The sequence below is a fragment of the Oncorhynchus clarkii genome, chromosome 25 (genome assembly GCF_045791955.1).
Source record: "Oncorhynchus clarkii lewisi isolate Uvic-CL-2024 chromosome 25, UVic_Ocla_1.0, whole genome shotgun sequence".
Taxonomy (NCBI): Eukaryota; Metazoa; Chordata; class Actinopteri; order Salmoniformes; family Salmonidae; genus Oncorhynchus; species Oncorhynchus clarkii.
The window spans coordinates 19,868,546-19,940,395 of record NC_092171.1 but is presented as its reverse complement, the minus strand read 5'-3'; the positions used below and the strand labels follow the sequence as shown (position 1 = coordinate 19,940,395).

Below are 71,850 nucleotides of genomic sequence, written 5' to 3'. Positions count from 1 at the left end.
CTGCAGTGCTAGCTAGCTGTATCTTATGCTTTCAGTACTAGATTAGTTATCTGATCCTTTGATTGGGTGGACAACATGTGAGTTCATGCTGCAAGAGCTCTGATAGGTTGGAGGATGTCCTCTGGAAGTTGTCATAATTACTGTTTAAATCTATGGAAGGGGGTGAGAACGAAGAGCCTCCTAGGTTTTGTATTTGAAGTCAATATAACAAGAGGAGGAGGGAAGCTAGTTGTCCTCCGGCTACACCATGGAGTGCTGTTGAGGCTACTGTAGACCTTCATTGCAAAACAGTGTGTTTTAATAAATTATTTGGTGAAATGTGAATCTATTTAGTATAGTTTTGTCTAAATGTTTTACATTTATTTTTATGAAGGATGGTCCTCCCCTTCCTCCTCTGAGGAGCCTCCGCTGACATGCATGCATACAGTACCAGTAAAATGTTTGGACACACCTACTCATTCCAGGGTTTTTCTTTATTTTTATGATTTTCTACGTTGTAGAATAATAGTGAAGACATCAAAACTATGAAATTACACACATGGAATCATGTAGTAACCAAAAAAGTTTTCAACAAATCAAAATAGATTTGAGATTCTTCAATGTAGCCACCCTTTGCCTTGATGACAGCTTTGCACACTCTTGGCATTCCCTCAACCAGATTCATGAGGTAGTCACTTGGAATACATTTCAAATTCAAGTGAATTTGTGGAATATCTTACCTTAATGCGTTTCAGCCAATCAGTTGCGTTGTGACAAGGTAGGGGTGTAGCCCTATTTGGTAAAATACCAAGTCCATATTATGGCAAGAACAGCTCAAATAAGTAAAGAAAAAATGACAGTCCATCATTACTTTAAGACATGAAGGTCAGTCAATCCGTAAAATTTCAAAAACGTTAAAAATTTATTCTAGTGCAGTCGCAAAAACCATCAAGCGCTGTCATGAAACTGGCTCTCATGAGGACCACCATGAAAGGAAGATCCAGAGTTACCTCTGCTGCAGAGGATGAGTTCATTGGTTACCAGACTCAGAAATCGGCAGTTAACTGCACCTCAGATTACAGCTCAAATAAATGCTTCAGAGTTCAAGTAACACACTTCTCAACATTAACTGTTCAGAGGAGACTGCGAATCAGACGTTCATGCTCGAATTGCAGCAAAGAAACCACTAAAGGACACCAATAATAAGAGGCTTGCTTGGGCCAAGAAACAGGAGCAATGGACATTAGACCGGTGGAAATCGGACCTTTTGGCCTGATCAGTCCAAATTTGAGATTTTTGGTTACATCTGCCGTGTCTTTGTGAGACTCGGAGTATGTGTGGTTTCCACCGTGAAGCGTGGAGGAGGTGTGGGGGTGCTTTGTTGGTGACGCTATCAGTGATGTATTTAGAGTTCAAGGCACACTTAACCAGCATGGCTACCACAGCATTCAGCAGCGATACACCAGTCCATCTGGTTTGCACTTAGTCCCACTATCATTTGTTTTTCAACAGCTGTGTAAGGGCTATTTGACCAAGAAGGAGAGTGATAAAGTGCTGCATCAGATGACCTGGCCTTCACAATCACCTGACCTCAACCCAATTGAGATGGTTTGGGGTGAGTTGGACTGCAGAGTGAAGGAAAAGTAGACACAACAAGTGCTCCGCATATGTGGGAACTCCTTCAAGACGGTTGGAAAAGCATTCCTCATGAAGCTGGTTGAGAGAATGCTAAGGTTGTCCAAAGCTGTTGTCAAGGCAAAGGGTGGCTACTTTGAAGAATCTAAAATATATTTTAAAACTGGTTTGGTTACTACATGATTCCATATGTGTTATTTCATAGTTTTGATGTATTTACTATTATTCAACAATGTTTTGGTGTGTGTCACAGAATATCGTGTTTTTGATTGCACTGGGCCTTTAATGTTGACCAATAGCATCACCTATTGGACAGAATTATCATTAAAACAAGTAACCCACTTTTAGATTGTTCCCTGCAGTTGAAATATAATTGCGTGGTCCATTTTTCCACCTTGTTCGGTTTTAAAATATGTTTGCACTTTCCTTTAATGTAGAGAGATGAGGAAGAAGACAGGAGGAAACGAAGGAGAGAGAAAAACAAAGTAGCAGCAGCACGCTGTAGAAACAAAAAGAAGGAGAGGACAGACTATCTACAAAGGGTGAGAGGTTTTTCTTTAATGAAATGTGAAATAATTCTCCAGTTTTCTAGGAATAAGTCATTATCTTCCTGCCCCCACTGTCTCAGGAATCGGAGAGACTAGAGGTGATGAACTCTGAACTCAAAGCTCAGATTGAGGAGCTGAAGCATGAGCGGCAGCAGCTGATCATCATGTTGAATCACCACCGCCCAACGTGCATAGTCAGGACGGACAGCGTCAAGACCCCTGAGAGTGAAGCCAACCCCCTGCTGGAGCAACTGGAGGGCTAGTGATGTCTCAGGACTCTGAGCTGAAGAGCAGGGTGTTGTTACAGTTTACAGTGAAGCCCCACTCCGGCCAACTAGCAGCACTTCGGTATCTCTGGGTTCCTGGCTTAGAGGCAAACCAGCTAAGCACACCTGCCTGGAGCCAGAGAGCCTTTAAACACAAATGTGACCCAATGTGATTGGACTTTGTGCTGGCAGTTAAACACATTTATTTTGATGTGTTGTTATTGTTTCCATTCAGGTCCCCATAGCCTCAGCCACTATCACTGTAAATAAATAAATACATACATGGCTAAATGCAGCTTGGTGAGAAATACTCTCACTCCTGGGCAACGTGACAGATCTCTCAGGCCCCATAGGCACAGTCAGAACTTGTCCTATGTTTGTTTTTACTTGTGTACTGGTTATGAACTAGTAGGGTTTTTGAATATATTTTTTTCCCTGTATTACAGTATGTGCTGATGGCAGACCGGTTGAGACTTTTTATTTTTGTTGGCGCAGGCGTCATATATGCACATAGCCTATGTATGGACTGTTTACATTGTAGTTGGTCTGCTATTACTTCCAAATATGGTTCTTATTTTTAAACTTACTGTATATTATATCATATAGATACATATAAGCTATCACAAAAGGTGATACATTTTGTATTTCTGTTAAATAAATAGTTCCTTTCTCCTTTTCTCCTTTTGTTATGGTTTAGAACAGTGAACGTCTATTCAAATGGTCATTTATTCCGTGATATGAATAATGGCATTACACAAATCCTAATTGTAAACGATATCATACCCTGGCACCACTACAAAATTACATACAAGTCCATGTAAATACAGCTGATGATTTGTCTATAGGGTTATTTAAATCATCTGCCTGATTTGATCACTCTTCTCATTCATTTGTTTACAGGGTAAATGTAGTTTAACACTGCCATCTGATGGCAGATATTCATATAGGTCTTGGCTTGGGAGGCTATATGGACCGTAGAGTAGATGTTAAAACCAGATATGGACACGCCTGGTGCCCAACTTGATGACCTATTATTTAAATAAATCACTTTTTTTCTTTTTTTTTACAAGATAGGCTAATTGATAACAACTTCTCATTTACAACTGTGACCTGGCCAAGATAAAGCAAAGCAGTGCGACAACAACAACACAGAGTTACACATGGAATAAACAAAACATACAGTCAATAACACAATAGAAAAAAAGTCTATATACTGTGTGTGCAAATGAGGTAAGATAAGGGAGGTAAGGCAATAAATAGGCCATAGTGGCAAAATAATTACAATTTAGCAATTAAACATTGGTGTCATAGAGACTGGAGTGACAAATGTGCAGAAGAGGAATGTGCAAGTAGAGATACTGGGCTGCAAAGGAGAGGAAAAAAAAACAGTATGGGGATGAGGTAGTTGGATGGGCTATGTACAGGTGCAGTGATCTGTGAGCTGCTCTGACAGCTGGTGCTTAAAGTTAGTGAGGGAGATTCAGTGATTTTTGCAATTCGTTCCAGTCATTGGCAGCAGAGAACTGGAAGGAAAGGCGGCCAAAGGAGGAATAGGCCTTGGGGTGACCAGTGAAATATACCTGCTGGAGTGTGCTACGGGTGGGTGTTGCTGTGGTGACCAGTGAGCTGAGATAAGGCAGGGCTTTACCTAGCAAAGACTAAAAGATGACTTGGAGCCAGTGGGTTTGGCGACGAATATGAAGCGAGGGCCAGCCAACGAGAGCATACAGGTCGCAGTGGTGGGTAGTATATGGGGATTTGGTGACAAAACGGATGGCACTGTGATAGACTGCATCCAATTTGCTGAGTAGAGTGTTGGAGGCTATTTTGTAAATGACATTGCCGAAGTCAAGGATCGGTAGGAGAGTCAGTTTAACAAGGGTATGTTTGGCAGCATGAGTGAAGGATGCTTTGTTGCGAAATAGGAAGCCAATTCTAGATTTAATTTAGGATTGGAGATGCTTAATGTGAGTCTGGAAGGAGAGTTTAAAGTCTAACCTGACACCTAGGTATTTGTAGTTGTCCACATATTCTAAGTCAGAACCGTCCAGAGTAGTGATGCTGGACGGGCGAGCAGGTGCGGGCAGCGATCGGTTGAAGAGAATGCATTTAGCTTTACTTGAATTTCAGAGCAATTGGAGGTCACGGAAGGAGAGTTGTATGGCATTGAAGCTCGTCTGGAGGGTTGTTAACACAGTGTCCAAAGAAGGGCCAGATGCATACAGAATTGTGTCGTTGAGTTGGTGAGCGGGTTTATTTGCAAGTGCATCGGCCATGTCGTACCCACAGCGTCTATTAAAGCATTCTCAAACCAGAAACCGTGGATTGATGGCAGCATTCACGCAAAACTGAAAGCACGAACCACTGCTTTTAATCAGGGCAAGGTGACCGGAAACATGACCGAATACACACAGTGTAGCTATTCCCTCCGCAAGGCAATCAAACAAGCTAAGCGTCAGTATAGAGACAATGGCTCAGACACGAGAGGCATGTGGCAGGCTCTACAGTCAATCATGGACTACAAAAGGAAAACCAGCCCCGTCGCGGACCAGGATGTCTTTTTCCCAGACAGACTAACCAACATCTTTAATCGCTTTGAGGACAATACTGACACGTCCCGCTACCAAAACCTGCAGGCTCTCCTTCACTGCAGCCGACGTGAGAAAAACATTTAAACCTGTCAACCCTTGCAAGGCTGCAGGCCCAGACGGCATCCCCAGCCGCGTCCTCAGAGCATGCGCAGACCAGCTGGCTGGTGTGTTTACTGACATATTCAATCAATCCTTATCCCAGTCTGCTGTGCGCACATGCTTCAAGAGGGCCACCATTGTTCCTGTTCCCAAGAAAGCTAAGGTAACTGAGCTAAATGACTATCGCCCCGTAGCACTCACTTCCGTCAACATGAAGTGCTTTGAAAGGCTAGTCAAGGACCATATCACCTCCACCCTACCTGACACCCTAGACCCACTCCAATTTGCTTACCGCCCCAATAGGTCCATAGACGACACAATCACACTGCACACTTCCCTGACTCATCTGGACAAGAGGAATACCTATGTGAGAATGCTGTTCACCGAATACAGCTCAGCATTTAACACCATAGTACCCTCCAAACTCGTCATCAAGCTCGAGACACTGGGTCTCGACCCGCCTTGTGCAACTGGGTCCTGGACTTCCTGACGGGCCACCCCCAGGTGGTGAGGGTAAGTAACAACATCTCCACCCCGCTGATCCTCAACACTGGGGCCCCACAAGGGTGCATTCTCAGCCCTCTCCTGTACTCCCTGTTCACCCACGACTGCGTGGCCATGCACGCCTCCAACTCAATCATCAAGTTTGCAGACGACACTGCAGGGGTAGACTTGATTACCAACAACGACTAGACAGCCTACAGGGAGGAGATGAGGGCCCTCGGAGTGTGGTGTCAGGAAAATAACCTCACACTCAATGTCAACAAAACAAAGGAGATGATCGTGGACTTCAGGAAACAGCAGAGGGAGCACCCCCTTTCTATCCACATCGATGGGACAGTAGTGGAGAGTGTAGTTCCTCTGTGTACACATCACAAACAAACTTAAATGGTCCAACCACACAGACAGCGTGGTGAAGAAGGCACAGCAGCGCCTCTTCAACCTTCAACCTCTTCAGGAGGTTAAAGAAATTTGGCTCGTCACCAAAAACACTCACAAACTTTACAGATGCACAATCGAGAGCATCCTGTCGGGCTGTGTCACCACCTGGAACGGCAACTGCTCCTCCCATAACTGTAAGGCTCTCCAGAGGGTAGTGAGGTCTACCTCAGGGTAGTGAAAACTACCTGCCCTCCAGAACACCTACACCACCCGATGTCACAGGAAGGCCAAAAAGATCATCAAGGACAACAACCACCAGAGCCATTGCCTGTTCACCCCTCTATCATCCAGAAGGCGAGGTCAGTACAGGTGCAGTCTCTGCGGTAGCAGAGAGAACAGTCTATGAATTGGGTGACTGGAGTATTTGACCATTTTTGGGCCTTCCTCTGACACCTAGTATATATGTCCTGGATGGCAGGACATATATTGGCCCCAGTGATGCTTGACCCTCTGCAGCGCCTTCTGGTCAGATGCAGAACAGTTGCCATACCAGGTGGAGATGGAACCGGTCAGGATGCTCTCAATGGTGTAGCTGTAGAACTTTTTGAGGATTTAGGGACCCATGCCAAATCTTTTTAGTCTCCTGAGGGGGGAAAAGTGTTGTCGTGCCCACTTCCCGACTGTCTTGGTGTGTTTGGACCATGATAGTTCTTTGGTGATGTGGACACCAAGGAACTTGAAACTCTCGACCCGCTCCACTACAGCCCCGTCAATGTTAATGGGGGCCTGTTCGGCCCTCCTTTTCCTGTAGTCCACGATCATCTCCTTTGTCTTGCTCACAGTGAGGGAGAGGTTGTTGTCCTGACACCACACCGCCAGGTCTCTGACCTCTCTATAGGCTCTCTCATCGTTGTCGTTGATCAGGCCTACCACTATTGTGTCGTCAGCAAGCTTAATGATGGTGTTGGAGTCATGTTTGGCCACGCAGTCCTTGGTGAACAGGGAGTACAGGAGGGGCGTAGCACGCATCCCTGAGTGGCCCCGCTGTTGAGGATCAGCGTGGCATATGTTTTCTTGCCTACCCTTACCACCTGTGGTGGCCCGTCAGGAAGTACAGGATCCAGTTGCAGAAGGAGGTGTTTAGTCCCAGGGTCCTTAGCTTAGTAATGAGCTTTGTGGGCACTATGGTGTTGAACGCTGAGCTGTAGTCACTGAACAGCATTCTCACAAAGGAATTCCTTTTGTCCAGGTGGGAAAGGGCAGTGCGGAGTGCGATTGAAATTGCATCATCTGTGGAGCTGTTGGGGCAGTATGCGAATTGGAGTGGGTCTAGGGTTTCCGGGATGATGGTGTTGATGTGAGCCACGACCAGCCTTTAAAAGCGCTTCATGGCTACTGACAAGAGTGCTTTGGGGCGGTAATCATTTGTGCAGGTTACCTTTCAAGCCCTGCTCCATCTGACGAGCGTCAGAGCCGGTGTAGTAGGATTCAGTCTTGCTCCTGTTTTGATGTTTTCCATGTTTGATGGTTTGTCTGAGGGCGTAGCGGGATTTCTTATAAGTGTCCGGATTAGTGTCCTGCTCCTTGAAAGTGGCATCTCTAGCCTTTAGTTCGGTGAGGATGTGGCCTGTAATCCATGGCTTCTGGTTGGGATATGTACGTACGATCACCGTGGTGACGGCTTCGTCGATGCACTTATTGATGAAGCTGGTGAGTGAGGTGGTATACTCCTCAATGGCATTGGATGAATCCCAGAACATATTCCAGTCTGTGCTTGCAAAACAGTCATGTAGCGTAGCATCTGCATCATCTGACCAATTTTTGCTTGTAAGCAAGAATCAGGAGGATAGAATTATGGTCAGATTTGCCAAATGGAGGGTGAGGGAGAGCTTTGTATTTGTCTCTGTGTGTGGAGTAAAGGTGGTCTAGAGTTTATTTTCCTCTGGTTACACGTGGCATGCTGGTAGAAATCAGGTAAAACGGATTTGCCTGTATTAAAATCCATGGCCAATAGGAGCTCTGCTTCTGGATGAGCATTTTCTTGTTTGCTAATGGCCTTATACTGCTAATTGAGTGTGGTCTTAGTGCCAGCATCTGTTTGTGGTGGTAAATAGACAGCTATGAATAATATAGATGAGAAGTCTCTTAGTAGATAGTGTGGTCTACAGCTTATCATAAGGTACTCTACCTCAGACGAGCAATACCTCAATATTTCTTTAATACTAGACATCGAGCACCAGCGATTATTGACAAATAGACCCACACTCCCGCCCCTCAGATGCTCTGTCCTGCCGATGCACGGAAAACCCAGCCAGCTCAGTATTATCCGTGTCGTCGTTCAGCCACGACTCGGTGAAACATAAGATATTACAGTTTTTAATGTCCCGATGATAGGATAGTCTTAATCGTAGATTGTCCAGTGTATTATCCAATGATTGCACATTGGCCAATAGTACAGATGGTAGTGGAGGTTTACTCACTCTTCTCTGAATTCTCACGACGCAACACAACCCGATCTCCTTCCCCTTTTTCTCCATCTTTTCTTCATGTGAATGACAATCCTGACTAGTCTCCCAGTCCCTGCGCTGAAAAACATCCCCACAGCATGATGCTGCCACCACCATGCTTCACCATAGGGATGGTGTCAGGTTTCCTCCAGACTTGACGCTGGCATTCAGGCCAAAGAGTACAATCTTGGTTTCATCAGACCAGAGAATCTTGTTTCTCATGGTCTGAGAGTCTTTAGGTGCCTTTTGGCAAACTCCTAGCGGGCTGTCATGTGCCTTTTACTAAGAGTGGCTTCCGTCTGGCCACTCTACCATAAAGGCCTGGTTGGTGGAGTGCTGCAGAGATGGTTGTCCTTCTGGAAGGTTCTCCCATCTCCACAGAGGAACTCTGGAGCTCTGTCAGAGTTAACATCGCGTTCTTGGTCACCTCCCTGACCAAGGCCCTCATCCCCCGATTTTTCAGTTTAGCCGGGCGGCCAGCCCTAGGAAGAGTCTTGGTTGTTCCAAACTTCTTCCATTTAAGAATGATGAAGGCCACTATGTTCTTGGGGACCTTCAATGCTGCAGACATTTTATTTTACCCTTCCCCAGATGTGTGCCTCGACACAATGTCTCGGAGCTCTATGGACACAATTCCTTCGACCACATGGCTTGGTTTTTTCTCTGACATGCACTGTGAACTGTGGAACCTTATATAGACAGGTGTGTGCCTTTCCAAATCATGTCCAATCAATTTAATTTACTCCAATCAAGATGTAGATACATCTCAAGGATGATCAATGGAAACAGGAGTAGAAAGGGTCTGAATACTTATTACATTTGCAAACATTTCTGAAAAACTGTTTTCGCTTTGTCATTATGGGGCATTGTGTGTAGATTGATGAGGAAAACATTTATTTAATCCATTTTAGAATAAGACTGTAAGGTAACAAAATGTGGAAAAAGGGAAGGGGTCTGAATGTTTTCTGAATGCACTGTATATGGAGTACACAATGCAATGAAATACTTACTGGCATGTACCTGTTGACAATGCAACAACAATAGAAAAAGTAAGTAGCTAAGTGAATAAAAAGAGTAACACAAATAAAAGCTCAAAAAAATGAATTCACCAACTGGTTAATGGGCAGTTTTTTTAAACCAAATAGTTGTGAGATGGCTATAAATCAGTCGTTCTGCCCCTGAACAAGGCAGTTAACCCACTGTTCCTAGGCCGTCATTGTAAATAAGAATTTGTTCTTAACTGACTTGCCTTGTTAAATAAAGGTTAAATAAAATAAAATAAAAAAGATAGCCTGTATGGAAATAACAGACATGAGCTAAGCATGTTTACCTGTCGAATGGAATAGATTATAAGACCTCTATGATTCATTTCATTTTGTCAGTTCTACCTCAACATTGCTAATTTTAAACAGGGTTAAATATAATGTTGTAGTAAAGTTCAGCTTCAGTCCACAGGTCGGCACTGTGTCACTGTCAGAAGATATGTGCTTCAAGTCAGAAAAACATTCTCTCATCTCTTCGGTCTTAACTAGCTAGCCAGCCAGTAGCTACCGATGTGGATAGCCAGCCAAACTAGCTACAGAAACTAAACCCATCAAATACACTTGCTGGAAATAAACCTATTTCCTAATATCATGACTTATATCCAGTGGCAATTTTAGCAAAATAAATAAATAAATGGAATGCATGCCAGCAAAGCCACTACACAACACAACACTAAACAATACATGAATTGCACTACAACGGTGACAAATGGTGCCCAAAAACTGTTAGGGCTTGTCCCAACAGCAGAGTCCCAACAGCAGTCCCAACATCTTACCGCTGCTACACCTGGCTATCAGTGGAGTCTTGTCTGGCAGCAAAACAGCTCATTCAGCCTCATTTACTGCCTTTAAAAAAAATATAGCTGATATAGCTGACTTGCTTAAACAAATGTGGTTTCTACTGACAATTGAGATGTACAAACTATGTCGTAAGGGGATGACAATTGGCTAAGAGGCAATCCGTAATTTTGATTAAGACAATGAGTGAGCTAGGACGGACGTAATGTTCGTCAATATAACTATTTGTTTAGCACTTTTGAAATGTACAGCAACATATTTCAGAACATGGGCCATTGTTACAGTGCTCTCCCTGTACACCAAGTTAGAACTGTAGGCTAAACAAAGTGGGCATATAAGCAGACAATGAAAGCTCTTACAATATTTGATGATTACATTTCTCTAAAACAGGTTCTCTAAAACAAGAACACTGAGCCAATCACGACGCAGCGCTTCATATTTTCTGCTGGCTTGCCCGACCACAACAGAAAGCACTGAGCTAGGCTGAAACACATGCATTACTCAATAAAAAAAAGAGACCATGTTTGTAAGTGGCTTTATTAACTCAATGATATATATTATTTTTACATTGTTTGCAAACTGGTATGTGACACGTATTAATGACAAAATAACATGCCAAACAGGCAAGCCTGTTTTTGGAAAAAATGTGGGGCTCTGCCCCACCTACCCTGAATGACAAGTCACCACTGCTTATATCAATATCCTTAGCTTGCCCATTCACTAAATATACTGTTCATTAACTCTGACTGACAGCCAATAGCTTAAGGATGCTGACTACTAACGCTAGCTTATTTTCATTAGCCAACCCTTATGCTGAGGGAGACTAGCTTGTTAGCTACCACCAACCCTGCACAAAACTGTGGCTAACTCTGCTGCCTCTGCACCTCAACCTGCTCGTCTTTTTGCTTCTCCTTTGGAATACATTTTGAATATCCATAATTGCTCTGTGCTATGCTGCAGACTGACTGAGTGACAGACATTTTGCTGAGTGATGACATTGACATCTAACCGGTGCTGTAGGGGTGGGGGAATGGTCAAGGGACATGAGCGGTCCACTGGTAAAATTAGTTGGTAAAACGTTTTATTTTATACCGCATAGGACAGGTGATGTGTGTGTGGTTTTTTTTTTTACCACCAAAAGGTTCAGGGCTTGATCAAAAACATCTGGGCTGAAGCCCTTCAAGCCCAGGCCTAATGACGCCACTGTAATTGTGTACAATGTTTGTTTATTAATTCATTGTCACATTTAGCAAGAAACATGTTTGTAAGAAGCAATATGGGTCATTAAATGCTAATTATAATTTGTTCTGTCAGTCACGTCGTGTGCGGAAGTTTTCCTTGTCATTGGTTCAACTTCCATCAGGGTGGAGATAGAGTTTGGACATCACGTGGTGTTATAATAAGCCGATTGGAATTTTTCTCGGAGCAAAAGCCCTATCACCGACCTATTCGTGACATTCTTATGTTAAGAGAAACATAGGCTGTATGTATGATTCCCCATTTCAAGTTTTGGAACTTTGTATCATTATATAATAAGAGATGATATTTAACATTAGCCTACATTATACCCTGGTTTACTATTTGGCTTGCAGTTGTCTGCTTTTTAATAGCTAGTTAGAAGATATTGCTCACCGAGCATTTTGAAGTTAGTTGCACATTTAAAAAGTTTAGATGTGTTGCGCGTTAGCCTACACTGCGTGCTCATTTTGAATAATACATAGACCTAGGTGTTTAAGTTGCAGTTTCTGTAGACTAAACTAACAGTGCGCGCAGGTACCCAAGGGTACCCAAAAACGTCATTATGGGCGACAATCCTGACTTTGATAACAAAGCAATTAAAGAGGAGAAAAATGGTCTGGATCTGAGGAAAACGAACCCTTCCAAATCCGTGGACATGGAGGAACAAATTGAATGTACGAGCATCTCGAATGAGAACCAGGACAATAGGCCTTCAACTACCACGCGTTTATACAAAAGGAGATGGGTGATGGTGTTCCTTTTCAGCTGTTACTCCCTGTGCAACGCATTTCAATGGATCCAATACGGAATAATCAACAATATTTTTATGAAATTTTACAATGTGGACTCTTTTACCATTGACTGGATGTCAATGGTCTATATGTTGACCTATATTCCTTTTATATGGCCTGTCTCCTGGCTTTTGGACAAAAAGGGACTGCGGCTCATAGCACTGATGGCCACCGCAATTAATTGCCTTGGGACATGGATCAAGGTGGCCAGCGTCAGGTCAAACTTATTTTGGGTGACGATGCTCGGACAGTTTGCCAGTTCCCTATCCCAGGTCTTCATCCTTGGGATGCCCTCCCGCCTGGCATCGGTTTGGTTTGGTTCCGAAGAGGTGTCCACCGCCTGTTCCATCGGCGTTTTTGGGAATCAGGTGAGTTTATCCCACCTCAAGCAAAGGTACCCTATTAAGTTAAAAAGAGTTGCGATTGATTTAGTTTCTAATTCGCCTAACATATTGATTGACTGATCAAAATAAAGAGTGCACATACATGTGGTGTTTTGAAAAAGGTCGGTCTTAGAGGAGAAGTAACTTATTATTTGACATCTTAGATGATGAATGAATAATGAATAAGAACATCTCAATGTCTTAAACTGGACAGTTCATTGGCTCAGACGACATATAGGCCTACAGTATGGCATGTATGACCAATGGCCATCAAGAGAGGGTCCTTACTTTTTGTGGTATTTTAGATGTAAAAGTTGTTTAGACAAATTATCATACATTGAAAGTGGTTAACATGTTATGATTTAGCCCAGAGCAATCCATATTCATTCACACATGGATCTAGGCTACTGTCATTCTGCAATGGATGCTTTGTTGAGCATTGAAAGCATCTTGAGCATGCATCCTCTTTTAATAAAGTTCTGACACTTTGAACACAATCTGGAACTGAAAGTATCTACAACCTCTCTTAGGGCGAGATTTGTCTTATTTCCTCCCTCAAAACACCCAATTAATCAAATTATAGATTGGGTAGTTGACTTCTAAATGCAATATGTAATATGTATAATTACACTACTGCAATATGCCTGTATTCAGTATCCAACTACGTTGAAGTCAAACCTTAAACTGGAGGCCATTTGGGACTTACAATGCTGAGGCAAATGATGAAAGTCAAATCAATTTATTGGGGATTATGAAAGAATGTTCATAATACCTTTTGAGCTGCATATTATTCTCCGTTAGAGGTTAATATTGCTGGTCCTGTGGACTCACTAATCCAGGCGCATAGTGAGTTACATGCATAGTGACAAGCATGTCCTAAAAACTGATCTGAGATGATTTTCATAGGCAGCTTCACATCCACTGCTCCAATAAAGTAGCTTTCCAACCAACCGCAGGCATTTTGTTCTTTGTGAGCCTCTTTGCTGGATTATCTCTTTTCAGAGCTCACTTTTGTATGGATTTAAAATATATCTGATTTAGCCTACTTGTATGACTAAAGTAGCCCTGTGGTTAAGTGTTTGAGTTGATAACAATGATATACTAAACATGCTGTTTGAGCTTAGTTACCAGTATAGCTTTGTGCTCAAATAATAATATTAAATATTTATTTTTTGAGGTGTGTGTGTGTGTGTGTGTGTGTGTGTGTGTGTGTGTGTGTGTGTGTGTGTGTGTGTGTGTGTGTGTGTGTGTGTGTGTGTGTGTATAATGTGCTGAGTAGGGTGGGGAGTTTTTCTCCTGCAAGTTCAACTCTACATCTTTCCAACCCCATATCTTCCTACCTATCCAATCATCTCCTTGGGATGTAGCCCTTTCTGTATGGATGATCTCTTTGAATATGTTTACTTTTTAAAAACAATTCAGCTCTCAGGCTTAAAATGTTTCAGACAGACACTGACATAAAAGGTTATACTCTAATGCTAACCTGAAAATTGCAACATACAAATCTTGAAACTCCATGAGAAGACATCATGTCAAACCATTTCAACATTTTTGTGTGTACCTTTTTCTAAAATTGCAGCACATTTCAATATGTCATCACCATAACTGTCAAATACACAACATTGAGCATCTCTATAGCTGAATGATGGACAAACATTTTCAGAAGTATTTCTGTTATGTTTTCTAATACAACTCAATGGATCTTCCACGATTGGCTAGGTTTCTTGAGAATTCTGTCACTACAGCAATTTATGGAATTCAAAGAAAAACTCTGAAAAATATGAAAATATAAAGGTAAGTAAGGGGAAATGACATGGTACAATTCCACCATCTTCTGCCAGTACAGTGTATGCAGCTGTACAGTAGGCTATGCAGCTGTACAGTAGGCTATGCAGCTGTACAGTAGGCTACACTTAATCACACACTTAATGCATTAATGCAGCTACTTTTCTACAGGTATGTTAAATTGTCGCTCTTTTAAAAATCCTTTATGTATTTATAAGGAAATCCGCTAAAATATTTTATGAAACTAATAGACTAGCCTATTATTGATAAAACCCAAAATTAGACACTTCATACACTCCAGTGGGTGGTGAAGACATTCCAGGACATCACTGGCACCGTGCTCCTTCCCATCTATCTATTCGAAACGGTGCCCGAGGAAGGCCAGCAGCGTGATCAAGGACCCCACTCACTCCAGCCATGAGCTGTTCTCTCCCTCACTGTCGGGCAGACGACATCGGAGCATGAGGTCTGATACCAACAGGCTCGGAGACAGTTTCTATCTACAAGCCATCAGACTGCTGAACACCTGAACTGGATTGACCACCTGCACAGCCTCTCCGCAATTTAGCACACATGCACTCACTCAAGTGCACACCCACACAGATATGCACTCATCCATACACACATGCACGCACGCACACATGCACGCACACACACACACACACACTCACACATTCATGCTAAACACACATCACAACTGCTGCTAACAGACTCTTGTTGTATCTTTGGCTATGCCGGATTAAGTGAAAAGACATTCTATTCTATAAAATACTTTCTCCGTAATTAATATTACCTGATTGAGCTAATCATGTAAATGTAATTAACTAGAAAATCGGGGCACCACAAAATAATATTTATAGAGCTGTTATCTTCCGAATAATCTCTTAAAGACCAAGTAATATTTTACATCAATAGCAGTCAATATTAATCGTAACCTTATTTCAGTCTCATCTGAAAGTTGCAAATTCTTGGTTATCTTCACGAACCCTGGCTAACAAGTTGAATCAGCAATACAAAATTGGGTTTAATTATTTATTTACTAAATACCTAACTAATCACACTGAATTACATATACACAGAATGAATCATACCTTGATTACAAATTATGTCATAAAGGAAAATGTCCCTAGCGGACGGAACAGATATGACAGCTGGATACACAAAGGAAAGTGGGTTGGGTTTGAGTGAAAGAGCGGGAATACTGAAGAACAAAGTGTGAAGCTGTGATATCGTAAATACAGTATCTTGTGCATTCTAAATTACCGCCCATTTGGAAAAGGAAAATGCAATAAATATTTACTCTGAGCTGCGCTTCAATAGGTTGGTGGTAGATGGATGGCCGTGTTGCCCAACAGAGTCCTTTGTCCTTTGAAGAGTGTCTCTGGTGGGGAACGGGAAATGTTGTAGTGTCGTCTTTGGGTGGTAGACGGGATACTCTGTCTGTCCTTTCCTAGCCCACGTTTTTAGCTGATGTTGCTAACTCAACGGCTGGGATGTCTCACTTCTTTAGTGAATAAGAGTTCAAAGTTCATACCATTCACAACCAAAGCTCACGCTGAGGTTGGCTTAGTTGTGTAGTTGACATGTTAGTCCTTTTTAACGTATGAACCGTCGTCCTCACTTCCTCGGAACAGGAGGTTATATTGACGTCAAGGCTTAATATAGGAAGGGAGAGGAGGGCGTGTTTCATTGGTTATAACCAATGTCTCTTCACGTGGGCGGGCCACTGAGTCGGTCCTAATTCACTCAATTCTCACATTTTAGAAGCTAAAACCGCATTTCATCCCATCACAAATAATTACATATTCAAACATTTAAATTGCACAACAATTCCATGTGAATCTGATAACTATAATGTGTAGACTTTCCACTGTAGTGTTTAAGTCATCCTATCATTGATGAGAATGTCTCAGATGACAACCGAACTGACATCATATTCATTATGTACCAGCGCATATGTTCAACTGGTTGGGTTACCAAAATATGGTTAATTTCCCCTCGCCTTCTGATGTTCCCAGAATCTCTATGTTAACCAAGGGATTTTCAATAGACACATCAGTAGGGTAGAGAAAGGAAAAAGGGGGGGGGGGGGGGGGGGTATTTATGACTGTCATAAACCTACCCCCAGGCCAGCGTCATGACACTCTTATTATAATTGCTAAACACTGTACAATTGTAATACGCGCCCCCAACCCCCCTTCCAAAAACATGTGTAAATATTGGACTATAAATTGTGCCTTCCTGTGTTATACTTATGCAAAAAAATATATACACTACCGTTCAAAAGTTTGGGGACACTTCGAAATGTCCTTGTTTTTGAAAGATAAGCACATTTTTTTGTCCATTAAAATAACATCAAATTGATCAGGAATACAATGTAGACATTGTTAATGTTGTAAATTACCATTTTAGCTGGAGATGGCAGATTTTTAATGGAATATCTACATAGGCGTACAGAGGCCCATTATCAGCAACCATCACTCCTGTGTTCCAATGGCACGTTGTGTTAGCTAATCCAAGTTTATAATTTTAAAAGGCTTGCTAGAAAACTCTTTTGCAATTATGTTAGCACAGCTGAAAACTGTTCTGATTAAATAAGAAATAAAACTGGCCTTCTTTAGACTAGTTGAGTATCTGGTGCATCAGCATTTGTGGGTCCGATTACAGGTTAAAAATTGCCTGAAACAAATAACTTTCTTCTGAAACTCGTCAGTCTATTCTTGTTCTGAGAAATGAAGGCTATTCCATGCGAGAAATTACCAAGAAACTGTGTACTACTCCCTTCACGGAACAGCACAAACTGGCCCTCACCAGAATAGAAAGAGGAGTGGGAGGCCCCGGTGCACAACTGAGTAAGAGGACAAGTACATTAGAGTGTCTAGTTTGAGAAACAGACACCTCGCAAGTCCTCAACTAGCAGATTGATTAAATAGTACCCGCGAAACACCAGTCTCAACGTCAACAGTGAAGAGGCAATTCTGGGATGCTGGCCTTCTAGGCAGAGTTGCAAAGAAAAAGACATATCTCAGACTGGTGAGTAAAAATGTACAGATTAAGATGGGCAAAAGAACACAGATACTGGATAGAGGAACTCTGCCTAGAAGGCCAGCATCCCGGAGTTGCCACTTCACTGTTGACTTTGAGACCGAAATCTATCCTAATATTCAGCTATATTTCAAATAGCAGAAATTAAACATTTTCTTTCCTTCCTTTATTGCCTATGTGGATAAGCTTAATAGCAGGCTTACTTTTTAACGAACAATCTTTACATGGCCTATTTGGAATGCATTTGTAGTTTTAGTCTCAGTTTACATAAAAAGGGTGGTGTTGGTCGGGCTTCAAGCTTGCTGTGAAGTTGTTCCTTCTCCTTTTCCGTTAAAAGTTTATGATCAGCAGTTGTATAGGACATAGCAGAGACTGAAGGGGCAGTATACCATTGCAATTTTCCACTGTGCTCAATCCCATGAGAGCTATAGACAGCTTTTCTTTTGACTTGAAAATAATATGGACTGGGTCTGGCCCTACAGTCCTATATACATAATCATAAGATGTGTCTTGTTTAGTTGAAAAATGTACACAAATAGACATATAACCCACAATAAGTAGAACACAACTTGTCGTTTTATGATAGGCTACATTATATAGCAGTGGTGCCTGGAAAGTGGGCATACTCTAATTTTGCCCAACATTTTTTAAACAGACCACCCGGTGAAGGAAAGGTGCCCTGTGTCAAGAATTCTATGACAAACTCTGACATACACTCTGAATGACTTAAAATGATCAATCCCATATTGGTCTTTCACAGTCAGGCCAATCCAAGCTGCACTGTGCAAGTAGGCAAATAGTAGAACTACTATTGGAATAGATAAATGAGGCTGTCAACTAAGTCTGAAATACACAGGTTTCTGATTTGTTCTTTTTTTTTCTTCGGGTTTTCACTTTCAAAGTCACACTTTTCTCATAAAAACAACAACAATTTTGGATGTTTTAAGTCCACATCAAAGCTTAAACCACATCTGGAGACCACTTTCAAAGTCTGGGGAAAAATCAACTAAATTTAGATTTTTGAGTGTAGTTACCCTGTAATTCAACTGTGCATTCACCTAGCACTGTTGTTTGGTTAGCAGGGTTTCTGTAGCGTACATGTTATGGAGTTTGCAAAATGGCCACTGGATTGATGCCAGTAGTGGAAAAAGTAACCAATTGTCATACTTACTTAAAAGTAAAAATAACTTAATAGAAAATGAGTCACCCAGTAAAATACTACTTGAGTAAAAGTCTAAAAGTATTTGGTTGTAAATATACTTCAGTATCAAAGGTAAATGTAATTGCTAAAACATACTTAAGCATCAAAAGTAAATCATTTCAAATTGCTTATATTAAGCAACCCAGATTTTCTTGGAGGCTTGAACGAGGAGAGCAACACCACACCTCATGTAGTAGTACATCCTAGCCATGTCGAGCTCTCTGTAAATAGATTTTAGACTTGTGTAACCAACACACAGGGTGCTAACTCTCCTGTGCTCCAGAAAAGCATTGGGCTGCTAAGCTGAAGCCTAGGCATTGACTCATGGAGCCAAAACAACTCTTTAGGTCTCAGGCAAGGTTAGGCCTACTCATCAATCATGTGTGGTAACTAAACCACCTCAGTTACAATTCCCTATCCTTGGACCTCCTTTTCCTCATAAAAACCCATTTGAGCCACGGAACAAATATGAATGACAGGGTTCGAACAAGTGTCACATCAGAAAAGCACATTAGTTCGCTAAACCAAAGCCTATAGCCAATGTAACTCTTCAGGTATCAGGCAAGGTTACTCAACATGTAAACAACTAACCAGGATGAAGTGGTTTGGTGAACACACACGTGATGAGTAACTTTGCCTGAGACCAGAAGAATGTAATTAGCTTCTCAAGATAGAGTGCCTATAGGCTTTGGCTTAGCAGGCTAAGATGTCTTTCTGGTGTACAGAATATCAGGTTTGAATCCCTAGGCTACCTAGCTAAAATGCTTCCTCGCTAGCCTAACTCATGGGCAACGATGCGCCAGGCAGCTAGTTAACATTAGCATACTACATCTAGCTACATGTTGAACTTCCATCCTCTCAGGCCAGGGGCACAATTTATGGATTTATGGTTGGATCAGAAACACTGTTATAATCATTGGCTAGGGTTAGGGTTCAAATCACAGTTGAGCTCATTCAGTTTAACTCAATGCTGATTGGCTATTATAAAAAAATATATCAAGGGAGGCCAAATACTCGCTGGTTTCCTTGTATTCAATGCTACGGGCAGCAATAATGTCATACTCTTTTTGACTAGACATCATCATAGATAAGCTATACATACTGAGACAGAGGGGCTCTGTTTTGTTTGCTCGAATGCTTTCCCCAGTGAGATACATTCAGCCTCTTGTGAATTGAAGGACCTTTATGAAACACAGAGAGGCGAAAGATAAAAAAACATATATATACTTTTTTACAATTATTTTTTATTGGTAAATTATTTTGGGAAGACTTGGCATCCATGCCATTTTCTGTTTACCCTTTACAATGTTCATTTTGAATGTCTGATTACAGTTTACAATTCTCAGTTAATCCTTTTTTAATTGAATTTAAATGTTTGTTGTGGTATGAATCATTTACACGGATGTTTGTCCTGTATATTGTGTTGTTGGTGCCGTATTATGTTGAGGATTGTGTTGCCACATTGCCGCACAAGGGTTGCATGGTGTCTTAGTTCAGGCATCTCTGGCAGTCTGTTTAATATCTATAAAACCCAGCAATTAAGACGTTTTTAACTGGTGCTATGATTCAGTTCAGAGGGGATCCTCATTTCTGGTCTGTGAAAGACATTAGGATCCCATCCCGTGAACAATATATTAATGACATTAACTTCTCAGAAATCGAATTGTATATGGGGGCTATTTGTTTACCTGAGGTCAAAACATTGCATTATTTTGAAACATGAAAGGAAACCTTTGTCATGATGCGTGGAGGTCTCTGGGTTTCTCTTTCTGCACTAGCAGGTGCTGTGACAGAAGTTCACAACCATTATACTCATGCTGCCAAACTGGACATATGAAAGTCTCTTCAGACCCATATCTCTGGCCATTCCTGAAAAGAAAGGACATTTAGTGACATTTTCACAAGTGACCTGACCTCATAACTTTTAGCATCTTGTTTTCACTGGATCATGAAATGACACTCACACTGCAGCATCCAATACAAAACAGGGTTTGGATCTGCTTTTGTTGTCCAGGTTTCATGGTCAACTTTATTATACATATTATTAGCCAATTTTGTCAGTACATGCTCTACCATTTGAGGTCAGGGTACCACGGAGTCATTGGCTGATAATAACAAAGATTGAAAATAAACTGGGTGAGGTTTGAGTTTATGCTCTGTTGAGGTAATGCTCAAGACAGGTGATGTAATGTGATCTGGCATTAGAAGACCCTATTTATGCCACGAACACTGAGGCTATGCCCAATAACTGAAATCAAATTTAAAAAATTGTCACATGCGCCAAATACAACAGATGTAGACTTTGAGTTTATTTTATTTTACAGGGACAGTGCACATTAATCAACTTTTCAGTAGAAGTGCTGGTTTTAGCCAGCTGGCTAACCTTCAATCGCAGTGCCTGGGCAGGTTATTAAAAACAATTACAATAACAATACAGATAAACAATGAGCAGTGAGTGCCTCCCGAGTGGCGCAGCGGTCTAAGTCACTGCATTGCAGTGCTAGAGGCATCACTACAGGTCCGGGTTTTATCCTGGGTTGTGTCGCAGCAGGCCGAGACCGGGAGACCCATGCGGCGGCGCACAATTGACCCAGCGTCGTCCGGGTTAGGGGAGGGTTAGGCCGGCCGGGATGTCCTTGTCCCATCGCGCTCTAGCGACTCCTGCGGCGGGCTGTGCACTGACACGGTCGCCAGTTGGACGGTGTTTCCTCCGGCACATTGGTGTGGCTGGCTTCCTGGTTAATCAAGCAGTGTGTCAAGAAGCAGTGCGTCTTGGCAGGGTTGTGTTTCAGAGGACGCATGGCTCTAGACCTTTGCCTTTCCTGAATCAGTACGGGAGTTGCAGCGATTAGATAAGACTGTAACTACCAACTGGATATCACGAAAATGAGGAGAAAAAGGGGTAAAAAATAAATGAATTAATAAATGTTACTATGATCAGTAAGCACATGCAGAGCAACATAGGACAAGCAACAAGTAGCACGCAGCAATCGCAACAAAATAAAATTCATAAAAGCAACAAAGTGTTTCCACACTTCAGGAGCTACTGACAACTTTAACGTGAAATGCTTACTTACAAGCCCTTTCCCAACAATGCAGAGTTAAAAAGAAACGTAAAAACAAATAGTAACACTACAAAATAACAAGGCTATATACAAGGAGTACCGGTACCGAGTCAATGTGCAGGGTACTCTGCCCTAACTGCTGGATATCACAAGAAGGTCATATGAGGAGCAGGTGCATCTTTTCTTAAGGTCTATTGTAGAATATTTGGATTGTGTATGTTCATTCAACACTGGTGAGCTGGCTGGGCAGATCATGTAGTACAGTGGTTCCCAAACTGTGAGGCACGCCCCCTAGGGGGAGCATGAGGGGTTTGCAGGGGGGGAGTGGGCCCCCCCCCCCAAAAAAATTGTATTTTTTTATTTTTTTCAAGGAACTTTAAACTTACTCTTGAAAGTTGTAATAGTATAATGCACAATGTGCAATTTCAAAATTGGGCAGTGCATCATCAGTTCCTCTTGTCATGTTAGTCATTGTATACCATAGAGAGCTATTTATAACTGGTCAGAAATATCCAGATCAACTAGCCCATGTCAGCTAATGTGTTTTTATTTAGTTTTTTTTTGCCAATGGATATTGTTGTATTTTTTCCATTCAAATATCACATGGCAAAATGTATAGAATTGCAAGAAAATGTGCTTTAAAATGGCAAAATCCTCTTTGCACCCTGTGACAAAAGGTGTAGAATTGCAGTAAATAAGCTTTAAGCCTGGAAAATTCTCTCCACCAACAAGAGCGGCGTGAACAGTTTGTGTCATGAACAGTGCTTGTGCCTCTAGAAATAGACGTGTGCATGCGGGGGGCAGTGAAAAAATTTGGCAGCGCCTGATGTAGAACAGTAAAAACATAGAAGGTCTAGTCTAAGCGTACCGTACTATGAGTCTCACATGGTCAAGAACGTAAATATAAGTTTGCATCATCTCCACTGTTGTTTAAGTCCAAGTCCCTGACATTAATGCTTGAGTGTGACTTTAGCATGTGGCAGGGGGGGTATTAGTGATTTGTATTTGACATTTGTATCTTATAGTTATTGAGAAAGAATTGATTGAAGTTGGAATATTTGTGACATTATAGCTTTACCGAAGCCTCCTTTAAGACTTCATAATGTTTCATCTGTAGGTGTTACAAAGCAAAAGTTGGAGTCATATGAAGCTTTACCGCTCGCTCTGTAATATGAGTAGTACTTTGATTTCAATAACATGCATAACAAGTTTACATACACTAAGTTGACTGTGCCTTTAAACAGCTTGGAAAATTCCAGAAAATGATGTCATGGTTTTAGAAGCTTCTGAGTCAATTGGAGGTGTACTTGTGGATGTATTTCAAGGCCTACTGTAAAGGAGTCTGTGTGTAGCTGGTGAGATGAGTCAGACGCAGGACAACAGATATGAAGTAATAAAATACTTTACTCAAAAATTCAAACATAGCACGTAATATACACGGCCACACAATATGGACCACAATACAACAAACAATCACTCACAAATACAACATGTAGAACAGGGGGTTAAATAATAAACAAGTAATTGATGAAGGTACCACGTTCATCTGTACCAACAATAGTACACAAGTATAAACACTGTGGGCCCAGGCAGCCGTCATACCGCTCAGGAAGGAGACGTGTTCTGTCTTCTAGAGATGAACGTACTTTGGTGCGAAAAGTGCAAATCAATCCCAGAACAACAGCAAAGGACATTGTGAAGATGCTGGAGGAAACAGGTACAGAAGTATCTATATCCACAGTAAAACGAGTCCTATATCGACATAACCTGAAAGGCCGCTCAGCAAGGAAGAAGCCACTGCTCCAAAACCACCATAAAAAAAGCCAGACTACGGTTTGCAACTGCACATGGGAACAAATATCATACTTTTTGGAGAAAGGTGTTTTCGTCTGATGAAACGAAAATAGAACTGTTTGGCTATAATGACCATTGTTATGTTTGGAGGAAAAAGGGGGAGGCTTGCAAGCTGAAGAACACCATCCCAACCGTGAAGCACGGGGGTGGCAGCATCATGTTGTGGGGGTGCTTTGCTGCAGGAGGGACTAGTGCATTTCACAAAATAGATGGCATCATGAGGGAGTAAAATTATATATATTGAAGCAACATCAGTCAGGAATTTAAAGCTTGGTCACAAATGGGTCTTCCAAATGGGCAATGACCCCAAGCATTTACTTATTTTACCTTTATTTAACTAGGCAAGTTAAGAACAAATTCTTATTTTCGATGACGGACATCACAGAGCCCTGACTTCAATCCTATAGAAAATTTGCGGGCAGAACTGAAAAAGTGGGTTAACTGCCTGTTCAGGGGCAGAACAACAGATTTTTTCTTTGGGGATTTGAACTTTCAACCTTACTAGTCCAGCACTCTAACCACTAGGCTACCCTGCCGCCCCAGGAATACTTCCAAAGTTGTGGCAAAATGACTTAAGGACAACAAAGTCAAGGTATTGGAGTGGCCATCACAAAGCCCTGACCTCAATCCTATAGAAAATTTGTGGGCAAAACTGAAAAAGTGTGTGCGAGCAAGGAGGCCTACAAACCTGACTCAATTACACCAGCTCTGTCAGGAGGAATAGGCCTATTTTCACCCAACTTATTGTGGGAAGCTTGTGGAAGGCTACCCAAAACATTTGACCCAAGTTAAACAATTTAAAGGCAATGCTACCAAGTACTAATTGAGTGTATGTTAACTTCTGACCCACTGGGAATATGATGAAAGAAACAAAAGATGAAATAAATCATACTATTATTGACATTTCACATTAAAATAAAAGGGGTGATCCTAACTGACCTAAAAACAGGGAATTTTTACTAGGATTAAATGTCAGGAATTGTGAAAAAGCACTGGAAGTTATTTTAAATATGTCATATGTGTTTTCTTTTATGCCTCAAATTAAACAAATTGTGCCTTGGTAATGATCCCTTTTTCCAAGCTTTGTTTCATATGTCTGTAGGTGTGAGGGGAGGAGTCATTGAATGATCATGTATTTTTGTCTCCTTCACTCACAGTTGGGCATTGCCATTGGCTTCCTGGTGCCACCCATTCTCGTGCCAAATGTTGACAATATAGACGAGCTGGCATACCACATCAGCATCATGTTCTACATCACTGCTGGAGTGGCCACCGTGATCTTCATCCTTGTGGTCTTCTGTAAGTCCCGAGGGAAAATGGCCAGTCTTATGCACAGTACATCCTGTGGCTAACACATAGAGTTGGCCAGTAGAGTCACTCCTTCCTAAACTCATCCCAATTATAACGTATAACTCTTTCAGTCATTATGAGCCTTGAGGTGTTAAATTCATTATAATGCCAATATGAGGGGCCAGATTGACCTATCCCCTAACATTGTCAATGTCACAACAACTCATAGTTAACTCTTGGTAGGGAAAAAATAGAGCCTCAGTTCATAACCTTGTGCCGAAGAAATTTGGTTTCCGACTTGCTTCATTGTAAGATTATTTAAACGGGGACACATAGCTCTGCTTTGGCAGTAGGAATACAATTACATTGCAGCATTGCATCTCTGGGGCTTACCATTGGTTCTGTAGTCTCCTGTCCTGGATATCTAATTGTCCCTGACTGTCATGTTCTCCTGGCAGGGTTGGTGGATAGGTCAGCAGTCTCAGGGATTAGTGTGTGTTGAGATGTGCTCTGAACAGACCACCTAGCGTCTCTTCACTCACTCGCTGTGGCAGGGCTGCAATCGCTGTAATTGACCGAGATCTCTTTAGTTGTGATATTAAAACGGAGTAGGGACATTGAGAGGTCTAGTATAGAGTGATTCCTTTGCCCCTCTAGACTCTGTTTAATGACTGACACTTTCTCAGAGTGATGACATGGTAGGATAGATAGAGGTATTCACATGAGTCACATGGACTTCAGTAACCTATGTTTGTCCAGTGTTCATGACTTCTGCAATTACCCTCAGTTAAAACCGCTGAACTGCCTTTTTAAGGTATTTTTTATTTCATCACACAAACCAGGTCATCCCTGGTTTGGGGCTTCCCATGTTTTGTTGAAAGAGGCACATTGGGCAAGCTTAGACATGGAACCTAGCCTTAGATGAAGAACGGGGATTCACTGCCTGACCTGCCATTATTTATCTTTTCTGGACTCTTGGGAAACGAAACTCTCCTCCGGTGTCAGCAGACAGTATTGAGTAGCGACTTAACGAATTGATCAAACTGAACACAGGATAAGACAAGGCCCTTTCTATCTCCCCAGACTGCTCTGTGAGAAAACAGAAGCATGTTTACAGCCTGTAGCCCTCTAGTTCTGGATCAGTAAACCAGATAATCTTCCAAGAAAATTCAGAGACAACCTATGCCTCTCTTGGTACGGTCCGCTGGATCCAACCCATGGCAACTTCACCCTGATCACATGATTAATCCGGCCACACCCTCTCCCCCCCCCCCCAACACGCCAACATTCAGGCTACTGACAATCCCAGTGGAGAATCTTTTGCTGCACTTTCACACTCAACCAAATGAAATGAGCCACGGGGGGAGGATGTGAGCAGATACTGTAGAGGCCTGGCCAGCAACACTGTTGGGATAAGATATCTGACGCCTATTGATGCCCTCTGTTAGCTGGGTGCTGTAAGATATCTGACGCCTATTGATGCCCTCTGTTAGCTGGGTGCTGTAAGATATCTGATACCTATTGAAGCCCTCTGTTAGCTGGGTGCTGTAAGATATCTGATACCTATTGAAGCCCTCTGTTAGCTGAGTGCTGTAAGATATCTGATACCTATTGATGCCCTCTGTTAGCTGGGTGCTGTAAGATATCTGATACCTATTGAAGCCCTCTGTTAGCTGGGTGCTGTAAGATATCTGATACCTATTGAAGCCCTCTGTTAGCTGAGTGCTGTAAGATATCTGACGCCTATTGATGCCCTCTGTTAGCTGGGTGCTGTAAGATATCTGATACCTATTGATGCCCTCTGTTAGCTGAGTGCTGTAAGATATCTGATACCTATTGAAGCCCTCTGTTAGCTGGGTGCTGTAAGATATCTGATACCTATTGAAGCCCTCTGTTAGCTGGGTGCTGTAAGATATCTGATACCTATTGAAGCCCTCTGTTAGCTGAGTGCTGTAAGATATCTGATACCTATTGAAGCCCTCTGTTAGCTGGGTGCTGTAAGATATCTGATACCTATTGAAGCCCTCTGTTAGCTGAGTGCTGTAAGATATCTGATACCTATTGAAGCCCTCTGTTAGCTGAGTGCTGTAAGATATCTGATACCTATTGAAGCCCTCTGTTAGCTGAGTGCTGTAAGATATCTGACGCCTATTGAAGCCGTCTGTTAGCCCGGTGCTGTAAGTTATCTGAAGCCTATTGAAGCCCTCTGTTAGCCTGGTGCTGTAAGTTATTTGAAGCCCTCTGTTAGCCCGGTGCTGTAAGTTATTTGAAGCCTATTGAAGCCCTCTGTTAGCCCCGGTGCTGTAAGTTATTTGAAGCCTATTGAAGCCCTCTGTTAGCCCGGTGCTGTAAGTTATTTGAAGCCTATTGAAGCCCTCTGTTAACCCGGTGCTGTAAGTTATTTGAAGCCTATTGAAGCCCTCTGTTAGCTGTACAGATAGGTGGAGTAGAGGCTAGTTGGTGTGTGGGTCTACTCTATGAACTCCTACCCCAGCGAGCTGATCTCTCCTCCACTTCTCAGACTGAACGTTGGAGCTGGACTCTCCAGCGTGACTATTGTTGAATCACTGACTGACTGACTCACTCACTGCGCACCAGGGGCATGGAGGAAGAGAGAGGGCCCTGATAGGGCAAACAGTTACTGGTGCATTTCATCTCTCCAGTCTTCAGGCAAATTCTCAGACACACATCTTTCTTTCTCTCTCTTTGTCTCTTGCTCTTTTAGCGATAGGCCTGGTGTGTTGCCTTGGCTGCGTTGTACTGAACTAGCTGGATGTAACTTTGGCCCCTCCTGTTTTATAGTCCCCCAAAGCTATGTGACTGCCCTAACTCCTACTGAGCTCATGTGTCTGTGTTGATTGATAGAAGCACAGATGTAGGGATGTTAGAAGTCATGGGATGGCCATTGGCCTTTCACTAATTTGTTGCTATCACCAGCTTATTTGAGTGACTGCTGCTAGTTTTTCTTGGGAGGAAAAACGAGGGGGAGGATTGGCTTGTGGTTGGATCCAATTTTAACATGGCATTTTAAAGGGCTCTGACAGATGTGCAACTTCAGAATCTACATCCAACCCTTTTCTAATATATTTTGGGTGTGCCTAGATAATGTATGTTGAGAACACACATTTAGGTGTGTCTATGATTGGTGTTTGTCAAATATTTGTATAGGAATGAATGGTCCAGTGTTATGGGAATTGCATACAAACTTCTACTCTACAGTATATCAGCATTATCACATTATTACTATTACCGGTTCTGTTTCTGTGTTCAACAGGGTTCCAAGAGAAGCCGGAAATCCCTCCCACCCTGGCTCAGGTCCAAGCCAGGAGCATCCCTCCAGAAGAGTACTCCTACGTGGCATCTATCCTGAGACTGCTGCGTAACCTACCCTTCATGCTCCTCGTCATCAGCTATGGTGGGTCGTATTCACCCTCAATCACTCTCAAACCACACCCATGTCTACCAGCATGTTTGTACTCCTATTATTTGAGAAAACAGAAGTTACATACGGCTGTCCAGATCAAAGCTTGTTGTATTGGTGATGCCCCAGACCTCATCTCATAAACACACACACATGGCCTCACAGCAGAATCGCCCCTATTCGAAGTACACTGGGCATTATCCTGCAGTCTCTACTGTGTGTCCCCTGAATGAGTTCAAGTAAGGTGAACTCACAAACGTAAATATGAACAACGTGGATGCTGTTGCATCATCACAGTGACAGGTGATTGAAAACATGTACACAACATCAGAGTATAACCATCTGAAGAAAACATCTGTTAGGGTCTTAAAGCCAGATCAATAGGTCATTATCAGTTTGTGCTTAGAGATGTGAATATATCTCTCATTATGTTTTTGTATCCAGCACACTGTACATATTTGTACATCAAACGGTATTTTTGAGGATTTTAGGTTTATTGTCAGATTCTTAGGGTTGAAAGGTCACAGTCCTTGTAGTTAATGGTTAACTTATTGAATATTTGCAATGGTAGGGTTACTAGTCCATAAAAGTATTGCCTCGGGTCAGCTTAGCCTGATTACATTTTCACTGAATTATTGTCTGCCTTGGCTGTGCCATCTCAATATAAACAATAACATAAATGCTTGAGTTGAACTATTACATATGTCATGCCCTTTAGCTGTTTGGAAATATGACATTTTACTTTTTTAAATGTTATTTGATATTAACATTGTTTACCCTTTGATGTGGCAAATAAGGATTTTCAGGAACAAGACAACAAACCTTAAGGGCAAAGCTGTCCAAACCAATTAAATATTGAGTGACACACCACCATTTATGTCAAAGTCAAATATTCTCTCCTTTGTAGTAGTAGACTGGCTAAGGGCCAGGTATGGGTTCCATTAGGACAGGGCCAGTGAAACCCAAATACAGCGTCCCATCTGGATCCCCCTGCTTTCCCTGCAGGCCTCAGACTAAATAAAGACCTGCTCCTCTGCAGACTACAGCTCCTGTAAAATACAGCTCTGTCTCAGAGTGCAGAAACAAAACCAACATGTTTCCTTGTGTTTTCTGCAGGGCTGAATGTCGGTTGTTTCTATGCTGTTTCCACACTGCTGAACCGGATGATTATTGAGCATTATCCAGTAAGTCTCACCTGAATCTTATCACAATAAAACCAACCTACTGTAGTCTGCATAAGTCCCTCTGTGGTCATGCCCTTCAGTTATATCCTCACTTACTGTATTCAAAGAAGATCTTGAGATGTTACCTCCCCAATAAGTAAAACATTTAACTGTGTAGTCTATAATTAAGGGTATTTTCTAGACTAAAGACACAATTCTATAGCCCCAAAAAAGATGAGGTATAAGAGAACTAGTATCAAGTTCTAGTAGCAAGTAGGCTCACCCCAGATAAGATAACTGAAAAGCGTGAGAGGGTCAGGATGTCCAATTTGACTGCAGAAAGACCAATTCAGTCATTTTAACCTCCACAGGGTGAAGAGGTGAATGCTGGAAGAATTGGCCTCACCATTGTCATTGCGGGGATGGTGGGGTCCCTCATATGTGGGATCTGGTTGGACAAGACCAAAACCTACAAGTAAGATACTCTTAGGAACACTTGAGAGTACACAATACTTTACTAAAAATACACGTTATTGCATGTAGCATTATGCTCCTAGATACAATAGCTTTTTTTGTGTGACTTTGATCACTGAATGGCAAGTCAGACCCTACCCTTTTGGGCCCTAAGCGAGATTTGTGCCCCCCCCAATGTTACAGTTTTAACACAAGTTTTATGAAATTCTATACATTTTGACATGGACGGAAAGAAAATTATGCTTTTTTTTTTAATCATGCAATTCTACAAATGTTGCCATGGAGCGGAGCAAGAAATAGTCTGTTTAACAGCTAAATTCCTGCAGTTATACCCATTTTGCCATGGAGCAGAGCAAAAAATGGTCTGTTTAACAGCTAAATTCCTGCAGTTATACCCATTTTGCCATGGAGCGGAGCAAAAAATGGTCTGTTTAACAGCTAAATTCCTGCAGTTATACCCATTTTGCCATGGAGCAGAGCAAAAAATGGTCTGTTTAACAGCTAAATTCCTGCAGTTATACCCATTTTGCCATGGAGCGGAGCAAAAAATGGTCAGTTTAATAGCTAAATTCCTGCAGTTATACCCATTTTGCCATGGAGCGGAGGAAAAAATGGTCCGTTTAATAGCTAAATTCCTGCAGTTATACCCATTTTGCCATGACTTATGCCATGATACAATTATATCTGAGTGAGAGTGACGAACAAAATCAATGTGGGCCCCCTGGAGGACAGGGCTCCTGGGCATGTGCCCTGGTATAAGGCCATGATTATTAGATAGCTGGCAAGACAAACTTGCCAATCAAATGATTTTCTCTGCAATGACTATTGAGTGACTGAAATAACAAGATAAAAACTGCTGATGCACAACCACATTTCGAAATTGCACTTTGTGTATTCTAGTAACAGTAAGTAGAGGCCCTGACTGAGTCCCTAAAAAAACTAAAACGATTTGGTTAGGGACCCTCTAGTGGCCGCGTGGCCCTAAGCGACCACTTATGCCCAGGGCTCAGTGGCCCTTCCTTAGTACTAATGAACTAAATAAGGTTACATACACATTCCCCAACTTAGACACATACACATTGTAATAGTGCGGCTGTAGCTGGCTGCTGACAAGGCTACTGGCTAATCTTTTGTCTGATGACACCAGAAAATTCCCAGTAATTGGCTTTATAATCCTCTCAAGCTTTTTCGTCACGCTCTCTGATCAAGTCAGTCAAGCTCCGTGTTGGAAGAGGTCCAGTAACTGCTGATGAGTCAGTTAATAAGATAAGAGCTGTTAAGGTCCCACTTCTCATCTCTTTGAGAACCTTTGCCCTTTTTAATTAGTGATTAAAATGTGATTTGCCTTGCGTACAGATAACTATTGTGTACAGATAAAGACTAGTGCATACAGTAGCCAGATTCACTGTATCTACTTAATCTTACTCTACATCTAACATCTCAATCATATCCTTCATTAAAAAAACTATCCATAGCATAGGTTGACAAGGTAGCAATCAGTAATGTTGTGTTTACACTCTTGAGCTCCGGGCTATGAAAACAGTAAACCGAATATGACCTTGGATGGGCTGGGCTCTTGCTTCTCTCATTAGCCACTCTAAAGGAGTCACTTTCTACATGAATGTCTTTAAAAGCTCTCATTCAAAGGCAGGCGTCTAGGCAGATTAGTTATTTTTGTTGGAAATGGAAACCATTGAGGTTCTGGAGGAACTAAGCGTTGTATCTGATTTCTCTCCCTGCATATCCAAGCTGACAAGTTTTTATCTATGAATCCTCTCAGCTGAAGTACTGGCCTGTTGGAATTGAGGCTCCATAGTTAATGGTGCCTGAGAGGAAGTCTCTATCCTTTTAAGTGCATCTATATACAGATGTAGATCTTAAGGGAAAGGGGGATACCTAGTCAGTTGTACAACTGAATGCATTCAACTGAAATGTGTCTTCCGCATTTAACCCCATTTTACTGAATCAGAAAGGTGCCGGGGGCTGTCTTAATCGACATCCACGTCATCGGCACCGGGGGAACAGTGGCTGACATTTTAAAGTGGAAATTACAATCTTTAGAAGCCTTTTTAAACCTTGAATACACTACAAGTTCACAATTCCTGCTGTGTAGGAAAATTCTCAGTAACAAAATAGTGATCAAATTAAGAAACTACATCTGTAGAGGTTATTAATGTAGTCATTCAGACATCTGCGCAGACCATGTCCAATTCCGTTTAATCTCCTTTCTATTTGTTTTGGTCAAATAACACAGGTTGTTGTTTCTCACCACAGAGCAGCCATTCATCAAACACCTGACCAGATCATGAACAAACAATGAATCAACTATGTCGTTCAATTGCAGGCATTACACAACTCTACACATCAGGGAATGCTATAACAACAGCAGTGGCAGTACCAAGTGTTTACCTGCCAACCTAGCCCCCAAACTCCTGCTTCATCCCCAGCAGACAGTTATCTAATCGTAGGACTAATCGTAGCAAAACATGCTCAACATTTAATGTCCAACAAGATATTGTAGCCTGTAGCTTTTGCGATTCCAGGAGAAGAGGAATAGTGGAGAGGCTTGGAAAAGAGGGGCTATATGTAGCTGAAGAAGCTCATCCATATGAACTCATTTGTTGGCTAAATATTAGGCCTAATACTGCAGTACATGTATAATCACCAGCCAATGTGATCACACCATCTCACGCTTTCTCTCCTTTCAAACTCCCCACCAGTTATTTTGGCTGAAGACAGATAAACTACAAATCGCTAGTAGGCTAAGTTAGAAAGGTATGCATATTAACCCATCATTTAGGAGCTAGATATAACGGCTTTAAAAATGTAGCTCTCAAAGCCAAGAAAAAAAGATGCAATGACAGATACAGAAATTCATGGGGAAACACATTGTGACAACAGACAAGAACAGCTCAAGGACAGAACCACATACATTTACATGGAGAGAATACATGCATTAAAAGCATTTCTGTGAAGCTTTGATAAATCTGATGTCTGACAACAATAGAATGTTCATTATTTAATGCGTTTTATAAGATAAAAGTCAACGTTTTATACTGTTAGCGAGACTTAAGCATAACACCGCATTCATGACTACCTTGGTTGGTGGAAACAAAAGTCCAGGCTTTGTTACCGCAATAGCTTTCAAATATAAAGAACATGTGATAGAAGTTGACGGCTTGGTAAAGTTGGAAACTTTTCATCTTAGTATGAAAGGGATATATAACACATGTTATGAGGGTGAAAATTGTTTCTCCAAATTCTTCACATGACATCTGAATAAATCGAGCCAAAGCAGTCAACCCAGATTTCTGTTATTGATGCTCCCTTCCTCATACCTCCATGTGTGTGAGAGACAAAGGACGAAGTTGTATTAACAACAATAGCTGAGTGGAGCAATGTTTCATGCGTGGTTGTACAGGAAGAGCTTCACCATAGTAAGCCTGTTGGTGTAGGCCAGAATGTGCCAGTTTTAATAAGGGGGTCTTAGATGGTCAGGAATCTTGTTTTTCCTCTCATAGAGGATGGGATTGGAGGGGTTGACAGTGGAGTCACAGCCAGCCTTACTGAACAGTTCTGCATGCTAGTTCAGAACCTGGACGGGTTACTGGTGCTGTATGTAGGCCTACCACAGATTGTTGAGGACTGGGACTGTTCTGAAGTGCTTTGTGAAACTTATGTAAAAGCAACATCCAGATAAGATGAATACATTGCAGACTCATTCAAATCCCATATGGGATGTTGACGTGTCCGGGAGCAATGCAGCAAATCAAACTGCTTATTAAAATATAGTTAGTACATTTCTATTTACACAAGCATACAGTACATTTCATACAGGCAAAATCCAGGAAAAACAAACATATATGATTATTTTCCTCTCTCCCCAGACAGACTACCCTGGCTGTATATCTTCTGTCCTTCGTGGGAATGGTGGTCTATGCCTTCACCCTCAACTTAGGCCACCTATGGGTGGTGTTTGTAACATCGGGGGCTCTTGGGTAAGAGTGAACAAACACTGTGACCACACACAATGATGTTTGTGAATGATTTGCATTTGCTAGCTATTCCACCTTTAGCATGTCAGTTGTAATGTGGGGTGGACTAGGTTTCCTGCCCTGGTCACACCACAGGAGCACTGCATGCTATTTACATTGCAAACTGCCTCCTTGCTCTTTAAACAGCCACTCTGTGGGAAAAGGCAGACAATATCTTAAAATGTTTAGTAGTTAAGACTGTTTAAGGTCAAGTGTAGTGGGAGACAAGCCCATGATTATGTGCAACATTAATTATTTTCCTCTGGAGTTGAATAAGTATTTTATTATTTGTTAACTGATGTATAAAGGAGATGAACAAGAGCTGAAGGTTTTAAAGGGTCTGCTAGAGTAATGCCCTCAGAGGAGATTTGGCTGTGGAGTAGATCTTTTTATTTCTCTCAGCAGGCATGAAATGTTAAGTGCTGCTCTTTAGTTTGAGTAAAAACAACACTGGAAAACCTCATGTCTTCAGGTTCTTCATGACCGGGTACCTGCCGCTTGGCTTTGAGTTTGCTGTGGAGCTGACCTTCCCAGAGTGTGAGGGCACCTCCTCAGGCCTGCTCAACTGTTCAGCTCAGGTAACAGGGATCATACTTTGGGATAATATTCACCATTGAAATAGTACATCTAGGTTTGTTGTATGCATGAAGTCTATGTATGAACCTAATGCATTTTATGCACGCTTTGACAATAACAACATAGTCCCGGGTGTGAGGGCTGCCACCGACCCAGAAGATTGGGTGGTCTCGCTCTCCAAGGCCGATGTGAGTCCAGTCTGTAATCCACCTCAATGGGACTGCAGTGGAGCAGATCGAGAGCTTAAAGTGTCCAAATCACTCAACTTAAAATGGTCCACACACAGTTGTGAAGAAGGCGCGGCATGGGCCCTCAAATCTTCTAAGTTCTACAGCTGTACCATTGAGAGCATCTTGACTGGCTGTATCACAGCTTGGTATGGCAATAGCACCGCCCTCGACCGCATGGACAACCCAGTACATTACTGGGGCCGAGCTCCCTGCCATCCAGGACCTCTATATCAGGCTGTGTGAAAGGAAGGCCTGGAAAAAAGTTAGACTCCAACCACCCAAGCCATAGAAGGTTCTCTCTGCATATGCACAGCAAGCGGTACCGGTGCATCAAGTCTGACACCAATAGGCTCCTGAACAGCTTCTATCCCCAAGCTATAAGACTGCTAAATAGCTAACTAAATAGCTAACAAAAGGGTTACACATAACATCTGAGTTGACCTTCGTATTTTATTCTTATTTTTGCACTCTCTATGCACACTCACAGGGTCCTACACACTATGCACACTGATACTTCAACACACATACGCTCTCTCCATAATATGCACATACCTTTACATTTCATACCAACTCTACACACCCACTCACATACACTCATCAGATATGCTGCTGCTACTCTGTTTATCATATATCCTGATGCCTAGTCACCTCACCTTACCCCTATACATATCTACCTCTATCCATCCAGTATCCCTGCACATTGTAAATATGGTACTGGAACTGACTCGTGTTATTTTTTTTGTTCAACCTTGTTATTTTTAGTATTACATTGTTGGGGTTAGAACTTGCAAGAAAGGCATTTCACTGTACTTGTGCATGTGACATTAAAACTTGAAACTTGATTGTGTTTTGAGATTATCAACTCTCATGTTCACTCCCTTCATTCTTCCAGATATTTGGGATCATATTCACCATCGGTCAAGGGAAGATCATAGAGCACTTTGGAACGTTCGCTGGGAACATCTTTCTCTGTGTCTTCCTCCTCATAGGCACTATTATGACAGGTAGTTTGCTTAACCCCTACACACATTATAGCCCTATTTTGCTATAACAAAACAGCTTTACGGTAGATTGAACTTTGTTATAGTGAAGCACAGTGTCCTGTTATGTGATCCACATTATATGGGGCTGTAGGAACGCATGACTCCTCAGATAATCGCAGTCGGTTGCACAGATTTTGCATAACAGCCTTATCTAGGATTCATCCTGGAGTAAGGATGCCCTCTTGTGGGTCATAGTGACCATGATTTCTCTTCACAGGAAAACGTTAACACATTTTCTACATACAGTAGTACATTTCCAACATAGTTTCCGAGGCTATACATTCCTGAACATCAATACTATATATGACCCATGCATTTCTGAATATGTTTCTGAGTAGTGCCTTACCGCTCTCATCTATATGTCACAGCATTCATCAAGTCTGACCTCCGACGGCAAAAGGCCAACCATCTGGCTGAGACACAGGCGGCAAGTGTAAGTATATCTGTTTCTGCTATTTGGTGTCAGAGGTAGGATCTCTGAGTTCCAGTTAAAAGGGATGTGATGTGTTGGATACTGCCCCTGGCTGATGCTCCATTCAATTGACTATGCTGGCTGTCTGGCTGCTTCTCTGGTGTGGGTTCCTCTTGTTTGCTGTGGAGTGGACACAGGGGTCACAAGCATCAGACACCACCATGCTTTTCCTCAGCTCTCTGAAAACAACCCAGCTGTTTCTGAAAACATGACTTTGCACCCGCTGTCAGCTCTCTGAAAACAACCCAGCTGTTTCTGAAAACATGACTTTGCACCAGCTGTCAGCTCTCTGAAAACAACCCAGCTGTTTCTGAAAACATGACTTTGCACCCGCTGTCAGCTCTCTGAAAACAACCCAGCTGTTTCTGAAAACATGACTTTGCACCAGCTGTCAGCTCTCTGAAAACAACCCAGCTGTTTCTGAAAACATGACTTTGCACCCGCTGTCAGCTCTCTGAAAACAACCCAGCTGTTTCTGAAAACATGACTTTGCACCCGCTGTCAGCTCTCTGAAAACAACCCAGCTGTTTCTGAAAACATGACTTTGCACCCGCTGTCAGCTCTCTGAAAACAACCCAGCTGTTTCTGAAAACATGACTTTGCACCCGCTGTCAGCTCTCTGAAAACAACCCAGCTGTTTCTGAAAACATGACTTTGCACCCGCTGTCAGCTCTCTGAAAACAACCCAGCTGTTTCTGAAAACATGACTTTGCACCCGATGTCAGCTCTCTGAAAACAACCCAGCTGTTTCTGAAAACATGACTTTGCACCCGCTGTCAGCTCTCTGAAAACAACCCAGCTGTTTCTGAAAACATGACTTTGCACCCGCTGTCAGCTCTCTGAAAACAACCCAGCTGTTTCTGAAAACATGACTTTGCACCCGCTGTCAGCTCTCTGAAAACAACCCAGCTGTTTCTGAAAACATGACTTTGCACCCTCTGTCAGCTCTCTGAAAACAACCCAGCTGTTTCTGAAAACATGACTTTGCACCCTCTGTCAGCTCCCTGAAAACAACCCAGCTGTTTCTGAAAACATGACTTTGCACCCTCTGTCAGCTCTCTGAGAACAACCCAGCTGTTTCTGAAAACATGACTTTGCACCCGCTGTCAGCTCTCTGAGAACAACCCAGCTGTTTCTGAAAAAATGACTTTGCACCCGCTGTCAGCTCTCTGAGAACAACCCAGCTGTTTCTGAAAACATGACTTTGCACCCGCTGTCAGCTCTCTGAGAACAACCCAGCTGTTTCTGAAAACATGACTTTGCACCCGCTGTCAGCTCTCTGAAAACAACCCAGCTGTTTCTGAAAACATGACTTTGCACCCACTGTCAGCTCTCTGAAAACATGACTTTGCACCCGCTGTCAGCTCTCTGAAAACATGACTCTGCACCCACTGTCAGCTCTCTGAAAACAACCCAGCTGTTTCTGAAAACATGACTCTGCACCCTCTGTCAGCTCTCTGAGAACAACCCAGCTGTTTCTGAAAACATGACTTTGCACCCGCTGTCAGCTATCTGAGAACAACCCAGCTGTTTCTGAAAACATGACTTTGCACCCGCTGTCAGCTCTCTGAAAACAACCCAGCTGTTTCTGAAAACATGACTTTGCACCCGCTGTCAGCTCTCTGAAAACAACCCAGCTGTTTCTGAAAACATGACTTTGCACCCTCTGTCAGCTCTCTGAAAACAACCCAGCTGTTTCTGAAAACATGACTTTGCACCCTCTGTCAGCTCTCTGAGAACAACCCAGCTGTTTCTGAAAACATGACTTTGCACCCGCTGTCAGCTCTCTGAGAACAACCCAGCTGTTTCTGAAAACATGACTTTGCACCCACTGTCAGCTCTCTGAGAACAACCCAGCTGTTTCTGAAAACATGACTTTGCACCCGCTGTCAGCTCCCTGAGAACAACCCAGCTGTTTCTGAAAACATGACTTTGCACCTGCTGTCAGCTCTCTGAAAACAACCCAGCTGTTTCTGAAAACATGACTTTGCACCCACTGTCAGCTCTCTGAAAACATGACTTTGCACCCGCTGTCAGCTCTCTGAAAACAACCCAGCTGTTTCTGAAAACATGACTTTGCACCCGCTGTCAGCTCTCTGAGAACAACCCAGCTGTTTCTGAAAACATGACTTTGCACCCGCTGTCAGCTCTCTGAGAACAACCCAGCTGTTTCTGAAAACATGACTTTGCACCCGCTGTCAGCTCTCTGAGAACAACCCAGCTGTTTCTGAAAACATGACTTTGCACCCGCTGTCAGCTCTCTGAAAACAACCCAGCTGTTTCTGAAAACATGACTTTGCACCCACTGTCAGCTCTCTGAAAACATGACTTTGCACCCGCTGTCAGCTCTCTGAAAACATGACTCTGCACCCACTGTCAGCTCTCTGAAAACAACCCAGCTGTTTCTGAAAATATGACTTTGCACCCGCTGTCAGCTCTCTGAGAACAACCCAGCTGTTTTTGAAAACATGACTTTGCACCCGCTGTCAGCTCTCTGAAAACAACCCAGCTGTTTCTGAAAACATGACTTTGCACCCGCTGTCAGCTCTCTGAAAACAACCCAGCTGTTTCTGAAAACATGACTTTGCACCCGCTGTCAGCTCTCTGAAAACAACCCAGCTGTTTCTGAAAACATGACTTTGCACCCGCTGTCAGCTCTCTGAAAACAACCCAGCTGTTTCTGAAAACATGACTTTGCACCCGATGTCAGCTCTCTGAAAACAACCCAGCTGTTTCTGAAAACATGACTTTGCACCCGCTGTCAGCTCTCTGAAAACAACCCAGCTGTTTCTGAAAACATGACTTTGCACCCGCTGTCAGCTCTCTGAGAACAACCCAGCTGTTTCTGAAAACATGACTCTGCACCCGCTGTCAGCTCTCTGAAAACAACCCAGCTGTTTCTGAAAACATGACTTTGCACCCGCTGTCAGCTCTCTGAAAACAACCCAGCTGTTTCTGAAAACATGACTTTGCACCCTCTGTCAGCTCTCTGAAAACAACCCAGCTGTTTCTGAAAACATGACTTTGCACCCTCTGTCAGCTCTCTAAAAACAACCCAGCTGTTTCTGAAAACATGACTTTGCACCCGCTGTCAGCTCTCTGAGAACAACCCAGCTGTTTCTGAAAACATGACTTTGCACCCGCTGTCAGCTCTCTGAGAACAACCCAGCTGTTTCTGAAAACATGACTTTGCACCCGCTGTCAGCTCTCTGAGAACAACCCAGCTGTTTCTGAAAACATGACTTTGCACCCGCTGTCAGCTCTCTGAGAACAACCCAGCTGTTTCTGAAAACATGACTTTGCACCCGCTGTCAGCTCTCTTAGAACAACCCAGCTGTTTCTGAAAACATGACTTTGCACCCGCTGTCAGCTCTCTGAAAACAACCCAGCTGTTTCTGAAAACATGACTTTGCACCAGCTGTCAGCTCTCTGAAAACAACCCAGCTGTTTCTGAAAACATGACTTTGCACCCGCTGTCAGCTCTCTGAAAACAACCCAGCTGTTTCTGAAAACATGACTTTGCACCCGCTGTCAGCTCTCTGAAAACAACCCAGCTGTTTCTGAAAACATGACTTTGCACCCGCTGTCAGCTCTCTGAAAACAACCCAGCTGTTTCTGAAAACATGACTTTGCACCCGCTGTCAGCTCTCTGAAAACAACCCAGCTGTTTCTGAAAACATGACTTTGCACCCGCTGTCAGCTCTCTGAAAACAACCCAGCTGTTTCTGAAAACATGACTTTGCACCCGATGTCAGCTCTCTGAAAACAACCCAGCTGTTTCTGAAAACATGACTTTGCACCCGCTGTCAGCTCTCTGAAAACAACCCAGCTGTTTCTGAAAACATGACTTTGCACCCGCTGTCAGCTCTCTGAAAACAACCCAGCTGTTTCTGAAAACATGACTTTGCACCCGCTGTCAGCTCTCTGAAAACAACCCAGCTGTTTCTGAAAACATGACTTTGCACCCTCTGTCAGCTCTCTGAAAACAACCCAGCTGTTTCTGAAAACATGACTTTGCACCCTCTGTCAGCTCCCTGAAAACAACCCAGCTGTTTCTGAAAACATGACTTTGCACCCTCTGTCAGCTCTCTGAGAACAACCCAGCTGTTTCTGAAAACATGACTTTGCACCCGCTGTCAGCTCTCTGAGAACAACCCAGCTGTTTCTGAAAAAATGACTTTGCACCCGCTGTCAGCTCTCTGAGAACAACCCAGCTGTTTCTGAAAACATGACTTTGCACCCGCTGTCAGCTCTCTGAGAACAACCCAGCTGTTTCTGAAAACATGACTTTGCACCCGCTGTCAGCTCTCTGAAAACAACCCAGCTGTTTCTGAAAACATGACTTTGCACCCACTGTCAGCTCTCTGAAAACATGACTTTGCACCCGCTGTCAGCTCTCTGAAAACATGACTCTGCACCCACTGTCAGCTCTCTGAAAACAACCCAGCTGTTTCTGAAAACATGACTTTGCACCCGCTGTCAGCTATCTGAGAACAACCCAGCTGTTTCTGAAAACATGACTTTGCACCCGCTGTCAGCTCTCTGAAAACAACCCAGCTGTTTCTGAAAACATGACTTTGCACCCGCTGTCAGCTCTCTGAAAACAACCCAGCTGTTTCTGAAAACATGACTTTGCACCCTCTGTCAGCTCTCTGAAAACAACCCAGCTGTTTCTGAAAACATGACTTTGCACCCTCTGTCAGCTCTCTGAGAACAACCCAGCTGTTTCTGAAAACATGACTTTGCACCCGCTGTCAGCTCTCTGAGAACAACCCAGCTGTTTCTGAAAACATGACTTTGCACCCACTGTCAGCTCTCTGAGAACAACCCAGCTGTTTCTGAAAACATGACTTTGCACCCGCTGTCAGCTCCCTGAGAACAACCCAGCTGTTTCTGAAAACATGACTTTGCACCTGCTGTCAGCTCTCTGAAAACAACCCAGCTGTTTCTGAAAACATGACTTTGCACCCACTGTCAGCTCTCTGAAAACATGACTTTGCACCCGCTGTCAGCTCTCTGAAAACAACCCAGCTGTTTCTGAAAACATGACTTTGCACCCGCTGTCAGCTCTCTGAGAACAACCCAGCTGTTTCTGAAAACATGACTTTGCACCCGCTGTCAGCTCTCTGAGAACAACCCAGCTGTTTCTGAAAACATGACTTTGCACCCGCTGTCAGCTCTCTGAGAACAACCCAGCTGTTTCTGAAAACATGACTTTGCACCCGCTGTCAGCTCTCTGAAAACAACCCAGCTGTTTCTGAAAACATGACTTTGCACCCACTGTCAGCTCTCTGAAAACATGACTTTGCACCCGCTGTCAGCTCTCTGAAAACATGACTCTGCACCCACTGTCAGCTCTCTGAAAACAACCCAGCTGTTTCTGAAAATATGACTTTGCACCCGCTGTCAGCTCTCTGAGAACAACCCAGCTGTTTCTGAAAACATGACTTTGCACCCGCTGTCAGCTCTCTGAAAACAACCCAGCTGTTTCTGAAAACATGACTTTGCACCCGCTGTCAGCTCTCTGAAAACAACCCAGCTGTTTCTGAAAACATGACTTTGCACCCGCTGTCAGCTCTCTGAAAACAACCCAGCTGTTTCTGAAAACATGACTTTGCACCCGCTGTCAGCTCTCTGAAAACAACCCAGCTGTTTCTGAAAACATGACTTTGCACCCGATGTCAGCTCTCTGAAAACAACCCAGCTGTTTCTGAAAACATGACTTTGCACCCGCTGTCAGCTCTCTGAAAACAACCCAGCTGTTTCTGAAAACATGACTTTGCACCCGCTGTCAGCTCTCTGAGAACAACCCAGCTGTTTCTGAAAACATGACTCTGCACCCGCTGTCAGCTCTCTGAAAACAACCCAGCTGTTTCTGAAAACATGACTTTGCACCCGCTGTCAGCTCTCTGAAAACAACCCAGCTGTTTCTGAAAACATGACTTTGCACCCTCTGTCAGCTCTCTGAAAACAACCCAGCTGTTTCTGAAAACATGACTTTGCACCCTCTGTCAGCTCTCTAAAAACAACCCAGCTGTTTCTGAAAACATGACTTTGCACCCGCTGTCAGCTCTCTGAGAACAACCCAGCTGTTTCTGAAAACATGACTTTGCACCCGCTGTCAGCTCTCTGAGAACAACCCAGCTGTTTCTGAAAACATGACTTTGCACCCGCTGTCAGCTCTCTGAGAACAACCCAGCTGTTTCTGAAAACATGACTTTGCACCCGCTGTCAGCTCTCTGAGAACAACCCAGCTGTTTCTGAAAACATGACTTTGCACCCGCTGTCAGCTCTCTTAGAACAACCCAGCTGTTTCTGAAAACATGACTTTGCACCCGCTGTCAGCTCTCTGAGAACAACCCAGCTGTTTCTGAAAACATGACTTTGCACCCGCTGTCAGCTCTCTGAAAACAACCCAGCTGTTTCTGAAAACATGACTTTGCACCCGCTGTCAGCTCTCTGAAAACAACCCAGCTGTTTCTGAAAACATGACTTTGCACCCGCTGTCAGCTCTCTGAAAACAACCCAGCTGTTTCTGAAAACATGACTTTGCACCCGCTGTCAGCTCTCTGAAAACAACCCAGCTGTTTCTGAAAACATGACTTTGCACCCGCTGTCAGCTCTCTGAGAACAACCCAGCTGTTTCTGAAAACATGACTCTGCACCCGCTGTCAGCTCTCTGAAAACAACCCAGCTGTTTCTGAAAACATGACTTTGCACCCGCTGTCAGCTCTCTGAAAACAACCCAGCTGTTTCTGAAAACATGACTTTGCACCCTCTGTCAGCTCTCTGAAAACAACCCAGCTGTTTCTGAAAACATGACTTTGCACCCTCTGTCAGCTCTCTGAGAACAACCCAGCTGTTTCTGAAAACATGACTTTGCACCCACTGTCAGCTCTCTGAGAACAACCCAGCTGTTTCTGAAAACATGACTTTGCACCCGCTGTCAGCTCCCTGAGAACAACCCAGCTGTTTCTGAAAACATGACTTTGCACCTGCTGTCAGCTCTCTGAAAACAACCCAGCTGTTTCTGAAAACATGACTTTGCACCCACTGTCAGCTCTCTGAAAACATGACTTTGCACCCGCTGTCAGCTCTCTGAAAACAACCCAGCTGTTTCTGAAAACATGACTTTGCACCCGCTGTCAGCTCTCTGAGAACAACCCAGCTGTTTCTGAAAACATGACTTTGCACCCGCTGTCAGCTCTCTGAGAACAACCCAGCTGTTTCTGAAAACATGACTTTGCACCCGCTGTCAGCTCTCTGAGAACAACCCAGCTGTTTCTGAAAACATGACTTTGCACCCACTGTCAGCTCTCTGAAAACATGACTTTGCACCCGCTGTCAGCTCTCTGAAAACATGACTCTGCACCCACTGTCAGCTCTCTGAAAACAACCCAGCTGTTTCTGAAAATATGACTTTGCACCCGCTGTCAGCTCTCTGAGAACAACCCAGCTGTTTCTGAAAACATGACTTTGCACCCGCTGTCAGCTCTCTGAAAACAACCCAGCTGTTTCTGAAAACATGACTTTGCACCCGCTGTCAGCTCTCTGAAAACAACCCAGCTGTTTCTGAAAACATGACTTTGCACCCGCTGTCAGCTCTCTGAAAACAACCCAGCTGTTTCTGAAAACATGACTTTGCACCCGCTGTCAGCTCTCTGAAAACAACCCAGCTGTTTCTGAAAACATGACTTTGCACCCGATGTCAGCTCTCTGAAAACAACCCAGCTGTTTCTGAAAACATGACTTTGCACCCGCTGTCAGCTCTCTGAAAACAACCCAGCTGTTTCTGAAAACATGACTTTGCACCCGCTGTCAGCTCTCTGAGAACAACCCAGCTGTTTCTGAAAACATGACTCTGCACCCGCTGTCAGCTCTCTGAGAACAACCCAGCTGTTTCTGAAAACATGACTTTGCACCCGCTGTCAGCTCTCTGAGAACAACCCAGCTGTTTCTGAAAACATGACTTTGCACCCGCTGTCAGCTCTCTGAGAACAACCCAGCTGTTTCTGAAAACATGACTTTGCACCCACTGTCAGCTCTCTGAAAACATGACTTTGCACCCGCTGTCAGCTCTCTGAAAACATGACTCTGCACCCACTGTCAGCTCTCTGAAAACAACCCAGCTGTTTCTGAAAATATGACTTTGCACCCGCTGTCAGCTCTCTGAGAACAACCCAGCTGTTTCTGAAAACATGACTTTGCACCCGCTGTCAGCTCTCTGAAAACAACCCAGCTGTTTCTGAAAACATGACTTTGCACCCGCTGTCAGCTCTCTGAAAACAACCCAGCTGTTTCTGAAAACATGACTTTGCACCCGCTGTCAGCTCTCTGAAAACAACCCAGCTGTTTCTGAAAACATGACTTTGCACCCGCTGTCAGCTCTCTGAAAACAACCCAGCTGTTTCTGAAAACATGACTTTGCACCCGATGTCAGCTCTCTGAAAACAACCCAGCTGTTTCTGAAAACATGACTTTGCACCCGCTGTCAGCTCTCTGAAAACAACCCAGCTGTTTCTGAAAACATGACTTTGCACCCGCTGTCAGCTCTCTGAGAACAACCCAGCTGTTTCTGAAAACATGACTCTGCACCCGCTGTCAGCTCTCTGAAAACAACCCAGCTGTTTCTGAAAACATGACTTTGCACCCGCTGTCAGCTCTCTGAAAACAACCCAGCTGTTTCTGAAAACATGACTTTGCACCCTCTGTCAGCTCTCTGAAAACAACCCAGCTGTTTCTGAAAACATGACTTTGCACCCTCTGTCAGCTCTCTAAAAACAACCCAGCTGTTTCTGAAAACATGACTTTGCACCCGCTGTCAGCTCTCTGAGAACAACCCAGCTGTTTCTGAAAACATGACTTTGCACCCGCTGTCAGCTCTCTGAGAACAACCCAGCTGTTTCTGAAAACATGACTTTGCACCCGCTGTCAGCTCTCTGAGAACAACCCAGCTGTTTCTGAAAACATGACTTTGCACCCGCTGTCAGCTCTCTGAGAACAACCCAGCTGTTTCTGAAAACATGACTTTGCACCCGCTGTCAGCTCTCTGAGAACAACCCAGCTGTTTCTGAAAACATGACTTTGCACCCGCTGTCAGCTCTCTGAAAACAACCCAGCTGTTTCTGAAAACATGACTTTGCACCCACTGTCAGCTCTCTGAAAACATGACTTTGCACCCGCTGTCAGCTCTCTGAAAACATGACTCTGCACCCGCTGTCAGCTCTCTGAAAACAACCCAGCTGTTTCTGAAAATATGACTTTGCACCCGCTGTCAGCTCTCTGAGAACAACCCAGCTGTTTCTGAAAACATGACTTTGCACCCGCTGTCAGCTCTCTGAAAACAACCCAGCTGTTTCTGAAAACATGACTTTGCACCCGCTGTCAGCTCTCTGAAAACAACCCAGCTGTTTCTGAAAACATGACTTTGCACCCGCTGTCAGCTCTCTGAAAACAACCCAGCTGTTTCTGAAAACATGACTTTGCACCCGCTGTCAGCTCTCTGAAAACAACCCAGCTGTTTCTGAAAACATGACTTTGCACCCGCTGTCAGCTCTCTGAAAACAACCCAGCTGTTTCTGAAAACATGACTTTGCACCCGCTGTCAGCTCTCTGAGAACAACCCAGCTGTTTCTGAAAACATGACTCTGCACCCGCTGTCAGCTCTCTGAAAACAACCCAGCTGTTTCTGAAAACGTGACTTTGCACCCGCTGTCAGCTCTCTGAAAACAACCCAGCTGTTTCTGAAAACATGACTTTGCACCCTCTGTCAGCTCTCTGAAAACAACCCAGCTGTTTCTGAAAACATGACTTTGCACCCTCTGTCAGCTCTCTGAGAACAACCCAGCTGTTTCTGAAAACATGACTTTGCACCCGCTGTCAGCTCTCTGAGAACAACCCAGCTGTTTCTGAAAACATGACTTTGCACCCGCTGTCATTTCTCTGAGAACAACCCAGCTGTTTTTGAAAACATGACTTTGCACCTGCTGTCAGCTCTCTGAGAACAACCCAGCTGTTTCTGAAAACATGACTTTGCACCCGCTGTCAGCTCTCTGAAAACAACCCAGCTGTTTCTGAAAACATGACTTTGCACCCGCTGTCAGCTCTCTGAAAACATGACTTTGCACCCGCTGTCAGCTCTCTGAAAACAACCCAGCTGTTTCTGAAAACATGACTTTGCACCCGCTGTCAGCTCTCTGAAAACAACCCAGCTGTTTCTGAAAACATGACTTTGCACCCTCTGTCAGCTCTCTGAAAACAACCCAGCTGTTTCTGAAAACATGACTTTGCACCCTCTGTCAGCTCTCTGAGAACAACCCAGCTGTTTCTGAAAACATGACTTTGCACCCGCTGTCAGCTCTCTGAGAACAACCCAGCTGTTTCTGAAAACATGACTTTGTACCCGCTGTCAGCTCTCTGAGAACAACCCAGCTGTTTCTGAAAACATGACTTTGCACCCGCTGTCAGCTCTCTGAGAACAACCCAGCTGTTTCTGAAAACATGACTTTGCACCCGCTGTCAGCTCTCTGAAAACAACCCAGCTGTTTCTGAAAACATGACTTTGCACCCACTGTCAGCTCTCTGAAAACATGACTTTGCACCCGCTGTCAGCTCTCTGAAAACATGACTCTGCACCCACTGTCAGCTCTCTGAAAACAACCCAGCTGTTTCTGAAAATATGACTTTGCACCCGCTGTCAGCTCTCTGAGAACAACCCAGCTGTTTCTGAAAACATGACTTTGCACCCGCTGTCAGCTCTCTGAAAACAACCCAGCTGTTTCTGAAAACATGACTTTGCACCCGCTGTCAGCTCTCTGAAAACAACCCAGCTGTTTCTGAAAACATGACTTTGCACCCGCTGTCAGCTCTCTGAAAACAACCCAGCTGTTTCTGAAAACATGACTTTGCACCCGCTGTCAGCTCTCTGAAAACAACCCAGCTGTTTCTGAAAACATGACTTTGCACCCGCTGTCAGCTCTCTGAAAACAACCCAGCTGTTTCTGAAAACATGACTTTGCACCCGCTGTCAGCTCTCTGAGAACAACCCAGCTGTTTCTGAAAACATGACTCTGCACCCGCTGTCAGCTCTCTGAAAACAACCCAGCTGTTTCTTAAAACATGACTTTGCACCCGCTGTCAGCTCTCTGAAAACAACCCAGCTGTTTCTGAAAACATGACTTTGCACCCGCTGTCAGCTCTCTGAAAACAACCCAGCTGTTTCTGAAAACATGACTTTGCACCCTCTGTCAGCTCTCTGAGAACAACCCAGCTGTTTCTGAAAACATGACTTTGCACCCGCTGTCAGCTCTCTGAGAACAACCCAGCTGTTTCTGAAAACATGACTTTGTACCCGCTGTCAGCTCTCTGAGAACAACCCAGCTGTTTCTGAAAACATGACTTTGCACCCGCTGTCAGCTCTCTGAGAACAACCCAGCTGTTTCTGAAAACATGACTTTGCACCCACTGTCAGCTCTCTGAAAACAACCCAGCTGTTTCTGAAAACATGACTTTGCACCCACTGTCAGCTCTCTGAAAACATGACTTTGCACCCGCTGTCAGCTCTCTGAAAACATGACTCTGCACCCACTGTCAGCTCTCTGAAAACAACCCAGCTGTTTCTGAAAACATGACTCTGCACCCTCTGTCAGCTCTCTGAGAACAACCCAGCTGTTTCTGAAAACATGACTCTGCACCCGCTGTCAGCGATCTGAGAACAACCCAGCTGTTTCTGAAAACATGACTTTGCACCCGCTGTCAGCTCTCTGAAAACAACCCAGGTGTTTCTGAAAACATGACTTTGCACCCTCTGTCAGCTCTCTGAGAACAACCCAGCTGTTTCTGAAAACATGACTTTGCACCCGCTGTCAGCTCTCTGAGAACAACCCAGCTGTTTCTGAAAACATGACTTTGCACCCGCTGTCAGCTCTCTGAGACTAACCCAGCTGTTTCTGAAAACATGACTTTGCACCCGCTGTCAGCTCTCTGAGAACAACCCAGCTGTTTCTGAAAACATGACTTTGCACCCGCTGTCAGCTCTCTGAAAACAACCCAGCTGTTTCTGAAAACATGACTTTGCACCCACTGTCAGCTCTCTGAAAACATGACTTTGCACCCGCTGCCAGCTCTCTGAAAACATGACTCTGCACCCACTGTCAGCTCTCTGAAAACAACCCAGCTGTTTCTGAAAATATGACTCTGCACCCTCTGTCAGCTCTCTGAGAACAACCCAGCTGTTTCTGAAAACATGACTTTGCACCCGCTGTCAGCTATCTGAGAACAACCCAGCTGTTTCTGAAAACATGACTTTGCACCCACTGTCAGCTCTCTGAAAACATGACTTTGCACCCGCTGTCAGCTCTCTGAAAACATGACTCTGCACCCGCTGTCAGCTCTCTGGAAACATGACTCTGCACCTGCTGTCAGCTCTCTGAAAACATGACTCTGCACCCGCTGTCAGCCCTCTGATTAGCTGTATTTGATTACAATAGCTGTTTAGCTGATAGCTGTTTCTGAAAACATGACTTTGCACCCGCTGTCAGCTCTCTGAAAACCACCCAGCTGTTTCTGAAAACATGACTCTGCACCCGCTGTCAGCACTCTGAAAACATGACTTTGCACCCACTGTCAGCTCTCTGAAAACATGACTTTGCACCCGCTGTCAGCTCTCTGAAAACAACCCAGCTGTTTCTGAAAACATGACTCTGCACCCACTGTCAGCTCTCTGAAAACATGACTCTGCACCCGCTGTCAGCTCTCTGAAAACATGACTTTGCACCCGCTGTCAGCTCTCTGAAAACATGACTCTGCACCCGCTGTCAGCTCTCTGAAAACATGACTCTGCACCCACTGTCAGCTCTCTGAAAACATGACTTTGCACCCGCTGTCAGCTCTCTGAAAACATGACTCTGCACCCGCTGTCAGCTCTCTGAAAACAACCCAGCTGTTTCTGAAAACATGACTCTGCACCCACTGTCAGCTCTCTGAAAACATGACTCTGCACCCGCTGTCAGCTCTCTGAAAACATGACTCTGCACCCGCTGTCAGCTCTCTGAAAACATGACTCTGCACCCGCTGTCAGCTCTCTGAAAACATGACTCTGCACCTGCTGTCAGCTCTCTGGAAACATGACTCTGCACCTGCTGTCAGCTCTCTGAAAACATGACTCTGCACCCGCTGTCAGCCCTCTGATTAGCTGTATTTGATTACATGCCTTGCTGGTGTTTGATACAAAAACATGCTTGAGAAGTTTCTGTTTCGTTCGACATGCAACATGCATGATACCCAGCTGTTTCTGAAAACATGACTTTGCACCCGCTGTCAGCTCTCTGAAAACAACCCAGGTGTTTCTGAAAACATGACTTTGCACCCTCTGTCAGCTCTCTGAGAACAACCCAGCTGTTTCTGAAAACATGACTTTGCACCCGCTGTCAGCTCTCTGAGAACAACCCAGCTGTTTCTGAAAACATGACTTTGCACCCGCTGTCAGCTCTCTGAGACCAACCCAGCTGTTTCTGAAAACATGACTTTGCACCCGCTGTCAGCTCTCTGAGAACAACCCAGCTGTTTCTGAAAACATGACTTTGCACCCGCTGTCAGCTCTCTGAAAACAACCCAGCTGTTTCTGAAAACATGACTTTGCACCCACTGTCAGCTCTCTGAAAACATGACTTTGCACCCGCTGCCAGCTCTCTGAAAACATGACTCTGCACCCACTGTCAGCTCTCTGAAAACAACCCAGCTGTTTCTGAAAATATGACTCTGCACCCTCTGTCAGCTCTCTGAGAACAACCCAGCTGTTTCTGAAAACATGACTTTGCACCCGCTGTCAGCTATCTGAGAACAACCCAGCTGTTTCTGAAAACATGACTTTGCACCCACTGTCAGCTCTCTGAAAACATGACTTTGCACCCGCTGTCAGCTCTCTGAAAACATGACTCTGCACCCGCTGTCAGCTCTCTGGAAACATGACTCTGCACCTGCTGTCAGCTCTCTGAAAACATGACTCTGCACCCGCTGTCAGCCCTCTGATTAGCTGTATTTGATTACAATAGCTGTTTAGCTGATAGCTGTTTCTGAAAACATGACTTTGCACCCGCTGTCAGCTCTCTGAAAACCACCCAGCTGTTTCTGAAAACATGACTCTGCACCCGCTGTCAGCACTCTGAAAACATGACTTTGCACCCACTGTCAGCTCTCTGAAAACATGACTTTGCACCCGCTGTCAGCTCTCTGAAAACATGACTCTGCACCCGGTGGCAGCTCTCTGAAAACAACCCAGCTGTTTCTGAAAACATGACTTTGCACCCACTGTCAGCTCTCTGAAAACATGACTCTGCACCCGCTGTCAGCTCTCTGAAAACATGACTTTGCACCCGCTGTCAGCTCTCTGAAAACATGACTCTGCACCCGCTGTCAGCTCTCTGAAAACATGACTCTGCACCCACTGTCAGCTCTCTGAAAACATGACTTTGCACCCGCTGTCAGCTCTCTGAAAACATGACTCTGCACCCGCTGTCAGCTCTCTGAAAACAACCCAGCTGTTTCTGAAAACATGACTCTGCACCCACTGTCAGCTCTCTGAAAACATGACTCTGCACCCGCTGTCAGCTCTCTGAAAACATGACTCTGCACCCGCTGTCAGCTCTCTGAAAACATGACTCTGCACCCGCTGTCAGCTCTCTGAAAACATGACTCTGCACCTGCTGTCAGCTCTCTGGAAACATGACTCTGCACCTGCTGTCAGCTCTCTGAAAACATGACTCTGCACCCGCTGTCAGCCCTCTGATTAGCTGTATTTGATTACATGCCTTGCTGGTGTTTGATACAAAAACATGCTTGAGAAGTTTCTGTTTCGTTCGACATGCAACATGCATGATAAAGATACTGTACCTTTTGTCACAGATTGTTATGGCTGCAGAGTTGTAGGAATCTACAGGTATCACACAATATCAGGGTGAAATATCATTGTGGTTTATCTGGAGTATAGAACTACAATGATCCAGCCACCTTTTATTTAACTAGGCAAGTCAGTTAAGAACAAATTCGTATTGTACCATGACTGCCTACCCCGGCCAAACCCTCCCCTAACCCGGACGACGCTGGGCCAACTGTGCATCGCCCTATGGGACTGCCGATCACGGCCGGTTGTGATACATCCCGGGATCAAACCAGGGTCTGTAGTGACACCTCTAGCACTGAGATGCAGTGCCTTAGACCGCTGCGCCACTCGGGAGTATATTCATCATAAGAGTGTACAATAGGCTATAGTAAAAAATACAGCACATTTACTTTTTCAATTACTCTCACTTGGCAGCAAAAATGAATCATATACCAATGGCTTGCTCACGCAAGAGAATGTAATTCTGTATTTTTTTTGCTTTAATCATATAATAGATTCATAATTAACTTCAGGTTCAACTCACCATTGGCCAGTGATGTTCAGCTGTTGAAGGTCAACTTTAAATCATTAACAAGACTTTCATGCCTAACAAATGCACTCTGCTCAGCGACTATTCTTTCTATTGCTATTACTTATTTTATCTCAATGCAGGTCGGGAGCTTTACTCACTTCATTTATGGAATACTACAATAATCCCATCAATACTTCTCTTAATATTTAAAACCAGTGCAATGTCCCTTGTCTCCAGTAACAGTGCCAAGAGAATTCAAGAATTTTCTCTCCATTTTTTAAAAATTCGATGTTGAAAATGGAATGCTTGTTAGTCACAGTAGGTAGCATTGTATTAGTTGAAAATATAGCTTAGAATTTTTTTTTTATAGCGTCTGAAGAGTCAAAAGACCATATTGCACAATTTGACTGTTTAATCCATAATCCTTAACAATTCCACTCCTGCTTTATGTCATATCCTTTCCATCCTCAGAAGAGTCCTCATTAAGAGAAGGCTCTCTCTAGAGGCAGGTGGACTGCTGGAGTTAAAAGAAGGTGTTATGGGAGGGTCTGGAAAGGGCAGAGGGATTATGGTGATAGGGATGGTGGAGGAGCCCTCTTGCCCCTCTTGTGCGTGATTCCCTAGTCGTTGTTCCAGGCTGCAGACTCCCCGTCTCGGATACAGGACTACGGGGCCACAACACCCAGCAGATCACAGGAGCAGCAATCCTGACATCCACTAAAACCCAAACACACACCTGCCAAGGTACAGGTATCAAGTCTTTGAATCTTATTTCACACATGCAAAGTGCTGTACAGTACAAAATGCAATCATAAAGAGCACTCCTATTGGGGATGTGTTGAGAATTCCAATTGAAAGATAAAGACATAAAACACTAAATTCACTCAATCTTTACACATGAAACCATTTCTAAATGCTGTAGCCTGTAACCCACTTCAGCAGCGTGAAAGGTCTTAAAGAAACACAAGAAACATCACTTTCTGTGAAAAGAGCAGTAACTTGGATTGAGAATGCCATGTGGGACTTGCCAAAGCAGATGACAGGGATTGGTCAAGCATAAGGAGTCTCCAAGCAGGGTTGGGAGTTAATGTCTGGATAGGGTACTGTGCTTCAATTACAATAATCAGTAAGACACATTTTCTGTCAGCTAAGCAGTGACTGAGGAACTGAAGTTCTGTAAAATATTGTTGGAAATGAAGTGATCATGCTGAAGCTTTGTAGAAGTATGCCACTTGCAGCTTGAGTGTAATATTAGTGCTTTGAACTATTTGTCCTTCGGTTGATCATCCTTCTCAAAGCAAAGCCCTACTATATGAGCTGGTTGGAAAACAAAATGGTGATGCTTTTATGTGTGACAGAGAGCTTTTAACTTCCTGTTTAAGTGTTAGCTAATAAACCCCTGAGAGAATGTTTTGGTACCTTACAACAAGGGTCAGGGGAATGAATCAGCTTTTTCTGTTTTCCAGAGAAAGATAATCATAAGTGTATACATTACCTGTAAAACACATATTGTGTTGATAACCTAAATACATTCTAGTGAAACCAAGTTACTTAAGTGCCTGTTTGTCTAATTTACACCATCAGCATACCACCCTGCATCCCACTGCTGGCTTGTCTATGAAGCTAAGCAGGGTTGGTCCTGGTTGGTCTCTGGATGGTAGGCCAGATGCTACTGGAAGTGGTGTTGGAAGGCCAGTAGGAGGCACTTTTTCCTCTGGTCTAAAACAAATATATCCCAATCCCCCAGTGCAGTGATTGGGGACATTGCCCTGTGTACGGTGACGCTTTTGGATGGGACGTTAAACATGTGTTCCAACTCTGTGGTCACTGTGGCACTTATCTTAATAGTAGGGGTGTTAATCCCGGTGTCCTGGATAAATTCCCAATCTGGCCCTCATACCATCCCCAGCTTCCAATTGGCTCATTCCTCCCCTGTAACTGTTCCCCTGGTCATTGCTGTAAATGAGAATGTGTTCTCAGTCAACTTACCTGGTAAAATAAGGGTTAAATAAAATGTGCTTAGTTTATAAATATTGAGACCCAATAAGATGTTCCATTGTTAGTAAGCTCCACCTCAATAGAAATAACACAATTTAAAGTTTTAACATAGTACATGTAGTAATATATAATATTGGAACATCATGAGGAAAATCTGATTTCTAATAGTAATGTTTTGATTCGACAGAAACAGGAAGGCATCTCACCGCCAGCTACACTGAAGGAGGTCAAGGTATAAGGAGGAATTCCAGTTGGACAGGTGTAGGAAGACAGCCCAGCACACACTGACATGTTTGAAAACTACCAAAGGATGTACACACAAACAGATACAGTACACACAGTAAAAAGCATGCTGCTTTCCCTTTACAAATGTGAATGTGAGCACATGCACAAGTGATGAATTTGGATGAACATGTAATTACTACTTAATTGAAACTATGACATGGAGGACTCCACTGAGGAAGTCAGAGCCCAGGAATGTACTGTAGGCTGGGGCATGGACACCCTGCTCTGGCTTTAGTTCCAGTGACTGCTATTTCTACTGCCTAGCACAACTGGCTCCCCAGATCTACTCAAGCCATGCAGAGGAACTCACGTGGAACCTCACATGTTCTCCCTCTAGCAAATTACTCGACAGATAACGAGTTTGATTGTCAGGCACAACCGGAAGTATTTCAAGTTTAATGACCTGTTAATTCATATTTAAGTGTCACTTTTTGAGAGTACGCTACGAACGGTTAATCTTTTCATTTTCTTTACCTTTGTCTCCAATCTAAATCATGTAAATGTTGATGTCTGTGCATCCTGATATGAGCAGTATTGTGCTTTTTGTTTCCTGACATTTGACCAATACTATACCGTAACCAAACGTAACATTGCTAAGTGTATTAATGTAACTGTTGTATTTTTGGAATGATAGTTAAAGGTAGACTACAGACTCAGTGGTTTCAGTTGAATGGCAGTCTGTTCAGAGGTTCAGTCAAGCCAACTCACCTAGGGGTTTAACATGATTTTGAGATTGCTATCTGCCAAATAGGATTACAGAGATACTTGTGAGTACTACTGATATTGGTGAATAGGGCTGATACTGTGCCTGAGTATGTCACAGAAGGAATCAACCTGCTTTAACCACATTCTTAGAATAACTATTGTATTTAATGCTCTGCATTGACTTGTTTTTGAGCCTAAAACGCAATGATAACAATGTGAGCACAAAATCATTAGCGTGACGAGACAGACAATCCAATGGATTTGTCATTTTGCACAAGGTAGGCTAGTGTTGTATGTTGTATGTATGATTATTTTGGTCTGTATATTTGTTACTGAGAACTCTTTCATGCCATACTTAATGTTAATAGTGAGATTTAAGATGAAATTCCATAGTGCAGTGTTTCATCAGCTTTCTTTTTTTTGAAGGATCATTTTATATACATCAAATGGTGATGTAATTTTTTACTATTTCTCATACTCAGTAATGAACAACATAATTCTAGTTTTGTAAAAATGTTTGTAGACGTTGTTTGGACAAATTGTCAGTTGTGAACAATTGTACATGGTAATCTGGTGAACTAAATGTAAAAAACATTTAAAAAAAGGCTCTGTTATTTTATCAATGCATGTGTTATACCACACACAAAATCCAGTAACATACAGAAACCATCACTGAGCAGTTTAGAAATCAAGACAAAGGCCCAATGTTGAGAGAATCCATTCAGGTACTGTACATGGCACTCACACCAAATTGTTCATTTACATAAAACAATTCCAAATCCAGTCAACCCTACCACACATTAATCAAACCATTATTAACATACATAAAATCATCACTGTACATTTATGTATCATTACTGTACATGCTGAAAAATTGATCGACAATCTCTGTTCAATTGTCCATGCAAGAGTGAAACAGCTGTAGCCAAACTCTAGTATATCCTAGCACAGGTACAAATCACGTAGGACAGGTACAAATGACCTGCAAAATAAATTCCAGTTATTGTATACCCCCTCTTAAAAGCTTAAAGCTATTGGACTTGTATTTGTGTACATACAGTATAGTAAATAGGCCACTCATTATTCAAGAGAAGAAGCATACTGTCCCACAGCTCTCTCTATTGCTGGGCTAAATGGCACAATGTATAACAAAAGTTTTCTGTAGCTTGGAATCAGTTCTGCTTCTTATGCTGTGCAGCCACCTCCTCCTGAGGCTCTGGAACACACTGGAACCCAATCAGCATTCCCATGATAGAGAAACCTGGAGAGGTGAGAGGATGGAATGGGGTTTCCTCTGCATAACAGACACCAGCAGCACAAGCTCTGAGCAAATTATATCAGATGAAAAATGTTGTTGAGCGATGCACATTCTGTATCTGGTAGTTTGATGATTTACTAACACTGTGTTGTTACTGGTTATAACAAAACAAGCTCACTATTTGATCAGATGGGATTATAGAGCTGCAGTACTTACTCGCCACAATGAGAGGTGCCATAATACCTATGGTCAGAGGTGCCGTTTTGTGGATGAAGGATGGATAGACTCTACAGTACCCCATTCATAGACGCTAACTGCTTTTGCGCCTATTGATGACAGCATCTTCGGGTCGGGGGAGTTGTGTGTGTTATGGGAGGGTCTGACGCTCTGAACGTTGAAAATGCATCGGTTTTGGAAACATAAGGAACCTATCTTTCACATCCGCTATAAATTATTTTCAAAACAAACACACCTTATATCTCTCTCTCACACACTCATATATTTAGAGGTTTACACCTCGCTCTTTTGTTAGGGTGGAGAAATAAAAAAAACTATTATGTATGCGCTTGTCTCCTATCATTATCCAGCGTGACACAGTGATGACCCCCCCCCCCCCCCCCAACCTAGAAAAAACACCAGGTGCATGACTTAATCTTCTTCCCATTACGCTTTTCCATTTCCAGAATCTTCCCTTGCTGAGCCTGGCTTCCACAAAATATTAGAAATCTACCATTTCCAATTAACCTGGCTAGTTTAACTTCACCCATCTCTCTCTTTCTCTACAGCATTAGTTAGTCAGGTAGGGTGGTAAATGAGGCCCTATGGTCTCATCAATCACGCGTGGTTGTGGAGGCCAGGTCATCTGATGCAGCACTCCATCACTCTCCTTCTTGGTCAAACAGCCCTTACACAGCCTGGAGGTGTGTTGGGTCATTGTCCTGTTGAAAAACAAGTGATAGTCACACTAATCCCAAACCAGATGGGATGGCGTATCGATGCAGAGTGCTGTGGTAGCCATGCTGGTTAAGTGTGCCTTATATTTAAAAAAATCACTGACAGTGTCACCAGCAAAGCACCCCCACACCATAACACCTCCTCCTCCTCCATGCTTTACTGTGGGAACCACACATGCGGAGATCATCCGTTCACCCATACTGCGTCTCAGAAAGACCCAGCGGTTGGAACCAAACATCTCCAATTTGGACTCCACACCACATCGTGTTTCTTGGTCCAATCAAGTCTGTTCTTCTTATTGGTGTCCTTTTTGTAGTGGTTTCTTTATAGCAATTCGACCATGAAGGCCTGATTCACTCAGTCTCCTCTGAACAGTTGATGTTGAGATGTGTCTGTTACTTGAACTCTGTGAAGCATTTATTTGGGCTGCAATTTCTGAGGCTGGTAACTCTAATGAACTTATCCTCTGCAGCAGAGGTAACTCTGGGTCTTCCATTCCTGTGGCGGTCCTCATGAGAGGCAGTTTCATCATAGCGCTTGATGGTTTTTGTGACTGCACTGAAATGTTCCGTATTGACTGACCTTCATGTCTTAAAGTAATGATGGACTGTCATTTCTCAATGCAGATAGCCCGGTTAGCCAATGTGTGGGAGCACTGGTTGTTCGGCCCAATTGAGGTAGTATGTACATGAATGTATAGTTAAAGTGACTATGTATATATGATAAACAGAGAGTAGCAGCAGCGTAAAAGAGGGGTTGGGGGGGCACACAATGCAAATGACTTGGGTAGCCATTTGATTACCTGTTCAGGTGTCTTATGGCTTTGGGGTGAAAGCTGTTGAGAAGCCTTTTGGTCCTAGACTTGGCACTCCGTTACCGTTTGCCATGCGGTAGTAGAGAGAAAAGTCTATGACTGGGGTGGCTGGAGTCTTTGACAATTTTTAGGGCCTTCCTCTGACACCGCCTGGTGTAGATGTCCTGGATGGCAGGCAGCTTAGCCTCAGTGATGTACTGGGCCATAGGCACTAACCTCTGTAGTGCCTTGCGGTCAGATAATAGTACCAATAAAGAAAAACTCTTGAATGAGTGAGTAGTTCTAAAAATGTTGACCGGTAGTGTATATAAAAAAACATAGCAACACGCAAAATACGTTTCATTTTCAATGCATGGTGTGACCTCCTATGATTAAGTTTGTTGCTGGGCAGCGCTGATATGGACAGACTCATAATTTATGCATGAACATTATTTATATAATATGGCTCCTCTCAATTGCAGACCATTTATTATTCAGTATTAATAATATGCTATGTTTTAACTAGACTGATATTTCAACAGTAGATGGTGAGAACTGGAGATGACCACAGTCATAACCCCAGATCGATACCTGACTCAAAGCAGATTTAATCAGGAGGTACTTCCCTCTTCACTGTGGTGGAAATGCCAGCAGTGATCTGGGATAAAGAGGATTCCGAGTCCTCCTCAGAGGACGAGCAAGAGTAAGTGGCGGTTCTGATTGGGTTGGTTACATGTCCTTCTAGTTGTAGAAAGCAACGTTACTGGGATGAGTAATACATATATGTCAATGTTTAAACTCGATCATAATGGAAACCGCAGAGATCCTATTAAATTCTAAGAGTTCTAATTTGTAATTCTATGCAACCGTCATAAACACTGTAACACTGCCTTATTATGCTTAATGAAGAACAGGTATAGCTAAATATACTGTGTAAAGCATCAATATGTGGGTAAAGTTAGTTCACTGGAGCTTACAGTGCAATCTAAATTAAGCCTGGTTTATTTGGTGAATTTAAATGGGATGAATTTGGCACTTAAATAGCCTGGCACCTCCAGTAGTCTTTAAATAGGCCATGTACTTCCACAGTAGATTAGGCCAAGAAGTTCACGGTCTAGTCTTAATCTATTCCTGAATTCAAATGTCATTAGAGGACTAAACTCTTTGGCAACAAATTAGAATGCACTTTCAGTGCACCTTAGATCACTTGCATGTAGCTGTAATGGAATCTGTGAAGAAAACAGTCTGAAGACCTGGTCATCAGACTAAATGTATTATTGATTTCAAGCGTCTTTAGTGCCAGACAAATCTCCCTCAAGACATTCAATAGGCCTACATTATTAATCACTGCATGCTTAATATTGAAATGAGTTTGACCTCCGTGTGAGTCTTGAGCCTATGTTAGGTAGATACTAGGTTATTACTGGTGAGGATGCTGCCACGGCACTAGCTACTAGCTAACTATTACAACTATGACATGTGCTTCTGCATTGCTTGCTGTTTGGGGTTTTAGGCTGGGTTTCATTGGCTGATGTAAAAAGGGCTTTATAAATAAATTAGATTTATTAAAGCTCACTCCTCTGTAGTGACACATGATTTCTAGCAGCACAGCTACTGTAAATGTATCATAGCAGTCCAGGGCTCAACATACAGTGCATTCGGAAAGTACTCAGACCCCATCACCTTTTCCACGTTTTGTAGCCTTATTCTTAAATTGATTAAATAAAAATGTTTCCTTATCAATCTACACACAATACCCTTTAATGACAAAGCAAAAACAGGTTTTTAGAAATGTTTGCACATTTTATAAAAATAAAAACAGAAATACCTTATTTGCAGAAGTATACAGACCCTTTGCTATGAGACTCGAAATTAAGCTCAGGTGCACCCTGTTTCCATTGATGATCCTTGAGCTGTTTCTACAACTTGATTGGAGTCCACCTGTGGTAAATTAATTTGATTTGGACATGATTTGGAAAGGCACACACCTGTCTATATAAGGTCCCACAGTTGGCAGTGCATGTCAGAAACCAAGCCACGAGGTTGAAGGAATTGTCCGTAGAGCGCTGAGATTGTGTTGAGGTACAATCTGGGGAAGGGTACCAAAACATTTCTGCAGTATTGAAGGTCTGCAAGAACACAGTGGCCTCCATTATTCTTAAATGGAAGAAGTTTGAAACCACTGAGACTCTTCCTAGAGCTGGCCGCCCGGCCAAACTGAGCAATTGCAGGAGAAGGGCCTTGGTCAGGAAGGTGACCAAGAACCCGATGGTCACTCTAACAGAGCTCCAGAGTTACTCTGTGGAGATGGGAGAACCTTCAAGAAGGACAACCATCTCTGCAGCACTCTACCAATCAGGCCTTTATGGAAGAGTGGCCAGACAGAAGCCACTTGTCGTGACGTTGTATTAGTTAATGTGACGACTGTTGCTCATCGAATGATTACAAGTTTCTAATTACGTGATTAACTGAATCAAGCAATTATTAACTCATTAACCTGGGGCACCATGGGAAAACTAGTTTTTATTGAGTTTCTATTTCCCAAATTAACTCAAAGAATATCAGAATATCGATTTTACAACAGCCGCTAATTAACCAGTTGCCTCGAACAATCTCGTTCTGAACGTCGTATAGAGCGTGAATCTGCTCGAACCCGGGTCCCACTAATGAATTCGGATAGAGCGTGAATCTGCTCGAACCCGGGTCCCACCAATGAATTCGTATAGAGCGTGAATCTGTACGGACCCGGGTCCCACTAATGAGTTCGTATAGAGCGTGAATCTGCACGAACCCGGGTCCCACTAATGAATTCGTATAGAGCGTGAATCTGCACGGACCCGGGTCCCACTAATGAATTCGTATAGAGCGTGAATCTGCTCGGACCCGGGTCCCACTAATGAATTCGTATAGAGCGTGAATCTGCTCGGACCCGGGTCCCACTAATGAATTCGTATAGAGCGTGAATCTGCATGGACCCGGGTCCCACTAATGAATTCGTATAGAGCGTGAATCTGCACGGACCCGGGTCCCACTAATGAATTCGTACCACACCAATCTTAATTGAATATTTATTTACTAAAAAGCTAAAATGATGATAAAAGATACACATAGACAAAACACATTATAGGCTATTGATTAGAACTTAGTATAATGGGCCAACACACTATGGCGCGTGTTACCCACAATGGGAATTTCAAAAGAGAGAGAACAGAAAGAAGTACACAAGAGAAATATACATTTGGGTGAATTTGTCAGCTATGCTATTCTAACCCTAGCCTTGCCTCAAACTGCCGCTCTTATGGGTCAGAATATAATGATGTAATTACTTGGGAATGATCTCCGGGGATTCTCTGCGTAGGCCTTCAGCTGTTCGATGACGCGCTACTCCGGCGCACCTCTCTGACCGTCTTCCCGGTGTCAGTGTCCTTTTTGGCTTAGGAGTCTGTTCCCTCACCCCTTTCTCTGGAAGGGGTCTTCTGAGGCCAGACAGCTCTGTAGCTCAGAGCTCACAGCATAGGAATGAAACCCTTTAGATACCACGATTCGATGGGAGATGGAGGCTAGGTGGTTTGACTTGAATTCACCAGCTTAGACATCTGTAGCTTGGGTAGAAAAGGATTTCTTTGTCCTCAAACTTGCATTGCGTTCTGGGTTTGTTGACTTTTTAAGACCCTGCTGCAGCTGGGGTCACGTAGTCCTGTTGTAAATTCTATACTCACAGGTTTTATACCCTTGGGTCAGAAGTGGGCGTAGCTGCCTTTAGGGCAATTCTCTGGGCGTACCAAGTTAATGAGGCAAGGGTTAGGTTTTTCTCAAATCCCATTTTAGACAACTAACTTAACATTTCATCTTCCCCAAAACATTCTCTTTGATTTGGATATTTTCCATACAACGTACAATGTATAAACATCAAACATATACTAGGAAAACCCTTCACATTACAATGTTTTCGTAATAACGTCCTCTATTAACCTTTAATAACAGAACAAAAATGACATATATTTTCATAGTCCATCTATCGTCATGACCACCATTGTGGCTGACAGAAATCATTGTTTCCAAAGTCCCTTTACTTCATGTTTAATGTTCTGAGGCTGGTTCTCCATAGTAACGGGACAAAGGAAATTGTCTGTGGCCTGAGATTTACCAGGGCCGTGAAGGGCCATAAAACCCCCCGCATCTTCAGACCCCTAGATCTCTCCTCCTCTGTTGGGGTTGAGAGATAATCTGTAGGGTTGTGGTCTCCTGTAACCTGACTTGGTCAGGACAGTCATGACACACTCCTCAGTAAAAGCAAATGACAGCCTGCTTGGAATTTTCCAAAAGGCACCTAAAGGACTCTTAGACCATGAGAAACAAGATTGTCTGTTCTGATGTAACCAATATTGAACTCTTTGGACGGAATGCCAAGCATCACATCTGGAGGAAACCTGGCACCATCCCATTTCAGTTTTTATTTTATACTTTGTCGTTATGGGGTATTGTGTATAGATTGATGAGGGTAAAATCTATTTAATCCATTTTAGAATCAAGCTAAAGTACAGGGCTGGCCTGGGAGGCCTGCTTGGGCCAGTGGCCGTGGCCTGCTTGGGCCAGTGAAGAAAAATATTGTAATAATGCTATTTTCAATGGAGGCTATATCATTGATGAGAAAAACTACAGATTTCCAAAGCTGTTAGTTCGTTATGTGGAAAACAGAATTTGGCAATAAACAAAATGGTTTTGTTAGGGCCCTACAACTGTAGCCTTCTGACTGTTCAGAATCACTAATAATAACACCCTTTTTTGAGATTGCACACTCCTGTTAGTCTCTAACACACCAAAGAATCAGTGTAAATATGCCTTTTATGCTCGCTTCGAGGCAAGCAACAGTGAAGCATGGATGAGAGCACTAGCCGTTCTGGACGACTGTGTGATCACGCTCTCCATAGCCATTGTGAGCCAGACCTTTAAACAAATCAACAGTCACAAAGCCGCGGGGCCAGACTGATTATCAGGACGTGTACTCAAAGCAAGCGCGAGCCATCTGGCAAGTGTCTACACTGACATTTTCAACCTTTCCCTGACCGTGTCTGTAATACCTACTTGTTTCAAGCAGACCACCATAGTTCCTGTGCCCAAGAAAGCGAAGGTAACCTGCCTAAATGATTACGGCCCCATAGTGTTCACCTCGGTAGCCATGAAGTGCTTTGAAAGACTGGTCATGGCTCATGTCAGCACCATCATCCCGGAAACCCTAGACCCACTCCAATTCGCATACCACCCCAACAGATCCACAGATGACGCAAACGCAATCGCACTCCACACTGCCCTTTCCCACCTGGATAAAAGGAACACCTATGTGAGAATGCTGTTCATTGACTACTGCGTTCAACACCATAGTGCCCACAAAGCTCATCACTTAGCTAAGGTCCCTGATGGGCCGCCCCAACTTCCTGATGGGCCGCCCCAACGTGGTAAGGGTAGGCAACAACACATCTGCCATGCTGATCCTCAACAGTGGGGCCCCTCAGGTGTGCGTGCTTAGTCCCCTCCTGTACTCCCTGTTCACCCACGACTGTGTGGCCAAACATGATTCCAACACCATCATTAAGTTTGCTGACGACACAACAGTGATAGTCCTGATCACCGACAACGGTGAGACAGCCTATAGGGAGGAGGTCAGAGACCTGGCAGTGTGGTGCCAGGACAACAACCTCTCCCTCAATGTGAGCAAGACAAAGGAGCTGATCGTGGACTACAGGAAAAGGCGGGCCTAACAGGCCCCATTGACAGGGCTGTAGTGGAGTGGGTCGAGAGCTTCAAGTTCCTTGGTGTCCACATCACCAATGAACTATCATGGTCCAAACACACCGAGACAGTCGTGAAGAGGGGACGAGAACACCTTTTCCCCCTCAGGAGATTGAAAATATTTGGCATGGGTCCCCAGATCCGGCATTTTACCGTAAGACGCTACTGAGGGTACTGCGTACGGCTCCGGCATTTTACCGTAAGACGCTACTGAGGGTACTGCATACGGCCCAGTACATCACTGGGGCCAAGCTTCCTGCCGTCCAATACCTATATACTAGGCGTGTCAGAGGAAGGCCCAAAAAATTGTCAAACACTCCAGTCACCCAAGTCATAGACTGTTCTCTCCACTACCTTATGGCAAGTGATACTGGAGCGCCAAGTATAGGACCAAAAGGCGCCTTAACAGCTTCTACCCCCAAGCCACAAAACTGCTGAACAATTGAGCATGAAAATCAAATGGCCACCCAGACTATTTACGCTGCTGCTACTCGCTGTTTATTATCTATGCATAGTCACTTTACCCCTGCCTACATGTAAAATTACCATGACTAACCTGTACCCCCTTACATTGACTCGGGACCGGTACCCCCTGTATATAGCCTCGTTATTGTTATTTATTATTATTTATTTTTTTACTTTAGTAAATATTTTCTTAACTCTATTTCTTGAACTGCATTGTTGTTTAAGGGCTTGTAACTAAGCATTTCACGGTAAGGTCTACACCTGTTCTATTCAGCGAATGCGACAAATAACATTTGATTTTAAATATGATATTGCCAAGTTAAAGTTCGGCTACTTGCTCAGCCCGAAAATGAAAGAGAAAACCACCTCTATTGAAATGACGTCATGGAGCTTTTGACTTGGCATTGGCCCAGTGTGCCACTGGCAAATTTACAGGAATATCAAGCTCTGTAATCCATATGTTTATTACAGAAACATTACCATAGCTTGCAAGATCTTTAACAAGCATATTCCAAGAGCCCAGTATTACTGGACTAGACCTTGTGTTGAGTGACTAATACTCTGCAACTTTAGATATCATATTAGATGGGAGCTGTGTTTTGGCTGACATTTTTGGATAGCTGAGCCAAGAGCAGGTATTATTTACATACCACACCCATCCTTGGTCACGTCTGATAGAGTTCCTCTCCATCAGCATGCCATCTTATCTCCACCATGGCCACAGACATGCTGGCTGTGTCTGGTACTATCCTATATTTTCAGTGCAATGTTACCAGGGTGTTTGTTAGTTGACAGGTATGTTATTTTGCAGTACCTATGAGACTGTGTGAGGCCCCGACCTTTCTCTGGTCTGGTAGAGTAAACACCTTGTCAGATTGCATTCCAACACCCTGAGGTAAGCTAAGGGTAGCATCATTTTGGATTTTAAACTCAACATTTCGAGACAGGTTATACAGCTTTAGGTTAAGGGTACAGATGTAGGATCTTAATTTGAGCCAATTTGCTGCAGCAGGAAAATAATCCTGCAGCAACAGGAAATGTGAATTATTATGTGGATTTTAATGAATATATATATTTTTTGTAGGGGTTGATACATGTTTTGTTAGGCAAATCAAGTCGGATATTTGAAAGTGGAAATTACAATTAGAACCTTTTTTAAACCTTGAATAGACTACAAGTTTGTGTTCCTGCTGTGCAGGAAAATTCTCAGCTACAAAAGAGTGATCAAATTTAGATCCTACATCTGTATGCCCTGTCTGAGAGGCTTTTCTCTTATTTTCATGGGAGTTTTATGATTGTTTTGTCACCCATTTATCTTATTTTGGGGATTTGGCTCTATGAGATTGAGTGAAAATAGAATAAACTACTAATGTGTTGCTTGACCCTGCATGAGCCTCTCAATGTAAGAATAAGAAGAATAGTTTATTGATGCGTTTCTGTTTTATCAGAGACCATCCTTGCATTGCCTGGAGTGGCCTCAGCAGGAAGGTCCCAGTCCTGGTGTTCTTTGCTCAAGCCATCGTCTCTAAGGATGAAAACATCTGTTCTGTTGGAGGTACTGGGGTCCATAAGAAACATTCTAAAATATATGAGAGTATAGAATTCTGTTGTTATTCTGTCCTATTCCTTAATTCCTGTTGAATGATAATGTTATGTTCCTACTTACAACGGTACGACCTGGCCTTCAAGATTGTGCACACGGAGAGCCGGCTGGTGCGTGGCATGCTTACCAATCATAGATTCCATGAGGTACTATATGAAATGTTCAAAGAATGTCTCATTCTGATTCACTTGCACATATTGTGCTGTAAGGGGATAAGAGGGCTGATGTTTGACTGACACTGCCTATCTCAAAGCATGGGAATGCACCCACGGACAAAAAGTTGGCCCACCGTAGCATTAATCCTGTTTCACAAGGGAGCCCACTCGCCATTATCGCTCCATCCAAGCACTTACTATTAAGTCAATTTTTATTTCACTTCAATGCCTCTTGACTCCCACTAAACCCATCATCAAAGGCAGGCTAGTGTCTGCCACATCATCCCTAGAGCCAAAGTTTAATAACCCTCTATTGCAAACATCTGGCTTTCTCATAGAAGTGCAGGCCCATGCCAAACCTGACTCTTCACAAAGGAGCACAGAAGGGTAGGAATAAAACAAAACAGATATAAAGTAATATGATGGTGATGAATATAGCTGGTGAGCTGGCCTCCCTTTGAGATGATTTGAAGTTAGAGGCCTATATTTCAGCAGATTAGCGGCTGAGTATCGGATCTGGGCCTCAGATCCATCCTTATCAAGCTGTCAGATGTGATGTGGTGGTAATCAACTGTGTAAACCTCATGTTTGCACCAAGGCTATATTTTTCCTGTTATGATGTCCTTTAACTGGTGTCCATTTTTATTCCCCGATTTCCCCTGCCATTGCATATAGTGTGGTCTTACTGTGAGTAGTTCCTTTAAGTAGTCTGACGTACATAACGTTTAGATCTGAGCTTGACTGGAAGGTCCTATTTTCAGATCCATTTAAACATTAATGACTTCAACCTTATGTGGACGTGGTATCACCTCAAGCCTTACCTCCTACGTAGCCTCCAAGACTTCCAGAAGGTCAACCACTTCCCTAGGTACCTCAGTGTGTCCAACTGTACGTAGAACTATGTCCAATTGGCTTGCTACACTTCCTGATGTAAAGGTTCACACTGCTTAGCATTTTATACCCCTTCAAATCGGGCTTGTGTTTATTGGCTTCCACAGTAAAGTACATTTTGTTTGGACCAGTGCCTTTCTAAAACATGAAATGAATCAAACTGTCATGCAGGAGTCTCGTTGCCATTGTGTTTGTACAAGGTCTTATTTCTCTCAGCGTCCAACATGTGGAGAACTCAAGCATTTCGAGCTGAAAGGTCAATGGCCCTGTTCATTTCCAGGTCATATGAACTGACGCTTAAAGACCGGCTGTATAAAAACATCCAGCGGATGCAGCAGGCTCACGGCTTTAAAAACTTCCACATCGTCCCTTAGACCTTTTGTGCTTCCCTCAGAGTACCAGGAGTTATTCAGTAAGTCTTGCTTGTCTGCTAACTTACTTACTGTAAATGTAAACACAATAAGCCACCATGATTCTCCTCTAGTCTCTCGCACAGCACACCACACATCCCCGTCCTCTCTCTGCCTCACCCTCAGGTTCTTTCATCAAGGACAAGGGCCCTTGGATCATTAAGCCAGTAGCATCTTCTTGAGGACGAGGTATCCACCTGGTCAGCAATGTAAGGGATATGCCAAAGGAAGAATTCTGTTTTGTTAAAGTGTTACTGTGTTATAGATACACTCAACTTAAGTCGCGGATAATGACCTGAGCGAACTCGTGTTGTAAATGAAACAATATGGCCAGTCATGTGTGTGTGTGTGTGTGTGAGTGTGTGTGTGTGGGGGGGGGGGTTCTGCTGAAAAAAAGTATAAAACTGTGTGTCATAGACATTAAGCGTTGTTGAGTAAATCACACACTTCAAGGCATTGGCTTTGGAAGAGCTCCACAAGGTTCTCTGACTTGGACAAGCAATAAACACTTTTCTTTTGAGGTATTTTTATGAAACAGTGGAAAGAATGTCAGGGTGATATTTGGAAAGAAGAATGTTCATTTGTTTTTTTTCCCTCTGAACTGTAGCCAGCCCTGAGGTTCGCAGCTCTCCACCCCCCCACCCCCATCCCTCCTCAGCTTCAACACCTGCAACACATTTTAGCCTCATAAATGACCCCACTCCTACCCACTGATAGGGCTCTGATAGACTGCTCTACAGGAAGGGGTTTCTCTTTGATTGGCCAATGTCATGTGTCTGACTTGATCATACTGTGCCTGGTGCATTATGTGTTTTATAACATGGGTTTTTGCCCACCTGATTACTGAAGACAGTAGTCAGAAAAGCAGAAATGTTGATCTATGTTTAATAAATTGTTTCCAGACTTCAAGTTTGATGTGCGGTTGTATGTGCTGGTGACATCGTATGATCTACTCACTATCTATCTCCATGAGGAGAGCCTGGCCAGGAGAGCTGTGTACTGGATCTTTCCTTTTACAAGTAATGGCCAATGGTTCTATATGGGCTATCTAATCTGTATTTGCCAGGTCATAGAATTGTATAGTGGGTCAAGAGGTCCATCTCAGATAATGGCTTTGCAATTACTTTCTGTCCTTATGAAAGTTGTGAAGAAAGGTACTGTAGCAACTGTAGTCAGGAACTTCCAAGGCAATGACCAGTAGAGGGCAGTCTCAACATTTCTGTCTGCCACTGATGAGTGGTAAGACTTGGTGGCACTTTCTTAAAAAATATATATATATATATTTAAAATTGTACCCCTTTTTCATGGTATCCAATTGTTTTAGTAGCTACTATCTTGTCTCATCGCTACAACTCCCGTATGGGCTCGGGAGAGACAAAGGTTGAAAGTCATGCGTCCTCCAATACACAACCCAACCAAGCCTCGCTGCTTCTTAACACAGGGCGCATCCAACCCAGAAGCCAGCCGCACCAATGTGTCGGAGGAAACACCGTGCACCTGGCAACCTTGGTTAGCGCGCACTGCGCCCAGCCCGCCACAGGAGTCGCTGGTGCGCGATGAGACAAGAACATCCCTACCAGCCAAGCCCTCCCTAACCCGGACGACGCTAGGCCAATTGTTCGTCGCCCCACGGACCTCCCGGTCGCGGCCGGTTACGACAGAGCTTGGGCGCGAACCCAGAGTCTCTGATGGCACAGCTAGCACTGCAGTACAGCGCCCGTAACCACTGCTCCACCCGGGAGGCCTTGGTGGCACTTTCAAACAAAACTCTCCGTTGTCTCAATGGTCAAACGGTCACCAGGAGATGACAGGTTTATTACACATTGTGATGATATTTTGCTGTAATAATCTTATGAGTCTCAGATTTATAAATCTGCAGTGACAGACTACAATTGATGTCGTGTCTCAGCGACGATGCTATTTGCAAGATGAGCAATGTTTAGTTATTTTCTTCTCATATTAGATCAATGAAGGCATTGCACAATATAGAATTTAGCTGTATCTTTGCCTGGAGCCAGCTGTATTACCATATTCTTAAGGATGACTCATTAAGATAGTCAGGATTCCAGTGGGGTTGGGTGCAGAGATGGGTGGATGATGGATTAAATGGCTCATCTCTGCTTGGCTTGACAGATATACGTGCTGCACAGAGTGACACACACACACACACACTGCTGTTCATCGCACAACGTGCTTGATTATTAACTGAGGGTAATAAATCCAGGCTGAGTTGCAAATACCACTTTTTTCTTTGACATTCCATTATGTTTGATGGTATTCAGGTACTCACTGTATGCCAAGGAATCCTCATTATTCCACATGTGGTGTCCAGTCCTCTTTAATACTGTACAATAGGGGGAAACATATCTCTGTTCTACTAATTGACCCTCTAAGGCTGTCAAAGATCAATCATATGAATTACTGTATTTATTGTAAGTAATCATCACTCTGTGTAGAGATCTGTTGTTATTTTTGGAAATTGTATGTTACAGCAAAACACTGCCTACAGGTTTGCCACAGTGAAGTACGACCGTGGCACAAAGAACATCAAGAACCAGTTCATGCATCTCACTAACTACAGCGTAACCTGGGATCTGCAGTCAACAGCCACTTCTCCATTCTCCTAAGGAATCTCTAAATTAATATGTAGCTGATTGAGGGAGCATGGAATTGAGAAAACAGAGCAAATCATACAACTTTGTGTCTTGGACATTTGAATGGTATGTATTTGATTGTAACAGGAATTGTATTGTTTGTGCTTTTCTTATAACTAGTTTCTGTGTTCTATTCATGTGCTGTTCTATAAACCAATTTCTGTGTTCATGTAAGTGGCTGACTGTACAAATCCTCACTCCCAGTAGCTGCAATTTGGCAGTACGCCCAGACCTTGTTTTGAGAACGAACTAAATATATCTCAGTTTCAAGGTCTCAGCTTAGAGAGGAGAAGCTTCGTGAGATATTGGTCTGTCACTTGTTATGAACCAGTATTGGTCTGTTACATGAATGAAACGTAATGATTAATTAATTATGCTAAATCATGCAAATATAACTTCTCTGTGTATAGCCGTATATAAGACTGCTGGGACTGCCCTGATTGACATGTATACTATGGTGAATTGAATTGGTTGGAACCTCTCCAGCACGCTGACAATAAACAATGAATAATTTAAGATTGACTTTGACTGTCCCTGTGTAATATTTTACACAACAAGATAATAGACAACCACTCCAGTTTCCCAATGACCATATTTTCAACACGCTTGCGTGGAATTCATTCACAAGGCTGTTTTGGAAAAAGCCAGACATTGTTTGTCTTGTTTTTTTTTCAGTTATAATGACCCTGAAATGGAGGATTATAGGAACAAATGGAGCAGGAGTGAATGCTCTGGTATTTATAGCAGGAGGGAAAGGACACCACATGTGAGTAGCCTAAACTCTTCACTCTCTCTTGAACCTTCCCCCACCCTCTCCTGGCTCAGAACGGCCATGCTATTGTCCATGCACAATCAAATAAATGAGTTAGTATTGTCAAGATGTTGCTGTAGTTCATCCAGATGCAATCTTACATCCATATCCTCACCCTTCTCTTCTCTGTCTAAATACTCAGCAGAGCTGAATATACATGGCAACCTGTAACCGCAGATTGTATCCCAGATGTTGTGATATTCTAGTCACTTTGTGTCTAGTGTAAAGTTCTTTAGGGCCCTGTGTGTAAAGTGGACAGAGTAACCCATGCCATGTCTCAGACTGAATGTCACCTTGCTGTCTATGTTCCTGTGTGTTCCAGTGTTGATAAGTCAGGTGAAGGACCTTGTGATTAAGGCTGTTCTGAGTGCTGAGCTGCAGACCTTGAAACTGCCTGCAAGATGTTTGTGCCCCATAGGAACAACTGCTTCGTTAAGACTGTCTGCTACATTCTATCAGTCTGTTTCCCTGGTTGCACCTTTCTTGTCCTCTCTACGTCGTTGAATTCCATACGGTACATTTTTAGTTATTTCCTCCTTCGTTTCTTCAGTACAGACTAGAGACAGTCATTTCCGAACACGTCCAGTTCCTGTGTCAGACGGTTTTGGAGTTCCTTTTGACTGAAGCAGGAATTTGCTTCATTTTTTTTCTGTTGCCATTCAGGTCTCTGATTTAGGCTGACTGTTTTCTTGGCTGCTCCTGTGTAGCACCAGGCTCGTGTGAACTCCATTTTGGAGCCATTACTGGTGTTAGTGTTGGAACTAAGTGTCTTCCCTGTCTCTGGCGTTCTCTCAGAGAGTTGGGGTTTGACTGCCGGCATGTCTGCTGAGCCTCCTCGAGTTTCTCTGCCCTCTCTCTCTCCTTTTCTTTCGTTCGTTCTTTCTTTCTCTCTCACTCTCTTTTTTTCCTCTGTCTCCACTTCTATTCTCTTTTCCTGTTCTTGTCTGTAACTTTCTCTTCTCTCTCTCTCTGCTCTGTGCTCTCACTTGTTAGAAAAGTAGAGATCCCTGGCTGCACTTTTCACTGTAGGCGTAATGGGCCCCTGACCTGTGATTGTTTGGGCTGTAGGGGCAGTGTACCAGGGCAAAATCATGTAATCTGAGAGTCGCCCACATAGAGATATTATCTCTGCCCCGAGCGGCAGGCATCACCTCAGGGCTTAACAGCCAGACGGGCCCAGGGTGGGAAATGTACAGATGAAGGTGTTTGTGGGATCAGGTGGGGCTGTGGGCGGCGTGCCCTAATCCAGCCCTC

The 71,850-nt window shown here is 43.4% G+C and overlaps 2 protein-coding genes across 2 annotated transcripts in view; both read left to right on the top strand.

Annotated features, from left to right (window-relative positions):
• LOC139383814 (Jun dimerization protein 2a) overlaps positions 1–3,473 on the top strand; it is a 17,833-nt gene extending 14,360 nt beyond the window's left edge. The window contains exons 3-4 of the mRNA XM_071128383.1: positions 2,052–2,156; positions 2,243–3,473. Of these exons, the coding sequence (XP_070984484.1) occupies positions 2,052–2,156; positions 2,243–2,425 (288 nt within the window). The 3' untranslated portion in view covers positions 2,426–3,473. The remainder of the gene's footprint in view (positions 1–2,051; positions 2,157–2,242) is intronic.
• An 8,300-nt stretch (positions 3,474–11,773) lies between these two features.
• Positions 11,774–55,416, top strand: LOC139383671 (choline/ethanolamine transporter flvcr2a-like). Its single transcript, XM_071128205.1, has 11 exons — positions 11,774–12,746; positions 24,869–25,010; positions 28,276–28,416; positions 29,539–29,606; positions 29,957–30,060; positions 33,947–34,057; positions 34,566–34,671; positions 35,792–35,903; positions 36,311–36,375; positions 52,461–52,568; positions 54,010–55,416. Exons 1-10 carry the CDS (start codon positions 12,150–12,152, stop codon positions 52,533–52,535), a joined length of 1,521 nt encoding a protein of 506 aa, XP_070984306.1. The 5' UTR covers positions 11,774–12,149; the 3' UTR covers positions 52,536–52,568; positions 54,010–55,416.
• Positions 55,417–71,850: the final 16,434 nt, after the last annotated feature.

What these genes read in the sequence shown, in the direction of transcription:
- LOC139383671 (XM_071128205.1), top strand. Translation starts at nt 12,150, where the DNA reads ATGGGCGACAATCCTGACTTTGATAACAAAGCAATTAAAGAGGAGAAA. An exon ending in GACAAGACCAAAACCTACAA is followed by an intron (nt 30,061 to 33,946) that starts GTAAGATACTCT and finishes CTCTCTCCCCAG; the next exon opens with ACAGACTACCCTGGCTGTAT. An exon ending in GTAACATCGGGGGCTCTTGG is followed by an intron (nt 34,058 to 34,565) that starts GTAAGAGTGAAC and finishes TCATGTCTTCAG; the next exon opens with GTTCTTCATGACCGGGTACC.